The following is a 58,806-nucleotide window of genomic DNA, read 5'->3' as shown; positions in this document are numbered from 1 at the left end:
CTATTCTTTATAGCGGTTGGGGAGGGAACCTGTGGCCTCCAAATTATGTTGGAATTCAACTCCCATCAGCCCCAGCCCACAGATGGTGGGAGTTGTAGTCCAACAATATCTGGAGGGGTGCAGGTTCCCCTTCTATGCTCTACAGGCACACTGAGTGCATATAAGGGCTTTTCTTCATTATCAGTTTTGGGGCATTAAAAGCACATTTTAAAAAAGCAACAACTACACATCTTCAAAGTAGCACTAGTGTGTTGGCTCTATCACATATTCTGAACAACACACTATTTTTTTTAATGTAAGAACATATAATACTTTCTTCAGATGGTGTATTCATTGCCTTTGCAATTGCAGCATGGAATATAAAAGCCCATGTGTCGCTGTCTCCAGTGCATATAGCGGATGATATTAGTAGTGACCAGTGACACTACTAGTTTCTGCCTCTTGCTTAGTCACATGCAACCAGTGACTCAAGTATGTGGTGACATTTAAAAAATATATTATTTCAAGTGCTTCTTCTTCTTCTTCTTCTTCTTCTTCTTCTTCTTCTGCTGCTGCTGCTGCTGCTGCTGCTGCTGCTTGGAAGTTGTACAACTCGTGTGGGAAGTGTACACATAGTCAGATTCTAAAAGAAGAAAATGCTCAAATATGCCAGGCCATTTTTGAACCTTTTAAAGGTTTCTTTTTTCATTTGGGATTTGACGATTCCCCTACTGCACATTTTGTGTGTGGAAGTACACACAGATCTGGTGTTCAGCTTTTTTTTAAAGGGGGACCAGCATAAAAGATTTTTCACACCACCATGCCATAAAAAGTGTTCACCCAGAGGAATCTTGTGCTATTGTGGGATCATCATTCAGTGGATAATGTGCAGAAGACATTTTAAGTGCTCGGGTGCAGAGAGTGGCATGGATGCACTTACTAGAAAGACCCGTAGCCAAAACTTCCCTCTTTTCCCCCCACTGGAAGAGTCCTATAATGTGAACATGGAAAAATTGAACTCTGAGAGTGTTTTCGTGTTTGCTACCATGGGGCCAAGTGCCTCATCAACAGAACTTCAAAGTCACTGCAGCACAGTCTGAGGCTGCAATCATATGCCTTACTCATCTGGGGGTCAGCACCACTGACCTCTGAGTAGTGATGTAGTGCTTTGGGGGGGGGATAAATGGGGATGGATGTTTCCAATTTTTCCCCATATCCCTGGAAAACCTGGGGAACCCCCACCCCCAGTTTTTTCTTGGTGTTCCAATATTTCTTTCTGGGCCTTCACCTCTCTACATCTAAGTAAATGCCCAGGCTTATAGTGTGTGGGAATCTTTTCCACCCCACCGCAGACCTCCCCCAAACAAAAAGGCTTCCTGTGGAACAGTGAGAATTCTCTATTCTGTGTGGCAAGCCACTTGTTGCACTGAGGCAGCTGCCATGGTGGTCTGTTTAAAGCCTGCACATGGCCGCCATTTCTTGTAGAGCTGACCTGAGTGCCACATAATTGTGTACTTGGTTGCCTGAGGATGTCTTTTCCATTAACAAGTTATACACTTGCAGCACGTCTACTTGGCTTGTGCTTAGGAAATTTCGCTCCCTAGTGTAAAAACACACACACCACTCCTCCTTTCAGATGGAAAGCCCTGTATGCCAACCTATGTCCTGACTTGATTTTGCCTCATTCCCCCTACGAAAGGTCTTCTCCCCATTCTCCGTTTCACCTTCAGCATGGATCATCATTCCCCAGCTTAAATGCATCTAAACTTCCTGCAGCTTCCTTTATTTCCACCGGCTGCTTCTGTACTGTTCATTTATAGTCTCAGGTGGAATTTCTCTGACTTGCTTTATGCAGACTTTAGGCTGCTGGGGAGCTTAGGTGCTTTTGAAATCACAGTACGTAAACCCTTTTTCCTTCAAGGTTTTTTTATACCTACGGCTTTGAACCAGGGTCAGCACCAGCATCTGGCATCCTCAGTGCTGCAGCAGGATCTGCTGTTGACACCTATCCTGGGACATCCGTCCCCCTCCTAAAATAAATAAATAAATAAAATTCTGGCCTTGTATTCTGAGTAGTACTAGGCAGCTGTGTCTATCTGCCATATTAATTTCCCACGCTGTCTCTGAAGTAACATCACTACTCTGGCACTTTGTAGGAAATTAAAATGGTGGCTAGTCACAGATACCTAGTAGTGTTTGTAGCACTGTGCTGATGCTTGCCACCACCAGGGGGACTACGGATCCACTTGGCAAAACTTCACTAAACTCTTAGCAGGGTGCGAAATTTGTGGCCTGACAGTTATTTGGCCTGAAATTCCCATGATTCCACACCATTGGCTATGCTGGCTAAGGCTGATGCTTAGACCAACAAATTCTTGGTTGCCCTCCCCTGCTGTCCAGCACTTTGCAAGTGTGGAACTGGAGATATGGGTCATTTTATTTCCATGTGAATCAGCAACTAAGAGAAAATACAGTCTCCTCTTAGCTTTATCCATTTGGCTTAAGGGCAATAAAATGGCTGAAAAGGGTTAGGGAATCACCATCTTTTGAAATCCTGCATGAAGATGTACTAATAGTGACAATGGCATAGTCCAGATTGTGTTTGGGGCACAGAAGTGAAAAAATAGTGTAACTTATTCACAAAGGGGCAGTGGGGAGCATGTGAACATAAAGAGCATCCAACTGTCCAAAACAGGCTCTCTGGTTCCTAAAACAAAGAGCTTCTTTAGAGGATTTAGTGATTATTTGATTTGCCAGTGTCATTGCATATGCTTGTAGGATTTACATTGTAGGTAGTTCACAAACTGCCCCCCACCCCACACACATTTCAACTGGACAATTGACCTCTTTCTATTCTCAGCTTCTGATTTGGCTTCAGGCTACCCAAACCACCTGTGCATCCCTATGCTTAGCTACCCATAGATTCCCCTTTCCACATGTTGGATCATTTAAATGACCCCACTAGCCACAGACAGTCATGTAACCTGGATAGACAGCACAGGTGGTTAATTCATCGGTTTGCATTTCGCTCACCCCTCTGGTCTTCCTGCCACATGCGAAATGCATCACAATGCAGCACATTGCAAACAATCCCCATGACAGCAGATGTTCTGCAGAAAAGAAAATAAGGCATACCCTGTCATAATACTGAAATGGCTCAAGAGCAGAAATAAAGTCAGCTATTTTGCTGCTGTGTGCCAATATGGCTCTGCTGGAATCAATGAATTTGAAAGGCTGCTACCTGCTATACATTTGGTTCAGTGGGTGTAAGTGACACTTAGAAACAGAATTGGAGAGATCATGTAGTGGATCGGTAGTAGATCTCCAGACATTTTTTACTTCAACTCCTAGCATTCCTGACTATTGGCCTACTGGCAGGGGCTTCTGGGAGTTGACATCCCAAACATCTAGAGATCTACATTCTTTCAACCAATTACCTATTTGTCCATCCCCTTGCTGATACAGGGAATCCACTACTATAGCGCCTTTGATGGACGGCCATTCATCCACTGATTTAGAAACTTTATCAAAGGAGAATTCGCCACCTTCCAAGTGGTTCTACTGCTAAATAGCTTGTTCTGTCAAAATGTTCCATCTAAATACTTTTTCTTGCAATTTGAACTTGTTGGTTGGGGTCATGAAAACAAATTTGCTCCATTGCCTATGTGACAGCTCCTCAAATATTGGAAGACAGTGATCACACCTGAATTGTTTCTTTGGTTAAGACATTTGCCTGAATATGCAAGTGGGTACCATAGGTGGCCCTGTTTTGCTATGTCAACCCTAAAGGTTGGTTCACAATACACAACATCCAGAAAGACAACAGCACTCTGCCCCCCACTGGCCCACTCACTACCATCCCAGGAATTGTTGGGGGCTTCTCCATGTATTGCCTGGTTCGCGCTAATGTTTCTCCGTATAGTTCTATGTTTAATCAGGTGGTGAAAATAAGTGAAGGCCTTGAATGTGTGAATTGGCTTAAGAAGGTTAACATTCTGTTCATTAATCCCCTCTACCTTTCCCCTCATAATTCAAATACTGATGAGGAAATTAGTTTTTCAAAATCTAGGGGGTGGGTTCTATACAGCCTCATAGTAAAACCTGTGAATTGGTTTCAGCAGGTTTATGCTTCCTGCTGAGGCTCTGGTCCCCATATGGTTCGAGTCCCTGCTGATTTCCACGTATATTCGGGATTTGATTTGGGAATGCAAACGGAGACTACTTCGGTCTGGGCAATTACATGGACCATCCCCATAGCCAAAACTCTCTGCCTTTCTTGTGAATTGGTTGTGAGGATGCTTTGAACTTACCAGTCATTTTGTGATAGCGATTATTCCTTAGAAATAAAATATGGTTATCAGTAAGTATAGCCTAGTGGGAACTATAGAAATCGACTTCAGAAGATAAGCCATCACATAATTACCTCCCAAGGAAGCTCATATACTAATTTCATTGCTCTCTTTCCCAGTCCATTTTCTTTCTTCCCCTTCTCCAAGAAAATCTTCTTTAGAATGGGGGTTGTCGGGGTCTTCTTGGTCTATATATATATTTCTGCTGGTCCAGATTCTCAGCTTATGCACATGGCCACATTACTTTTGGAGTTCCATAAGACAGGAACGGAGCTAATGTAAGTCAATGCACCTCCAATGGAATCAGTAAACCAGATCCTCAATTGAAGCCGACCTGTGCCATATTGCTACGGATCTTGGCTGTTGTCTACTGGGCCATACCTATGATTCTGCAATGAATCCATGGCATTTCCTCCTCTCATCTTGTGCTGTAGTGCCAGTGGCAATAGGAGGACAAAGAAACATTATGTGTATATGTGTGTATATATATAGAATAACCTATAGATTCTAATTCGATTGTATATTTATTCTGTAAATGTTGGTGTAAATGCTGTTAAATGACAAACATATTTCAAAGTGATACGTGAACTATTTTCATTCTCAGTGCTGTACAGATCTATTTTAATGTATATTTGATATATTTATAATTTTTTTAGTGTATGATTGGTGACCACACCCTGCAGAGCTGCCCACTTGGGGGGTGGGGGAGCACAGAGAGACACTGCCTTCATCATTTTTGTGGAAATATAACAGTATTACATTGTGGCATTTTGCTAGGTGTTAGAAATGGGAAGTGGTGGAACTAAATGTTAGATGCCTTAAGCAGTTGCTCCATTGAGTCTTTTTGTGTTAAGGCTTGTAACTGCTGTTGTGTTTGTGTTTGTTATATTAGGGTTGGCTTTTCATATAATGCAGCTCATGCCATTCTGTAGCTTTTGCTATTATGGATATTCTCTATCTGTGGGCATGGCCGGAAGATGTTTCCAAATTTATGGCTTATTCTGTCAGGAACAGAGCTGCTGCACTGCATAGTTTTATGATCATGTTCAGGCTATATAGTTATAAGAATAAGCCAAAAATTAGGATCATATATACCATTGAACTGAAATATAGAAATGTATTATATTAGATGGAGAGCTTTAGAAGTTAAAAAAAATCACCTTGCCTTTTAGCGTAGGGAGGGCCATGTGAGCTTTATTTAGCTATAAGCACCTATTAACAGATGTGTCCAAACTTTGCAAAAATAGTACCCCCCCTTTTTTTAATAACAAGTATCGTATGAAAGTATTCAAAGAAAATAATCCATCTATCTGCCCATTTGGGAAGGCTAATTTCTTATAGCACAGACGACACACAAAAGCACAAACATCCAAAAGGAAAAAGCACTATTTCAGGGATCCTCCAATCAATGCAGCTTATCTGGCATGTCTCCGGTAGGTCTTGTATTTACACTCTAAGCACCTGGGAGCTAGTTCAGCAGCCTGAGTGAATCCAGTTAGCTGTGGTCCTTTTCCTTGATTCATTTTCTATATTTTGGCCCTTTAAACACAATCAGATCAAATCTGGATTCCTTCTGCTGCAGCCACATCAATACCTAAGACTGCAACTCTATACTCATTTATCTGGGCATAAATCCCATTGAACTAAATGGGGCTTACCTTTGAGTAGACAGATATAGGATTGCAGAGTAAATGGCTGAAATGTTTGCTCTTAGGAGGAATGCCAATCAAAGCTAAGCACACTTAATTCAACTTGGCCAGCAGCCTCTAGTGGTGTAACTCTAGATAATAGCACAGGCAACAGGAAAGATTTATATCCTGATCCAGAGAATCAATCCCCTGTGTAGTAGCAAGCTTCCGCTACTACTTTAGATCAGGATCTGTAGACATCAATTGATTGCACATTGAAATGCTTATCTCCTCTCCACTGTTTGATATAGATCCAGGTGTGCGTCCCCATTCACATTGTAGTGCTGAGGCGGGGGGAAAAGAGTCAAGGTACAAGCATCCTCGTTGTTTGACACCATAGGCATGTTTATCTTGTCATGAGGGGGGTTGAAGCCACACTTTTAACCACTGCACCTCTGCTACTTTAGCTAACGACTGGAACAGATGAGTTTATTTATTTATTTATTGCATTTTTATACCGCCCAATAGCTGAAGCTCCCTGGGCAGTTCACAAAAATTAAAACCATTCAAAGTATAAAATGAACAGTATAAAAACATGATATACAATACAATATAAAAGCACAACCAGGATAAAATCAGCAGCAGTGCAGAAATACAAATTCAAAATACAAATTTAAAACAGCAAAGTTAAAAGTGAATTTATAGACTGTTAAAATGCTGAGAGAATAAAAAGCTCTTCATCTGGCGTCTGAGAGAATATAGTGTAGATGCTGGGCGAACCTCCTTGGGGAGCTCATTCCACAGCCGGGGAGACACAGCAGAGAAGGCCCTCCTCCTGGTAGCCACCTGCCTCACTTCCTTTGGCAGGGGCTTACAGAGACAGACTCCTGAGGATGACCTTAGGGTCTGGGCAGGTACATATGGGAAGAGGCGTTCCTTCAGATAGCCTTGCCCCAAACTGTTTAGGGCTTTAAATGTTAATACTAGCATTTAAAGTACTCTTATGGGAAATGTAGCTGCCAATGAAATCTGAAACTTTAAATGCCAGTTCCTTGGTGAAAATTGGGGCCAATCCTCGCAACCATTACTATCTCATTTGTGACATCATAAATGGAACCCAATCTTATTCCCAAATCACAACTCAACACAGATCCTAAACCGGACTTCAAAAGTGAACATTGAATGATGGGCTGATGAGCCACAATACAGTTCTATGTTAAATCACCAATATGGCTCGATTCATCACATGGGCGAATCAAAATGAATTGACTATGGATGGTGTAAGTAGTGATCTATTAACTGTCCAATCCTATGTGGAGCTAGGTGTACCTCATTTGGCATAGGATCAGCTTGTAATTCAGCCATGTGGTTTCATCTTCTAGCAAAGTCAAATTGGGTAGATTTCACCTCACCAAAACCGAGCTCCTTGGGTTTTATCCAGCAGAGCTAGATCAGGATGATTACCATTTTCCAGTCCAAATGTTATCCATCCGGAATTGCAGCAGTTGAAGAAACCCTAAGCCAGCCTTCCCCAACCTGGTGCCCTCCAGCTCCCACTATCCCTACTGGCCATGCTAGCTGGGAATGATGGGAGTTGCAGTTCAACTCATCTGGAGAGTACCATGTCAAGAAGGCTGCACTAATAATTTCCCCAAGAATGTTATTCAGGAGAACTATTGTCACACTGACTGGGTTCGCACAAGATGCTAACCCATACTCAGTGATTGAGTGTGCATTGCTGAGCCATGGGTTGTTTATTGAACTGTGGATTAGCGTGTTGTCTGAACCCAAGGCATTTTTCACACAATGGCTTGTTAACCATGCAGTGTGGGTTATTTTTCTTGAACAAGCCACCTTGAGGACCCTTCCGTTTGTTGTTGTTTGGTCAGGGTGGTTAACAAAGCACCCTGCAGAAAATGCCCTGGGTTCAGACAACACACTAATCCACAGTTCAACAATATATACACAATCTATGGTTTTTTCCCCATTTTCACAATGTATTTTCTGTTCTGTTTGTTGATATTCACAATAAAATAAAATAAAAATTAAAAAACAAAAACAAAAAACAACCCAAACTCAACCACTGAGTGTGGGTTAGCGTGTTATGTGAACAGCCCCATTTTGAGTAGGGCCATATAATGTGGAAGCAGAGGACTACACTTTTAACCATGCTTCTGATGTCACATCTCTGTCCAGCTGTTTGCATAGGAATCTTAACTGTAGGGATTCCATGGATTGGGAGACACAACCAGAGAAACGTGATTTGGATCTCATTTTCATCTACTGACAATTTTGCACTTTGCCTTGACACTACTTGATCTTCTAGTAAATCCCACCTTCCAGCCTCTAAAGATTAAGCAGCAGCATCTTCCAATTAGGCTGTCCATAATATAATGTCCTGCCTTTTTTTTATAAAACATCTATCAAGAAAGATACAGCAGCAGGGAGACCGAGCTGCTGACCCTGCACTCTTAGCAAGTTATCCCCCAACCCACGTCTGGGTCACTTTTACAGGTTTTTTTTTTAAAAAAAAAACCAGTCAAATTTTACTAGATATTCTTGCTACAGTCTTGAATGTTTAGCTTTTAAAGAACATTGAGTTCAACAGGCAGCCACACAAGGTGCCCAGCACAAGGCAGGGACCCTGACTGCTTCCCACATCATTCTGCTTTGAATGGTTATTTTGGCGGTCTGTAGGCCTACAGAGAAGGCACATTTGTGTACAGGGCATAGCAGGCCTATGACACACATTCAAAGGTCTTTATCAAAATGAAGTCTCAAATAGGGCTTTCTTCTCGCTCTGGGAATAGAAAATGTAGTAGTGAAACCTCTACCCTCCCGTTGAGATAGAGAATTCATTTCAAAGAATCCACTCCTGAGGTCATTTCAAAATCGAAGGTGTGATTCACCAGCAGAATAGAAATGCCCACTGACTTCATAGCAAGCCCCAAAGAGGTAGGAAACCGATGGTATATCAGCTTAAATAATTGAGGTGCCCTGAAGGAAAAAAAAAAGTCCAAAGGGGAACAGTGCATTTGAGCCTAGGCTTGAATCCTCACAGGTATGCCTTTCGTGTAGCTGAGGAAGCAGAACTTGGTCTGGGCCTGATGCGTTGTCTCAACTGTTGTAACATCATGCCATGAAAAACATGTGTCCCTGATGAAACTTTACTGTACAGGGGGTGGGCGGTGGGGAGCACAGATTGTAGTGACTTGTCGCATATACCGTGTAGCCAGTGTAACTTCCATATGCACTCTGTGACAGCAGGAGAATTCTGTTGTATGGGGAAAATACTGTAAAACCCCACAGCAGCCTGCAATTAAAAGTGTTTCTTCTCTGACATGCAATGTCTCCTGGGTGTCCTTTGTTTTTTGTATGTAACATCTCAAAGCCCTTGGGAGCAATCATCACAGGCTCTTGATGAAGGATATGGTATGGAGCATCATTGCCTGGCTAAACAGTCTTCCCCAACCTGATGCCCTCCAGATGTGTTGGAATATAAGTTCCATCATTCCCAGCGAGCATGACCACTAGGGATGATGGGAGGTTTAGCCCAACACATTTGTAAGGCATCAGGTTCAGGAAGGCTGATAATAGTCCATTGACGCAGAGCCTAGTACGTTACAACTGTTAATTTTATGTAATGTTACCGCTATAAAATAACTCATAGAATTCGCTTTCATCTTAAATGCCTTTTTGCCAGCCTATTCCCAGCAGGCACATCATTTATTCCCAAAATCGATAGTGCATTTTGAGATACTTCGTGGACATGTGCCATTGTTTGCCTAACACTCCTGTGATGAGTGTTCCTGCCGCTGATACGAGATACGCTACAGGTGCCATTTCCTTTTCTGTTTTCACTGAATACAGATTTCTTTTCTATAGCCTTTGCATTTCTGCAGATAATACAGGAAAATATGCAGGCACTGATCGATTGAGTTGCTCAGTAAGAAGAAAAGTGTTTCAACCAAAAAGTGCAAAGGGACTGGGATGACTGACAAATATTTAGGCACTGTTTGTGGCTATGGACCTGGGATTCACGCTAGGGTGACCATATGGAGAGAAGGACAGGGCTCCTGTACCTTTAACAATTGTATAGAAAGGGGAATTTCAGCAGGTGTCCTTTGTATGCATGCAGCACCTTGTGAAATTCCCTCTTGATCACAACAGGTAAAGCTGCAGGGGCCCTGCCCTCTTTTGCATCTGGTCAAGAGGGCAGGGCTCCTGCAGCTTTAACTGTTGTGATGGAAAGGGAATTTCACCAGCTGCTGCATGCATGCAAGTGACACCTGCTGAAATTCCCTTTTCTATGCAACTATTAAAGATACAGGAGCCCTGTCCTCCTTTTCATATGGTCACCCTAATTCATGCACAGTATAAGTTCAAGACCCTATTAACACGCCTTCATGTTGGGAGATAAGTTTGCTGATGTGTCAACTTGTGGGTTTAAATCAGCAGACACAGCTGATGACACTGGGTGGGAAATAACGCTCAGGCACTTCTGCTCAGTGGCAGTCGGAGATGGGGGTGGGGAGATGCAACATTAAGAGATGTCACTGGTAGCAAGAGAGGCAGGTGAGCACCATACTAGTGCATGGCTGACCAGCAGCCAATTATTTATTTATTTAATTATTATTATTATTATTATTATTATTATTATTATTATTATTTTATTTAAAATATTTATATCTCGCCCTATATCACGAAGATCTCAGGGCGGCGTACAGATAAAAACATACAGTATAAAACAATAAATATACACAGTTAAAATTTTTATTATTTATTTATTTATTTATTTTATTTATTACATTTTTATACCGCCCAATAGCTGAAGCTCTCTGGGCGGTTCACAAAAATTAAAACCACAGTAAAACACCCAACAGGTTAAAACACAATTACGAAATACAGTATAAAAAGCGCAACCAGGATAAAACCACACAGCAAAGTTGATATAAGATTAAAATACAGAGTTAAAACAGTAAAATTTTAAATTTAAGTTAAAATTAAGTGTTAAAATACTGAGTGAATAAAAAGGTCTTCAGCTGGCGACGAAAGCAGTACAGTGTAGGCGCCAGGTGGACCTCTCTGGGGAGCTCGTTCCACAACCGGGGTGCCACAGCAGAGAAAGCCCTCCTCCTAGTAGCCACCTGCCTCACTTCCTTTGGCAGGGGCTCACGGAGAAGGGCCCCTGTAGATGATCTTAAGGTCCGGGGTAGGTACATATGGGAGGAGGCGTTCCTTCAGATAACCTGGCCCCAAACCGTTTAGGGCTTTAAATGTCAATACCAGCACTTTGAATTGGGCCCGGACCTGGACTGGCAGCCAATGAAGTTGTAAAAGGACTGGCGTAATGTGATCTCGCCAGCCAGTCCCTGTTAATAACCTTGCTGCCCTGTTTTGCACCAGTTGAAGTTTCCGGACCGTTTTCAAAGGCAGCCCCACATATAACGCATTGCAGTAATCCAAACGAGAGGTTATCAGAGCATGGATAACTGTAGCTAAGCTATCTCTGTCCAGATAAGGGCGCAGCTGGTATATCAGCCTGAGCTGATAAAACAAATTAAACCATAATCCAAGTTAAAACAATATATAATTTAAAAGCAATAGATACAGTTAAAACAGTTAAAATAATGTGCCAGTGAGTTTAACCATCAAAGGCTTTGTTAAAAGGCCATGTTTTCACTTGGCACTGGAATAAAATCAGCGTTGGTGCCAGTCAGGCCTCCAAGGGGAGGGCATTCCACAGTCGGGGTGCCACCATAGAGAAAGCCCTCTCCCTTGTCCCATCATAACATATATGTTGCATTGGTGGAATGCGGAGAAGGGCTCCTCCAACAGATCTAAGGTCTTGGGCAGGCATATATAAGGAGAGGTGCGCTCTCAAGTATCGAGATTCCAAGCCATTTAGGGCTTTAAACGTCATTGCCGGCACGTTGAATTCCAACTGGAAGCGTATAGGCAGCCAGTGCAGTTCCTTTAAAACCGGTGTTATATGGGCTCTGTAAGATGTACCCGCCAGCAGTCTAGCTGCTGCATTTTGCACTAGCTGCAATTTCCACGTCGTCTTCAAGGGCAGCCCCATGTAGAGTGCATTGCAGTAGTCTAATCGGGAAGTTACCAGTGCATGCACTACTGTGGCTAGGTTGTCCCTGTCCAGGAAAGGCCGTAGCTGGCGGATCAGCCGAAGCTGACCCCAAGTACTCCGTGCCACAGAGTCCACCTGGGCCTCCAGTGACAATGATGGATCAAGGAGTACTCCCAAGCTATGTACCTGCTTCTTCAGAGGGAGCGCCACCTCATCCAGAACAGGCCACTTACCCAATTTCCGGACTCGGGAACCACCAATCCACAGAGCTTCAGTTTCAGTTTATTGGCCCTCATCCAGCCCATTACAGCCTCCAGGCACTGGTCCAGCACCTTCACAGCCCCAGCTGACTCCAATGACAAGGAGAAGTAGAGCTGAGTAGCATCAGCATACTGATGGCACCCAACCCCAAAACCCCTAATGACCTCACCCAACGGCTTCATATAGATGTTGAACAGCATGGGGGACAGAATAGAACCCTGTGGCACCCCACAGCTTAATTGCATTGGGGTGGAACAGGAATCCCCCAATACCACTCTCTGGGATCGGTCCTGCAAGTAGGAGCAGAACCACTGTAACACAGTGCCTCCTACTCCCATCTTACAGAGCCGACCCAGTAAGATACCATGATCAATGGTATCAAAAGCCACCAAGAGATCCAGGAAGATCAACAGGGTAGCACTCCCCGTCTTTCACCCAGAGTAGGTCGTCAATCAGAGCCACCAAGGTCGTTTCAGTGCCGTGCCCTGGCCTGAAACCAGACTGAAATGGATCCAGATAATCCATTTCTTCCAAGAACCTCTGAAGTTGCCCAGCCACCACACGCTCAAGCACCTTGCCCAAAAAGGGGATATTAGCAATAGGGCAGTAGTTCTCACATACCTCTGGGTCCAGGGAGGGCCTCTTCAGGAAAGGGTGCACTACAGCCTCTTTCAAGGCAGCAGGCACCACTACCTGAGAGGGAGGCATTTACCACTCCCTGGACCCACCCAGCCAATCCACCTCTGCTAGATCGAATTAGCCAGGATGGGCAAGGGTCAAGCTTACGTGTAGTGGGACAGACCGATTCAAGCATCTTGTCCACATCATCAGGCTACAACAACTGAAACTGATCCCCAAAAACATGATTAGATGGGGCACTGTACACCTCCCCAGACTCTGCGATAACTGTGGCATCAAGTTCCGAGCGAGTACGAGCAACTTTCTCCTTGAAGTGCCTAGCAAATTTATCACAACAGGTTACCGAGGGTTCCAATTCTGGTTTCCCAGAGCCCGAGCCTCCTCCCAACAGGCTCTTCACCACTCAGAATAATTCTGCTGGGCGGCATTTTGAGGATGAAATTGAGGAGGCATAGTAAGATTTTTTTGCCATCCTCACTGCCGCGTAATAGGCACAATGAAGAGTCTTTGCTGATTTTCGATCGTACTCACTCCGAGACCTACGCCACCTGCACTCTAGCTGTCGTCCAGCCTGTTTCATTGCCCGTAGATCTTCTGTAAACCAAGGTGAATTACGGGCTCCACAGCACTGGAGCGGGCGCTCGGGAGCGATTGTATCAATGGCCTTTCCCATCTCACAATTCCATAGTGAGACCAAGGCCTTGACTGAGTCGCCAGCCCTATCAGTTGGAAAATCCCCCAGAGCATTCAGGAATCCTTCAGATTCCATAAGTCTCCGGGGGCGGATCATCTTAATGGGTCCCCCACCCCTGCAGGGAGGATCTGCAACCGGCAAACCAAATTTAACAAGGAAATGATCTATCCATGACAACGGGACTGTTGGAAACACCCACACAAAACCAGATCATCCCCCATCCAACCAACAGTGAAAACCAGATCAAGGGTATGTCCTGCCACATGTGTCGGGCCAATGATGTACTGAGACAGCCCCATGGTTGTCATGGTAGCCATGAAGTCCCGAGCGGGCCCTGTCAGGATAGCCTCGGCATGGACATTGAAGTCCCCCAGAACTACAGTCCTCGGGTTCTCCATCACCACCTCCGAGACCACCCCTGCCAGCTCGGGCAGGGAAACTGCTGGGCAGCGGGGTGGGCGGTACACCAGCAGCATACCTGTTCTGTCTCTTTGGCCCAGGACAAGGTACAAAGCCTCAAAACTGGCACAAGGATGGATGGCCATAGTGGACAGTCAATAATTATGGACATACACAGTGCTGGATCAGCCACCTTCTGACCCAGATGTCTCCTCTTGATCTTCGCTAGTATGTTGGACCCCTCCTGCTGGTAATTGCTCAGCAGCAAAATACAGAGGCTGGTCTTGTTCTGCCTGGTCTGAAAATGGATGAGCAATTTCTTTGTATTTCTGTTAACTAAGGCTGCAGTCCTGTGCACATTTATCTGTGAGTAAACCGCATTGCGCTCAGCAGAACTCCCAAGTAAGCACACTTAGGGTTGGACTGTACAGCCTGATCCCTACATATGTGGTTATCACTTATACTATAGATTGGTTGATGTCATGCCCCCACTGAAGGAGTCCTCTTTGGAGGAAGAGCTAGAGGCCCAGAAACCCAGGGCACCCCAGACCAGGGACTGCCACCAGACCCACAGGATCTTGAACCCTCGGGGGAAGTGGTTGCAGGGCCACCCTTGTCAGGGGAAAGGGATTCTGCCTCTGAGGCAGAGGCTGAGCAACCCTCTGACCCCCGGGAGCGTTGTCGCCTCAAGCGACAGGCAAGTAAGGCTCCTGTCTGAAGGAATGCTCACCTCCAGAAAAGGTCTCTGCAAAGGGAGGGTAATATGCCAGTTGATCGCTGGGTGGGGTCTAGCAGGTTGGGCTTAAAAGCCTTCACAGAGAATCCTGCTAGCGTTAGAACAACTTGATCCATCCTGCCTTGTATCCAGTCTCCTGAACTGTTCCTACGATAGATGCCTTGTTTCCTGACCTTTTGGATGGCCTAACGACTCAGCTTCTGAACTGCTTAACATACCCAATTGATTTACTGTGTTTGACCTCTTGCTTGTTATCCTGACCACTCCTGTTGTTGCCTGATCCTGCCTGCCTGTGCTCTGACCTCTGCTTGGACTTAAACTACTTCCGTGATAGCCTAAACTCCACTGCATCTAGAGCCTGCTACAGCCAAAGCAGGATAGTTAAAGTCTGGGAGAAGTAGCACTACTGTGGTGTCTGTACAACCACAAGATGTCTCCCTGCTCCCTGGGAATTAGACAAAGCTCCTTTTAAGTTTGTGGATTTCCTTCCTTTCTAATTTGCTTGCAGCTTTGTTATTGCAGCACAAAGAGCGCAAAACATCCTACATCAGTCTTCCCTAATCTGGCACCCTCCAGATGTGTTTGGACCACAACTCCCATCATCCCCAACCAGCATAACTATTGACCATGCTGGTTAGGTGTGATGGGAGTTGTAGTCCAAACGCATCTGGAGGGTGCTAGGTTGGGGAAGGCTCTTCTACATATTGTACCAGAAGAGGAACAAATATTTTATACTAGGACACATTGGGTAGTATGCGCTCTTGAGGATTCCCCCTATACACTTGTGCTCTGGGGCTTTTGCAGTTCTAAAAATACTGCAAAATGAGAGGAAATGCTTGTTTCCAGAATGGGGCAGGTCTGCAGAGCCAATGAGATCAGAGGCATCCTGGACCCAGGGCATTATTTGAGAGAAGCCTCCTCAGAGCAACTTCCCTGCACTCATGCCTGTAGTCCTATAAGATCAGATTGCATTGGATTATTTTGCTTTTGCTGGACCAGGGTGGGGAATAGGGAGGGATTTACAAATGGAAGGCCATGCTGTCTGGGGATTATGGGAATTGTAATCATACACATCTGTCCTCAAAGTACAAAGGGTGACAACAGTAATGGTAAACCAGCTGCTCAACGAAGATGTTAAAATGCCGACAAATGACAAAGAAAAGGCAAAACTGTTCAACTCCCATTTTGGCTCAGTCTTCTCTTTAAAGAGAATTTGTGCTCCATATGGCATATGTGACAAACAGGCTGAACAGGTAAGAATGCAGCTTGAGGTTGACAGAGATGGTCAGGAAATATCTAAGCACTGTAAATGAGTCCAAGTCCCCAGGTCCAGATGAATTGCACCCTAAGGTATTGAAAAAGCTAGTGGATGGACTCTCCAAATCCCTATATAATCTCTTTGAGAAATCATCGAGAACAGGTGAGGTACCAGAAGACTGGAGGACGGCAAATGCTGTCCCTATTTTCAGAAAGGGCAAAAAAGAAGATCCGGGGAATTACAGTCCAGTCAGTCTGACATCATTACCTGGGAATATTCTAGAGCAGATTGTAAAGCACTCAATCTGGAGGTACCTTGACACTAATGCAGTGATCACTGGAAGCCAACAAGGATTTGTCAAGAACAAGTCCCACCAGACTAATCTTATTTTTTGACTGGGTAACTTTGTTAATAGATTGTGGAAATGCTGTAGTCATAAAATATCTTGACTTCAGCAAGGCCTTTGACAAAGGCGCCATTCAGAAGACACTTTAAACCACAGCTTTAACTACCTTGGTTAAGCCAGAAAGCCGGACTGTGTTCAGAAGACATCTTAAACCATGGCTTTAACCACGGTGAATAAGGCTTTTTGCTTTAGTCACCATGGTTAAAGCCATGGTTTAAGGTGTCTTCTGAACAGGGCCATTGTGACCCATGTTATTCTGATTAGCAAGCTAGTTAAGTGTGGGATAGATGGCACTCCTAGCTGGATCCACAGCTGGCTGGAGAATCATACTCAAAGAGCACTCATCAATGGTTCCTCATCAAACTAGAGGGAGGTATTGAGTGGGTCATGGGCCTTGTATTCTTCAACATTTGTATTAATGACTTGGAGGAAGAGGTGGTGGGAATGCTTATAAAATTTGCAGATAATTCAAAATTGAATGGAATAGCTAATACCTTAGAAAACAGAAATAAAATTCAAAATACGTTAGAAAACTGGGCAGAAAAAAACACAGAATGAAATTTAGCAGAGACAAGTACGCGTTCTTCATCTATGAAAGAGAAATCAAATGCACAGGTATAAGATGGAGGATACTTGGCTTGACAATAGTACATGTGAAAAAGACCTTGGAGTTGTACTTGATGCTAAGCTGAATATGAGTCAGCAGTATGATATAGCTACAAAAAAGAAAAATGCAATTTTAGCTAGCATCAATAGAAGTATAGTTTCTAAATCACAGGAAGTAATAGTTGCACTCTACTTGGAATTGGTCAGACATCACTTCGAATACTGTATTTAGTTCTGGACAACACACTTTAAAAAGGATTCAGATAAATTGGAAAGAATTCAGGAAAGTCAACAAAAATGATCAGGGGATTGGAAGCAAAGTCCTACAAGGAAAGATTGAAGAAACTGGGTGTTTTTAGCCTTGAGAAGAGAAGAAGGGAGAATATGGTATCACTTTTCAAGTACTTAAAGGGTTATCACACAGAAGAGGGCTGCAGCCTGTTCTCTATCATCCAAGACTGTAGGACACAAAATAACAGGCTTAAGTTACAGGAAGACGGATTTTGGTTGAACATTAGGAAAAACTTGTAATGGTCAGAGCAGCCAATGGAATTGACTACCTAGGATGGACTCTCTATCACTAGAAGTATTCAAGCAGAGATTGGGCAGGAATGCTTTAAACTGGATTCCTTTACTAAGTAGGGGCTTGAACTCGAGGTCCTAAATGGCCGCTCCCAACTCTATGATATAGGAACATAGGAAGCTTCCTTACACTAAGCAGGAGCATTGGTCTATCTAGCTCAGTATTGTTCACACTGACTGGCAGCATCTCTCCAGGGTTTCAGGAAGAATTCTTTCCTAGCCCTACCTGGAGAAACCGGGGATTGAACCTGGAACCTTCTGCATATAAAACATGTGCTCTACCATTGAGCCACAGCCGCTCCCCACTCTCTCTCTCTTCTTTTCTTTTAACTCCACCTCCCCCACCAACCGCTCTATTTTCTTCAGCATTTTCTGAAGTTGTCTGCTTTGCAGCTGTGTACTGGTAGCAGAGTTCTAGTTTAGGGTGACCATATGAAAAGGAGGATAGGGCTCCTGAATCTTTAACAGCTGTATTGAAAAGGGAATTTCAGCAGGTGTCATTTGTATGCATACAGCACCTGGTGAAAGTCCCCTCTTCATCAAAACAGTTAAAGCTGCAGGAGCCCTGCTCTCTTTTGTATCTGGTCACTCTAGTATAGCTAGAACAGCTTTAACTGTTGTGATAAAGAGGGAATTTCACCAGGTGCTGCATGCATACAAATGGCACCTGCTGAAATTCCCTTTTCAATATAACAGTTAAAGATACAGGAGCCCTGTTCTGCTTTTCATATGGTCACCCTATGCCATTCTTTCTTCCCAGAGGCATGGTGGGGGGGAACAGCGACAACCATGGCTCCACTGCTACTGCTGTGCTGCCAAAATAGTCAGCTTCAAAATGTGTTAAAGAAATAAAGCAAAAAATAATAATAAAAGATGAGAGGGTAGAAGGTAAGACACCACCAATACAATTGTAAGTCCCCTTCCCCTGAACCATTTACCCTCTCTCCATTTATTTCACTTTGCAGGGTTGTCCAAACAGCCCCAAACTCCCCAAACAAAATTAGGGCAGCCTTACTCTGAACCTATATTGACAGCCTGTCTCTCCCTCTGGATATACCTGAGTGCCCTCCACAATCCTGGTTCTTGCTATTAATTCAACCATCAGCTGTGCTCTCAGACCCGGTTTGCATAACACACAGGGCTCACCATGGATTTTTTGCAGCTGCCACTGTGGTTATTGGAGGGCTAAACAACTTTCATATAACCCTTGGTTTGTAGTAGGGTTATGCAAGGGTTGTTTAATCTTTGAATAACCCACAGTAGCTGGGTTTGGACAACACACTGTAACTCCACCAGCGGTTTACATTCATAATGGTGGCCTTACGCCCCATGGCTCATCATAGGTTAAATAGCCCACATTGAACCACATGTGTCATGCAAACTGGCCCTATGTCTCCCTGGCTATCCACAGGGTCTGCTGCTTCAGTATAGGAGAGTAATCAAGACATTATCTTGCCTGACTTCCATAGCTGAAGATGCTGTTAACTTTGGCTTCCTTGAGTCGAGCCACCCTCTCAGCCCATATAAAGCCAGGACGCACCACTTTCAGTAATTAGCCATAAATGGAAATAATTCAATAAAGACTTACTTTAAAAGCGTCCTGATACTACCAGTTGCCTTTTTAATATTTCATATTTTTGTTGTTGTTTCTTGAGATTAGTCAGTCAACAATGACATTTGGGATAGAAAATCTGTGCTTCATCCATTTCTCATGCCAGCGATTTCTGCTCTATTTATAAGAATGAAGCACGATGACACTTTCTTTAGGGGGGCACGTTCTATGGTTTTAACAGCAGCTGGCATTAGCAGGTAGAGCATCACTCCATATGTGCAAATAGTGAGCAGCATCATTGCAGTTCTAAATGCAGAGATTACATCTGACTGGATTGCTAGTCCACGCTCTGCAAATTTAATTCCTTCCATTTACCAGGCCCCTTCATCTCAAGCAGATCTGAATGGAACCTTTTCTATTACACACATCTGAGCTGCTCTTTATCGACTTGTTTAATTACAGCCCTAACAAAACCAGCTTGGCTCCTGCGGAGGGAAAGAAAGCCAAATGACCTGGACATTTTGGCTGAGGAGGCTCACTGAAACAGGCAGTGGCCCGACTTGGCTGTCTGGCTCCAGAAAACAAGGAGAAGCAGAGCGGCCTCTACGCATCATCTTATAAACAAAGGAAGTCAGATTGTGCTGGATTGCTGTTTATTTCTTCCTTCCAACCCACAAATGCGAAGAACCTCCATTCCAATTTTATGGACTAGCAGATATGTCAAGCACAGTGGTTCTCATAGATTGGGAGGGGGGGAGGAAAGGATGCATATAGGGAGACACTTGTGATTATTACTCAGGAGCACCTGTAGCACTGGGCAACGCACCGGTTCTACACCAGGACTGGCCATTGTTGCTATAAACAATGAAATGGACTCATGCACTATGTATGCATGACAAGGGAACAAACCCCTTTGCTTTTAAGACAAAAGGGTGATAGAGACATTCCCACACAATATACTGCTTCTTCACCACCCACCCACCCACTTTTTTAAAAAATTAAGGGTGCAATCCTATGCATGCTTAGAAAAAAGCCCTACAATTCCCAGCATTCCCCAGCCGGCATGGCTGTCTGGGGAATGCTAGGAGTTGTAGGGCTTTTTTTTAATAATAGTAATAGTAATAATAATAATAATAATTTATTACCCGTCTCTCCCTCTGGATCGAGGCAGAGAACATTAAATACAATATAAAGTTCTTTTGAACTTTGACCACTAAAGTTCATTTTCTAAAGCTTGTTTGCACTTTGGCTACTAAGGGAGCAATCCTATGCATCAGTAGTTTCCAAGGCAACGTTTTTATAATAGTAGTGTTAACTGTTGGGGCCCAGGACACACCCCATATAGTTTTCAACATGTTTTCAAAGCTAAGTTCGGACCACACGCTAATCAAAAGTTGTTTCCCATTCTGTTCCTATTACCCCACCCCGCACGCGTTGATTAGCCAAAGTGTCATGTCCTGCTTGGTGTAAATCTGGCCCAACTTAGTCCTAAATAGAGTAGACCCATTGAAACGAATAGGGCTTAGGTTAGATATAACTAACATATTCATTTCAATTGGTCTATTCGAAGTATACTACCCCAGGTATAGCCAAGGAAAAAAGTCTCCCTCCAGCCAACCAAGCACAGGAATGTGCCCTAGGAGGATTCAGCCTCAGTTTCCCGCTCCCCGCGTCTGCTAAGACGCCCTTAAATTTGCCCCGGGACACAAGCCACAGGCCGTGTGAAGGTAAGCGCGCAGAGACCCTGCCTACCCCGCCGTCGAAATCCACCAGGCCCCCTCCAATAGGGGAGCTAGAACGCTGACGGCGCTGACGGGGTTAACCTCCCCCCAGCTCCTGCTTGGCTCCGCAGACAGGCTGAGCCGAGTATCCGGGCAACAACAGGCTGCGGGGAAGCCACTTGCTGGAAAGCCACCGGAAAGCTGCCCTGTTCGCGCCGCCCTCCAGAGAGCGCCCCCTCCGGATCAGAGGAGAAATGCCCCGGCGCCCCCTTCGCTTCCCCTCGGCTAGGGCCGCCGCCGATTGTCGGGCGCTTCTGGAGAGTGCGTGGACGCCGCTGCCGGCCTTCGTGCAACAGGGTGCTTGGAGCGATGATGAACAACTAGGGCTGCTGCAACAACAGCCGGTGCTGCCGCCCACCGACTGTCTCCTCCCGCCTCTCTCCCCTCCCCCCCCCCGTGGTAACTTCGCGGTTGCCCCAAGTTGCCCCTGGCGATCAAATCTTCCCCCTGCAGCCCCGGGAGCGAAACAGAGAGGCCAAGTCGCCTGAGCGTCCGCCACGCCCTCCCTCACGTCCTCCCACAGTCTGAAAATGAGGCAGCTCCGCGCACCTGAAGGGCGGCGAGACCCCCGCACCCGTCGCCGGAGCCGTGGAAGGAGCGGCGCCATCCCACCCGCATCCGACGACCACGGGCGGGAAGCAGCTTCCATCCGGAGCCTGAACGCTCTTCCTAATCAGGCGGAAGACAGCCGAGCTGACTTACTGGGGAAGCAGCGCCCGCTTGGACCTCCCCCGCCCGCCCCTTTGGGCTCGCTCGAGGGCAACCAGCTCGGCCGAGGAGGAGCGAGTGCTAATGATGCGCCTTGTGAGGTCGGGTTTCCTTGCCGGCTTCTCACGTCGGGGGAAGTAAACACCGCTCCTTCCTGGCGCGTTGAACACGCCCGCGGTCTTCTGGTCCTTCGTTGTGGGTCCAAGCCTGCCTGGGAGGGAAAGCGAAGCAGCCACCAGGCAACGACTCCGGAGCGAGAGGAGGGCGAGGCTGCTGCTGCTGCGTGTCTCCGCGCGAGGAAGAGCAGGAAGCGTGGCTCATCCGCCAACACGGCGCAGGGTTGCTCTTTCAAAGTTTAAAATCGCCCTCCAAGTCCAGCCGGGCTCTCTTCTTCTCCGCCCGGGCGATTTAGCAACCTGCTGAGACGAGACGCAGAGCAGAAGAGGCGACCCTTCGCTGCCGCCGCTGCCGAAAGACCCCTTGTTCTTGTTTCTCCTCACCAGCCGAATTGGGCGCCCGAGATCGAGAGCCGCGCGCCCCGCCTTGCTCCCCGCGCCGCCCCGTTCTCTTGCCATCTGCTTCCACTCTGCGTAAAGCGCTCTCTGCCTCGGCCCGGCAGGCCCGTTTCCTCCCAGCCTAGATGCACTTGTTGCCGCTCGGTGGTGCTCGGGCGGGTTGAGAAGACTTCCTCTCGGCGCCCTCGCCTCCCTCCGGAACAACTTGGTGGCGGTTCCAAACTGAATGCCACCAGTCCCGGCGGCTGAGCTCTGAGACGGTCGCGCCGGCCAAAGGGCAGAGTGAGCTGTCGGAGGCCAGGACGAAAGAGGCCAGCTCCACCCGCCCACACGGCCCGGGCCCGCAGCGCCTTGCCAGAAAAAAGAGGGTTATTAGAGGGCGCCTCTGGTCCACCTAACCTGATCTATGATCAGCTCGGTGTGTGTCTCCTCTTACCGCGGGCGCAAGTCGGGCAACAAGCCACCCTCCAAAACATGCCTGAAGGAAGAGATGGGCAAAGGGGAAGAGTCGGACAAGATCACCATCAACGTGGGGGGCACCAGGCATGAGACGTACAAGAGCACGTTGCGCACCTTGCCCGGCACTCGGCTGGCCTGGCTCGCTGACCCCGACGCCCAGAGCAATTTTGACTTTGACGGGCAAAGCAACGAGTTCTTCTTCGACCGCCACCCGGGGATTTTCTCCTACGTGCTGAATTACTACCGCACGGGCAAGCTGCACTGCCCGGCGGACATCTGCGGGCCCCTCTTCGAAGAGGAGCTCACCTACTGGGGCATCGACGAAACCGACGTGGAGCCCTGCTGCTGGATGACTTACCGGCAGCACCGCGATGCCGAGGAAGCCCTGGATATCTTTGAGAGCCCGGAGCCTGGGGCCAGGGGGGGCGGAGAGGAGACAGAGGACGAAGGGGCCCGGGAAATGACCCTGCAGCGCCTGGGCATGGATGACAGGCCCGCTGGAGCTCCGGGGGCCTCTGGAGGAGGAGCGGGAGGCTGCTGCCGCAACTGGCAGCCCAAGATGTGGGCGCTCTTTGAGGATCCCTATTCGTCCAGGGCAGCCCGGGTGAGTTGGTGGCGCAGTGGGCAAGTGGGGGTCCTGCAGAGCACAGGCTCCCTGAGATGCTCCCCCCAATCCTAGCCAGTTCAATTGGGGGGTGGCTGGGTGGGTACATGGGCTTCTCCCACCAGCTTGTTGTTCCTCTTTTTTGCTGCAAGATGTTACCCCTTTCTTGCACCTGTTCTTCTTGAGATACTGTCATTCACCTTCCCCAACCTGTTGCCCTCCAGATGTGTTGGACCGGCTGGGGGATGCTGGGAGTTGTAGCCAGACACCCAGTTGAGGACAGCGGTAGTTGCTTCACATTTCATCCACTCCCAGAGCTTATGGAATGGAATTTCTTCCACCTGCTCAGCCCGACGGTGCGCACCTTGCTATTCTTTTATTCTTTATCTCTTCTCTTGTTCTCCTTTTGTAACTCAGTCTTTACTTTCCCCAGCTGACACAGGTGATAGGACATATCTCAGTCCTCCTTTTCAGCATGTGTGTTTCTTTATTTCATATATACACTCATGGTGAATCCTTAGGTGTGATTAGCCCTTCTCTCCCTGCAGTCTATTAGCACCACTACCCAACTCTCCATAGGCAAATGCAAAGCCAAGGCCCGGGTAATCCTGTGCAGTATTGGAACGGTCTTTCTCCACACTTTGGACTTGTAAGCACACCCTTAAATGCATTAAACATGCTTTTCCTTCCTCTGCCCACTGAATTCAAGATCTGACAGAGTTTTAGGAGAGCCCAACAAGAGTTAGATATGTTTTCTTAATGCGTTCATCTATATACTTGGAAGAAACATTTAGTGTCTTGGATTTATCACTGATATACAGCATTATCACAAACACTGCAGGTGAGAAATAGGTAGATTGGGATCCACTACTAGATCTTTGCATGGTTAGCTATAGATCATCCAGTGTTTCTGACTCTCAGTTCTTTAACAACAGCAATAACTAAACAGTACTTCCATCTAAATTAAACTGCTGAAATGCAGAAAACGTGGGTTAAGCAAGAGTGGACTCAATTCTGTTCCGGTATTGAAAACAAATTCCTGGGCTCAGAATGTGCTAAGGAGCATCCTGTTCTTTAATTCTAAGTGTTGTTGTTTTTTGCAGCTGGCTCTGGTGGGTGGAACTTGAGTTTCTAGTAAAAATCAAAGTAGTTCTGACAACCTCAAGTCTGCCCACCATAGGGACAGATGTTCCCTTCTCCCTCTGCAGATACATGCATACACACAGAAGTGCATGTATGTACGAGACTGTATATACATCTGTATCATGTATCAATGAGCCCTTATTCCAAATATTATATTTTTGAGGAAGATAGTATTACCTTTTTATTTATTTCTGCTGTCTTCTCTGACTCACAGTACTCAAGCATGAGCCTTCACTTTGGTTAAGACAGCTCTGAGGTTTTCCCATGGTTTTTCTCATTACAATAGTAACTTACTTTTAATTTTGGGAATAAGACGTTGCAGGCAGATCAGTGATACCTACCCCTCTTGCCTCTTTGCAGGTTTTAGGTCAAGAAATGCAGCCTGGTGGTAATTTGTACACTATTTGCCTGTAGGAATTCAAAATCCTCCCTTTTAGAAACACCTTTTCATGCCTGGTAATGGAGACACACCCACTTCATTCCCATTCAGACCCATGCAAATTAATACAGTCAGATGCCACACTCATTTACTGTTTCATACAAACATTATTCACAAGCCGCACACTTTGGCTTTGATCTCAAGAAACAACCATTCACACATCTGTTTTCTCTGTCACGTCAAAGCAATAAATGTTGACATACATGCTGGCCCATGTGAGACACACAGAGAGCTAAATCTCACAGGCATATACTTAGGATGCAAAAGCACTGCTGGCATTTAGAGGTGTAAACATTCAGTTGGGCTTGGTTCATGGCAGAGTTCACATCAACATGTATGTGTGGCACAGCAGGCAGCGGATGATGGAATTTACTTTATCCAACATGTTTTCTTCAGCCAAACACTTCTTCCAGACACCTTAAGCAGCCAAATCCCAAAAAGACACATTCCAGAGATGGAATTACAGACCCCTTCTGTGTCTCAAAGGTCTTAGATTTCCAAAACTGCTCTCAGTTTATGAGAGGGTCCAAAATAGACTTGCTGAAAACAGCCTCCAGGGATTTTCCCACACTGCACTTGCCTTTCTCTCATCTTCTCTTGGCAGATGCTTTCCTTGGCCATTGACCTCAGTGATGCCTGGTGATATAATGACTATCAGAGTAGGGAAACTAAAAAAAGTGCCTTAATGATAATTATTAATGCCTAGTAAGTAGTGATGATGAGGACAACTCTTCCTATCTCCTTGCAAACCTTTTAAAAAGATGGTCATCTCCGTCCCTACCTCCACAGCTCAGGACCTGTTTTTTGATAAAGGTTTCTGCCTGTTGAATCAATTTTATTTTATTTATTACATGTTGATATTGTCCAGTAGTTGAAGCTGTCTGAGAAGTTGTCTGTGTGTCCCCCCCATTTCCTCCCAGGCTCAGTGGCTCAGTGTCGATGTCAGATAGAGAATCTGCCAGGAAATGTGGCTTTCCCATCCGAATGACCTCGGCACATAGCCATACCACAATGGCTTCCAAAGTCATCAAAATTAAAGGAGACAATATGTATAAGGATCTGGCAAGCATTATCTAGCTGACTTGACCTGGCAGTGTCTTCTGTTTTCTATAAGAGCTGACAGCAGTTGGACAAGGAGGTTTGATTCTTTTCCATCTTCAAACTCGCTTACAGCTGTGATGATGTGGTGTAAATGGATGTATTTCAACTGATTTCAAACTCTAGAGAAGTTCAGCAAGGTTATCTCAGTTTGTACCGTGTACGTATCCAGTACCTGTGCTTCTGACATTACATGCTAGAGCCGAGAAGGGTGTTTAAAGAGTTCATAAAATATGAATGTACTATCTTGGAAAGTGCCCTTGTGCTTCATGAAGTGCTGTAGCAATAACTCTTTTTCTTAATGGCCTGTTGCTATGAGAGAAGGAAATGTGAATGCATTACTTGTGAATGCCCCTCCCTCCCTCCCTGTAATGTTCCCCAAATATATGTTTGATCTTTGTGACTTCCTGGGATGTGACTTACCGAAGGCTGCCGTGGATTCCTTCTTCTTCACCATTACATGAGAATAAACTGCAGTTGAACTTAAATGATCTTATTACCCAAGCTAGTGTGGTATAGTGATTAAAATCTTGGATTGGGACTCGAGAGATCCAAGTTCTAGTCCCACTTAGCCACGAAGCTCACTGGGTGACTTTGGGCCAGTCACAGACTCTCAGCCTAACCTACCTCACAGGGTTGTTGTGAGAATAAAATAGAGAGGAGGAGGACCATGTAAGCCGCCTTGGGTTCTTTGCAAGAGGAAAAAAGGCGGGCTATAAATGGAATCAATCAATTACTCATTGTACATCAGAAGATCCTAAAGTGATTGGTCAGTTTTGCTTTCTTCTGTGTTTCTGCTCAAGAAATTTGGACCTTGCTATGAAAACATGGAGAGCAGAGGGTAGTCCTTAATGGCCATGTGGTTGGCTGTGATCACTGCTATTAATGCTTCAGTGGCACGTCAGAATGTCTGGGTGTGACATTCAAATGGCATTGGAATAGATGATGGGTTCAATGCACTGGATAGGGAAATCTGATCCTATTTACAGGTAGACTGGTCCTAAAAATTGGCTTTAGTTGCCACTGCAAAAGCTAAAAAGCTGTATCCTTCCTAACCTTGGGAAGCAAGGCAGAGATGACCTGCTTTACCGTACCTAATCCTATAATGTATTGAATCTAGCCCTTCTCTTCTCAGGCTCTGTCTCTGGCTAGGTCTTTTTTATGCATTGCCTGCCTCCAGTCTCATGGACACAAACACACATTGTAAAAAGTTCTTGTTTCCTGTGCCACAAAAACGGAAGAGCCTGGTGAAGCAACAGCAAAAGTTGTTCTTGTACCAATGTTTTTGGTTAACGTTTGGCTGGATCCATGCCGTGGCATTGGGCTCGAGAGAATAGTTCAGAATTTGGGGTTGAACTTAAGAAGGCTGTCTTTGCACACCAGTGCGGGAGCTATTTCCAGGACGCAACGTGGGAATAGAGACATGGTATAATGACAGTATGTCTCGGTGCTGGAATCACACTAAATCAGAAGAACCTTGAAGGCCTCCTTGGCTCCATGTGAAATGCAGAAAAAAGCTGCATGGCCAGCGTTGGTGGCAGCGTGTGGCTGACTTTGAATTAACAGTGGGAATCCGTGCTTTATGCTGGGGCTGTGGGGAAGAACAAAGGAACACCATGCCGGAGACTCACACAAGCAGCTGCAATCACGAACATGAAACACGACCCGCAGCCTGCTTAACAGGGGAGAACAGAGTTTAAACGCCCCTGAATGAAAGAGGACCACTTTCATTCAGGCCACTCACAGCCAGACATTAATTTTGCACTCAGAGCAGCAGATCACTCACAGGCTGTGCGGAAGGTAAAGACAGAGTTGTATTATGGGCTTAGAACACCAGCAATTCATACAGAGGTTCTTTGCCCCTAACAGGTGTGCACACTTTGCCTGCCATCAGCTGGTAAATGGAGTCTGACCATAGATGGGGCACAAGGGAATGGCTGAAAGCAAGTTAAGAGTGTCCACCGTTCAGATTGTATGAGAGACCAAAAACTCCAGAGAGCTGAGTGGAATTCCCTCCCAAGGGATATATGTTTGTCGCCATCAGGACAGGCTTTTTTAAATGAGGCATTTTTTGAAAACCCGTCTGTTTGGGGTTGTTTTTAGCTGAGATGCTGGGCTGAATTTTAACTATTGAACATTCCATAGTGCTGCTGGTTTAAAAATTGTTTAAATTATTGCAGTGTGCTGCTTGCTTGTAAATTGTTTTAAATTGTTTTTAAGTATATGTTCTACTGAAACAGCAACATGTTCCCTTTCTGTTTATTTTTAAATGTGTGCCACCTTGTGAGGGCGTTTGCCATAAAAGGCAGCAATGAAATATTTAAAATAAATACAATAAATGAATGGGATTGCGCCAATTGTTCCACGGAACATTCTGAAATCTGCATTTACTTTCATGTCATGAGAACTGGTGTGGTGTGATGGACTGGAACCTTGGAGTTCCGGGTTCTAGTCCCCACTTCGCCATGAAGCTCACTGGGTAACCTTGGGCCAGTCACAGACTCTCAGCCTAACCTGCCTCACAGGGTTGTTGTGAGAATCATAGAATCATAGAATAGCAGAGTTGGAAGGGGCCTACAAGGCCATCGAGTCCAACCCCCTGCTCAATGCAGGAATCCACCCTAAAGCGTCCCTGACAGATGGTTGTCCAGCTGCCTCTTGAAGGCCTCTAGTGTGGGAGAGCCCACAACCTCCCTAGGTAACTAGGTAAATGGAGAGGAGGAGAGTCCATGTTAACTGCTTTGCTTCCTTCCAAGAGGAAAAAAAAGGTGAGATATAAATGTAAGAGAGCTCCGGCTATTGGGCGGTATAGAAATGTAATAAATAAATAAATAAATAAATAAATAAATAAATAAAAATAAGTATCACAGGGCTTATGCATCTCCTCTTGAGTTGTAATCAATGAAGAGCCGGCATAATCACTGGGCTTTTGACTGGGGTTGAGCAGCAGCATTGAACAGCTCTGCAGTGCCACTGTATTTGCAAAGTTCTTGTAACTAGCTTAGTAGAATGGTTAGGTGGGCTGATTTTTCAAATAAAGCCTCTAGTGGCTCTGAGGGAAATGGTGTGTGTGTGTGTGTGTGTGTGTGTGTGCGCGCACACACACACACGCTTGTGGTGCTTATTTCACATTTGTCCCAGTTATTCTGTTTCTGAAACATCCTGCATCTTATATAGCTGCAGCCAAGAATATGATTTTTTTCCCTTTAGCCTGTAGAATAGAAATGCCATCAGCTTGAGGGGGTGCGTTGTCGAAGAGCACTTAAGAAGGGCAAATAAAAACATTTATTTATTTTAAAAACATATTTCTCACTTTTAAATCTGATGTTTATTTTTTTATTTTTAAATCTTTCAGTTACATTAGCAGTGCAATCCTATGCATGATTGCTGAGAAGTAAGCTCCCTTATATTCAATAGAACTTACTCTCAGGTATGCGTGCCATCCTGTACACACTTACTTGAGAGTAAAGCCCCATTGAACTCATTGTGATTTACTTTTGAATAAACATACATAGGATGACTATGTTAAGAGTGCACTCTTCTGCATGTCTACTCAGACTTAAACCCCATTAAGTTTAATGAGACTTACTCCCAGGTAAGTGTGTATAAGATATATAAACTACCAAGTGGAAAACCTGTTTTCAAACAGGGGTGGGCAGAAAGTAGATCTCCAGATGGTTTGGACTTTAGCATTCCTGATCATTGGCCATACTGGCAGGTGCTTCTGGGAGTTGAAGTCTAAAATATGGCCATCTGTCCACCCCTGGTTTAAAGCAATTATTTTCTTGGAGATTGAAATAGTCAGAATCTTGCTTCAACTCTTTAAGGAGCAAAGCAGAGAAATAGCCATCTTGCATTCAAACAGGTTTGAATTCCTGCCTTTGTTGGCAAACAAATTTGCAGAGAAAAATGAACATGAATGAGGCTGGAGCACAAGCAAACACAAGCAGTCCCAATTGGACAATTGAGTTCTTCCTGTTTATTCTTAGTGTCACTGGAAGGTGCTAGGCTGATCTTTGGGATACAGAAGAAACCAAAACTGCCAACATGTTTCACCACAGTCCACGCCAGGGCAAACTTCATACTGCTCAACAATTGGATCTGAAAATGATATAATAAAAAGGGAAGCAAGTTGTGTCTGCCTTGTTTATCCCTGGTCATAAACTGAATTTACAATGAGGATGAGGATGATCAGAGGTAGCGTGCCTTCAAGGCTAGCACAGCACAAGGGTAAAACAGTTCGCCTGCAAGCTCATTTTGTGATACGAATGTTCACTGCATCCACAACCTCCTCCCATCCCCTTCTTTGGCTTTGTAGCATCATCCAGGTGGCAGATAAATGTACATTTTCTTGGGAGTAAATCTTACTGAAATCAGTGAAACTTACTTTTAAGTAAACTTCCACAGGATCAGGCAGTGTATCTTAGACCATAAGAAGAGGCATACTGGACCCATTTAGTCCAGCACTCTGTTCATACAGTGGTCAACCAGCTGTCGACCTGGAACTCACAAGCAGGACACGGTTGCAATGGCACCCCCTGTCCATGTTCCCCAGCAATTGGTGTATATAGGCTTATTGCCTCTGATACTGGAGGTAGCACATAGCCATCAGGACTAGTAGCCATTGATAGCCTTCTCCTCCAGGAATGTATCCAACCCCCTTTTAAAGCCATCCAAATTGTAGGCATCACTACATCTTGTGGTAATGAATTCCATAGTTTAACTATGCACTGTGTGAAGAAGTCCTTCCTTTTACCTGTCCTGAGTCTCCCAGCTTTGTAGGATGACCCCAGGGTTCTTAAATGCAATGGCTGGATGGAGATGGGAGATGGGAGATTGGAATGGAAAATTGGGATCCATTCATAAAGAGTAACATCTGTTCAGGGAGGCCTTTTTGTTGTGTACTGATGTACCATAGCGGACAATGGAAAGGAGAGGAATGAGGCCATATAAAATGTATAAATGACAACACAAAGCATCTATTTTGATCACGGCTGTGTCTCATCCTAGGTTGAAATTGAGCATGCATCTTCATTCTGTCTCTCCTTTGTAGTGATGAATAAAGGCAGATGAGAGAGAGAGAGAGAGAGAGAGAGAGAGAGAGAGAAGGAAATTGTTTTAAAGCTTGCTGCATCTCCTTGTTTGTAGATCGTTTTTGTTGTTCTATGGTGTGTCCATTTTAACCACTGAGCTTATTTTCCCTTCCCCCTCCAGGTAATTGCGTTTGCTTCCTTGTTTTTCATTCTGGTGTCAATCACAACGTTTTGCCTGGAGACGCACGAAGCCTTCATCATAGCTGTTAATGTGACTGAGACGCTGGTGGTGGGCAACACAACAGAGATCCTTGTGGTGCGAAAGATGGAGACAGAGCCGATCCTCACCTACATTGAGGGCGTGTGTGTGCTGTGGTTCACACTGGAGTTTCTAGTACGCATTGTTTTTTGCCCGGATAAATTGGTCTTCATTAAGAACCTTCTTAACATCATTGACTTTGTAGCCATCTTGCCCTTCTATTTGGAGGTGGGACTCAGTGGGCTGTCATCCAAGGCAGCACGGGATGTGTTGGGCTTCCTGAGGGTAGTCCGTTTTGTCCGGATCCTCCGGATCTTCAAGTTGACGCGCCATTTTGTTGGACTTCGGGTGCTGGGCCATACGCTCCGGGCCAGTACCAATGAGTTCCTCCTCCTTATCATCTTCCTGGCTCTAGGAGTTTTGATCTTTGCCACCATGATCTACTATGCTGAAAGGATTGGAGCCAAGCCATCTGACCCCAGCGGTAGTGACCATACCCATTTTAAGAATATTCCCATTGGATTCTGGTGGGCAGTGGTGACCATGACTACACTGGGCTATGGCGACATGTACCCCAAAACCTGGTCAGGCATGCTGGTGGGAGCTCTCTGTGCTCTAGCGGGGGTCCTTACCATCGCCATGCCTGTCCCAGTCATTGTCAACAACTTTGGAATGTATTACTCATTGGCCATGGCTAAGCAGAAGCTCCCAAAGAAGAAAAAGAAGCACATACCCCGCCCAGCGCTGCTCGACTCTCCAGCAGCGTACTGCAAGTCTGAGGACAATTCGCCCCACAACAGCATTCAGAGTTATAACAGTCCCCTGGCAGCTGCAACAGCAGTGGGGATGATGGAGCGAAGAAGATCAGGTGAGGTGCAAGATCACAGGTTCAGCCAAAGGCAGGGAAAGAAAAACGGGTGGTAGGGATCAAGATGCAGCTAAGTCCCTTGTAGAGACTCAAAGGCAGGTTCTTTATCATATGTGTCCCGGTGTGACATCGCTCCATTGTCACTTTGGTGGGTTAATAGAAAAACCAGGGGTTGATTCAAACCAATTTTCTCAGCATGTCCTAATAAAAAATTGGCCTTTTAAGTTACTTGATCAGGGGAATCACATATGTCTAGCCAAAGCTTCTGACTTGGCCAGTCTGGAAGCACAGACTCATGCTAGCAACTAGAAATTTAGCCAAAGTTGCTACTTTGATGTACACATGTAGTGTTTAACCGGGGGTGGGGGGGCACAGAGAGACCATGGATGCTTCCAAATGAGGCTTTTACCTACAAAAGAGTGACCAGATTCAAAAGAGGGCAGGGCTCCTGCAGCTTTAACTGTTGTGTTGAAGAGGGACTTTCACCAGGTGCTGCATGTATACAAAGGACACCTGATGAAATTCCCCTTTCAATACAACTGTTTAAGATGCAGGAGCCCTGCCCTCCTTTCCTTATGGTCACCCTAAACCATGCCAAAGAAGATGGATGGTCTGTTGTGCGTACACTTCCTGTAATATGTGACGTCCCCCCGCCCCTTGCTGTCTCATGTTGCAGTTCAGGGGCCTGTAATGCCTGAATGATAGGCCTCCTTCTGGAGCATCGATTAACCATTTGACCTTTTCCAGTGCAGTGAGTATCTGAAGGTGGCCTTTGGCATCCCAGTGTCGGCCCTTTCCGATATAGGATCGATGAGAAGCTTGTTAGCATGAAAGTTCATTGGCGCAGGCGATTTATTTTTGATGGCTGCTGCGCCCTTTTTTTTCTGCAGTCGGCAGTTGTTAAGCTAGGTGTAGTTGCTGCCCAGGGCTGTGGCTCTCCAGGGTTTCAGGTTGCAGGCGCTTGGCTAGCAGTGGGAAGTGCTTTGGGACCTCCGTGGGAAGCCTGAGTGCTTCAAGGGGAAGAGAGATGGTGCCGTCTCCGGCTTTGCCAGAAGAGAGGCAAGAATTTTTATTAAAGAGCCTTCCAGTAAATGACTCTCCTGACGAGATCGTAGTGGGGGCTGGGGTGTGCACATGTGCACGTGCATGCATGCATGCACACATATGTAACCCAGAGAAGTGCTGATAACAATGGAATTGGAGCAGCTTACATCAGCTGAGGATCGGGCTGGAATAGCTTCTCTCTAGATTTAGATCATAACAAATGAAATTCAAACAACGTGAAAGGGTTAAGCTTCCTGCTAACAGGAAGCAACTCTTTTTATTATTTTTGTTCTTGAGGTTACTGGTTCAACTTTCTGCAGCTCGTTAGTGATCAGATGAAGCTTGCAGGCAGGCAGATCAAATGGGCTCAATGGCAGGACGATTTTATGTATTGTCTAGTATGAGGAAGCTGAATGTGGGCATATAAGCTCTATCATCAGTAGAAAAGTGAAACTGGGTATGAAGCAACCAGCCTAACTGTCATTGATTGGTTTCCTTGATAAAACCCGCAGCAGCGAATCCAAGAACTTTGAGGCATGATGTTGAAGCAGCTCACTGGTATTGCTTTCTCCAGACATGGACTGAGCCACTGGGGAAAGGAAGGTATGGTCTAGTAGAACTGGATCAGTACTGGAATAGCCTGGTGGCATATTACCAGTGGTATTGTGATGCAACAACAGCGCATGGTTAAGCTATGGAATTCACTTCCACAAGATATATAGTGATGGCCACTGGTTTGGATGGCTTTAAAAGGGGGTTGGAAAAATTTCTGGAGAGGGCTATCATTGGCTACTGCTACCTCCAGTGGGGCTGTTCAGACAACACGCTAAGCCAGGGTTAGGCCGCTAACCCTTTTGCAGCAAATGGTTAGTGAGCGTGTTTAAACCGTGGTTATGTAGACACAGTTGTTAGGAATGGTTCACATGACATGCTAAGTCATGATGTTTAGCTCAAAGTACTTAACCACTGCGGCTTAGCGTGTCACCTGAACAGGGTCTGCATCAGAGGCAGTATACATCCGTACACCAGTTGCTGGGGACCATGAGTGGAGGGTGCTGTTGCACTCATATTCTACTTGTGGCAGGTGGCTACTTGGCCACTGTGTGCACAGAATGTTGGACCAGATGGGCCTTTGGTTTGATCCAGCAGGACTCTTCTTATGTCCTATGGCCTTAGATCAGGGGTGCTAAACCTCTCGCCACCCAAGGGCCAAATTCAATTTTTGGAGAGCCACATTCCAGTGGTGGGCGGGGCCGAAGGCAACAGGGGCAGAGCCAGAACACCAGCATATTTGAGCTTAAAGCTCTTACTGCCAGTAACTTATAGCCTTAGGAGAGGCATTTCAATCTTTTAGAATGGAAAAGAAACATTGCAAAAGCTGGGAAACCACCAAGTAGTCAGGGCCAAGGGGCAGAACCAGGAAAAGGGGCACAGGGCTGGATTTGGGCTGGGCTTCAAGACCCCTGCCATAGATGCTCATCAAGTAACAGATAGAGAAAGCTCTTTCCAGAAAAGACCAGTTTCTGTGGAAACTATAGAGTCATTGTTGTAATACCAACATTTGCTATGTTTGCAGCCATTTTCTGTAACCTCTACAAGGTTATGGGTTACAGGGCTGAAGTTTCCCTCTTTTCAGCAGTGTTCAGTAGGTTGACCATATGGAAAGGAGGACAAGGCTCCTGTATCTTTAGCAGTTGTGTTGAAAAGGAAATTTCAGGAGGTGTCATTTGCATGTATGCAGCACCTGGTGAAATTCCCTCTTAATCACAACAATGAAAGCTGCAGGAGCAGAGTGACCAGATACAAAAGAGGACAGGGCCCTGTCTTCCTTTTCATATGGTCACCCTATCTTCAATATGCAATAATAATAATAATAATGATGATGGTGATGATGGGTGGATTCACCTTTGTACAATAGTGCATGAGTTGGGTATAGATCTCCAGTCTAGGTGAGGAGAATCTGATTCTAGTGTATTTTGGAAATATCCCAGGATTGGGACCAGATGGTATAAACTGCTGAGAATTGATAATAGAAAAGCGGCTGCACTGTCTTCCATTGCAATAAGGAATTTAGTGGTAGATGAATGGGTTGCAACCTGGTGACCCTAGTTTGTGATGCCCATGAAGCTCTCATGATGCTTTATGGGCATCAACAGAGGATTCATGATGCTTCATGGGTATCAGTAGAGGACTGCCCCTTCCCCTTCCCCTCCGCCCACTGTATTCACTTATTCATGGTTTTCTTCTGCCCACCATTCCCTCAGAGAGCCCTTCAGTGCCCTTGAGTACTTATGAAGACAAAGGAAGCTTCCTTTATTTGTGGTTTCATACATCCTTAAAGAGACAGCCAATTAATCCTCATGGGTAGTCCTCTAAAAAGCTCCCTGAGAGAACATGTTACATAACTCGTATACCCCTTGAGATCCCTGAGGCAGTCAGGGCAGCAAACTAGAGGTAAATATCTGAATAATAATAATAATAATAATAATAATAATAATAATAAGAAGAAGAAGAAGAAGAAGAAGAAGAAGAAGAAGCAAGCATATGCTTAACATCTTCTAGTAAAGTGAACATTTCCTTCCAATTCACTACCATTCCCCTTTTCTAAAAAGTCCCTCAGTCCCTCAGCTTGCAAAGCCATAAGTAAAAGGAGCTTAGAGGCAAAAGCCCTCCTCCCAAATCTTATATAATGGCCACATACACCCTGGCCTCAAGTTTCCTCAAGCAGGGTAAAGGAACTCTAGAATGTTCCAGAATGTTCTTGGTTTCTTACTCATTTCCCTATTGCCAAAGCAGGTGTAGCTCTGGTCTCTTCTGGTCTCAAATGTTGATTTTTTTTTCTTCTTCATTCTTTCTCCTTCCAAAGATACCAAGCAGAATGGCGATGCCAACGTGGTGCTGTCAGACGAGGAGCAGCCTCTTTCGCCGCCACCTGAGGAGAAGCAGCCCATGAGGCGCTCAAGCACCAGGGACAAAAACAAGAAAGCAGCTACCTGCTTTCTTCTGAGCGCTGGAGATTTCTCTTGTGCTGCCGCCGATGGTGGCATTCGGAAAGGTATGAAGGAGACCCTGAGATGTGTGCCGATGGATGGAGGGGAGGCTGTGGATGAAGAAAATGATATCTATTTATGAGGCAGCTGGGCGACTTCCCAGTCATCACCATGGTTTTCAAAGGGAAGGAAATGGTGCTTTTTAAGACTGCTGTCCTCCCTGCTCTTTCCAGTCATATCTGTGGTAGGGTTGCTAGGTTGGGGCCCAGGGAACATTTATAATATAACTCTTCCACTGCAGCGATAGACAAGGCAGCTGAAACTTCGCCCACCCATTCCCTCTGTAGTCCTGTCAGTTCTCCCATCCTGTTGTAGCAAGTAGGACTTCAAGTATGCTACTGCACAGCAGGTGTGGGGGAAGGATGACAGGGCTGGGGAGGCAATGAGTGGGAGAAATGGTGTCTGTCTTTCCTGGGCCAAAAGACATGGACTGGGTTCGTAGGACACAAGGATGGTTAATAAGCTATGGTGGTTTGTTTACCACCCTTGTGTGAGCAGGCCACATGTCGGCTGAGTTCCCTAATTACTTGGGTGAACCTATGAAAAGGAGGACAGGGCTCTTGTATCTTTAACAATTGCATAGAAAAGGGAATTTCAGCAGGTGTCCTTTGTATGCATGCAGCACCTGGTGAAATTCCCTCTTCATCACACCAGGTAAAGCTGCAGGTGCCCTGCCCTCTTTTGTAGAGTGACCAGATACTTTGGACCTGTGTAATTTGTCTAATTAAGTCACAGTCTCCTCTGTATTGATAATTAACTTTGTTTTGGTTTTTTTTTTTACATCTGATTTTACAACACGGCTTTACAATCTTTCTTTTAGACATAGCTTTTTACAGAGCAGGGCTAGTCAACCTATGGCCCTAGTGTTACATGCAACACTTAAGGCTGATTTCAAAAGCCATTTGCAGTTCAGACATCTGGGAGGAGGAGGGAGGGAGAGAGAGAAAAAACAGAGTGGCAGAAAGAGAAGGGGAGCACTGACTTTAGCCACATCGCCCACCGGCATGTGGCTCCAGCAGATTACCTCCGAGGGAATGCAGCTCTGGACAAAAAGAAGTTCTCCCACTCACGACACAGAGGGTGCTTCCAGATGGAGGGCTCCTAGCACTAGAAACCAGAAGGCATTGTGCACAGCTGTTCTGTCTTTATTCCTTAATGGATCTTCTGCAGTAAGGAAGAAGGAGAGTTGCAAGTGAATAGGGTGACCATATGAAAAGGAGGACAGGGCTCTTGTATCTTTAACAGTTGTATTGAAAAGGAAATTTCAGCAGGTGTCATTTGTATATATGGAGAACCTGGTGAAATTCCCTCTTTCTCACACCAGTTAAAGCTGCAGGTGCCCTGCCTTCTTTTAAATCTGGTCACTCTAGTAGCTCTTGCACCTTTAACTGTTGTGATGAAGAGGGAATTTCCCCAGGTTCTCCATATATACAAATGACACCTGCTGAAATTCTCTTTTCTATGCAACTGTTAAAGATACAGGAGCCCTGTCCTCCTTTTCATATGGTCACCCTACAAGTGAAGACATTGTCATGTAGACCAGGGATGAGTGGAAAGTAGGTCTCCAGATGTTTTGGACCAGCCCCCAGCATTTCTGACTGTTGGCCATGCTAGCATAGACTTCTAGGAGTTGAAGTACAAAACACCTGGAGATATACCTTCTGCCCACCCCTATATAGATCCCCTGTAAAATTTCATAAATGAGTCAGGGCCATAGCACCATAAAAGCCTCATTTAGAAGGGTTTGAGACCATCTACCTGGTCTGTTCCCTCCATCTCTGTTCCCTTTGTAGCTGCCAGCTTCTTTTTTTACCTCATTCCCCCACCCCCCGACCATTCTTTCTCATCTCTTCTCCTTCAAAGTTCTCAGCAACGGAGGCATATTTTCCTCCAACTTACACATCTCGTTCCCATTAATATGCTTTGAGTTTAGTGCAATTAAGCTCTGATTTATGCTAGTATGTGTAGCAGAAGAGGAGTGGGTAGGTGTATTTTTTTTTAAAAAAAAAAGCCCCCACAGTAACTAGGCTGGATAAGTTTATTGGCTTGCATCACAATAGCAGTCAGCTGCTATAAGGGAGTACTTTTGAGATAAAAGAGTTGAGAAAACATAACCAAATAGGACTGAGTCATTAACATGAACAGATCTGCTGGCTCACTGCCGCTTTCTGTTGAGAGCTGAAAAGCAAGCCATAGCTGCTTAGATCTGAAGCACTGTCAGCCTTATGTGCTGCATAAGGGCAGCATCCAAAGGGAGGTGTGTGTGGAAAGCTTAGTATAGGAAAGGAAAGTATAGGAAAGGAAAGGAACCTCTCGTGCAAGCACTGAGTTATTACTGACTCTTGGAGGGACGGCAGCTTTCGCTGACGTTTTCATGGCAGGCCTTATAGCGGGGTGGTTTGCTGTTGCCTTCCCTGACCGTTATTACCTTTCCCCCAGCTAGCTGGGTACTCATTTTACCGACCTCGGGAGGATGGAAGGCTGAGTCGACCCGAGCCGGCTGCCTGAAACCAGCTTCCGCTGGGATCAAACTCAGGCCGTGGGGAGAGTTTCAGCTGCAGAAACTGCTGCTTTACCGCTCTGCGCCACACGAGGCATTCAAATCCCCATCCACCCACAAAAAAACTTCATTCAGCGATGGACATTCAGGGAGAAAGTAAAATAGAATAAATTGAGATTGGAAAACGTATTTCATATACATGTTAGAGCAGCGGAGGGTGCCCAACACATCTGGATGGCACCAGGTTGGGGAGGGCTGGTTAGAGTGACCTTGTGAGGTTATCTAAGCAAGAGTCTGGAATAGAAAGTCAATTTATTATAGTTCAATTGATTCTATCCAGTAGCTTGTGCTCAGGTGACCTAGTTTTAAATATTAGGGCATCAAAAGACAGTGCAACAATATTTAGTTTTGGAAGGTCTCCATCTTTATTCCATTTGAACTCATACCACCCTGTTAACGTCCTTGGCCATTTGGTCAAGCAAGGCAGAAAAAGCATCTTCCTTGGAAAAGACAGAGTGTCGAAATATGTGGATGGGGGATCTCTTGAGGACAGGCCCTTCAAAGTCCTGTTTCAGTGCCTGCTAATCCCTACAGATCTCCTTGCAGGCCCATAGAGTTGTCAGGAACCAGATGTACGGTCTTCAGAGATGGCATCCACTTGGGCAAGTCCCAAGAGGACAGGGCCGGTAGATGTCTCTAGGCCAGCCACCCCCAACCTGCTGCTCTCTAGACGTTTTCGGTTACAACTCCTGGCATTTCTGATCATTGGCCATTCTGTCTGGGGCTGATGAGAGTTGTGGTCCAAAACATCTGGAGGGCACCAGGTTGGGAGAGGCTGCTTTAGACACATCTGGTGGAGCACTCCAATGCTCGTCTGGGACGCAGGAAGCTGCCATTGAGTTAGCCATCAAGAAAACTGACAAGATGGTAGTGAGGTGGACAGAGACATAGATACAATGATATTATAGTTTGGTTGTTGCAAATCAGAGGGGTACTGAAAAGGGTATTTGGAGCAGACTGTTTAACCAATGACATACTTCTATTGCTAGCTTGTAAGAGACACCCCAGACACCCCATTTCAAAAGGCTTTGAATATGGAATTGTATGAATTTATAGATTATTCATATTTAAAATGTGGATGAGCAAACTGAATATGAGTCATCTGCAAACAAGCATATGGTGAATATGCTTGTTTGCATAATTTGATGTACAATATAAATGCACAAATGCATACCGGTGAGTATAGTGGGCATCTGATGCAAGTAAATATCACTTAAGAGTCTGTGGATGGTCCAGTATTCAAGCCATGATGGGCCTCCTGTGCTTCTAATAGTTGTGCAGAACTGAGATTCTTAACAAGTGCGGCTTCTCCCACTATTGGCTTTAAAAGGGGTTGGATCAATTCCTGGAGGCAAAGGCTATCAATGGCTACTAGCCCTGATGGTTGTGTGCTATCCCCAGTATTCGAGGCAATAAGCCTGTGTGCACCAGTTGCTGGGGAACATGGGTGGGAGGGTGCTGTTGCACCATGTCCTGCCTTGTTGGTCCCTGGCCGATGGCTGGTTGGCCCCTGTGTGAACAGAGTGCTGGACCAGATGGACCCTTGGTCTGATCCAGCATCAGGGTACTTCTTATGTTCTTATCTCATGCCCGACTATGGAGAACATCAAGCCCCTACTGGCTCTAGTAGTCCTAAACCAAAGGTTGACAGTGTATGTCTGAGTGTGCATACCCGGCTGTGGAAGTGTGGTGATTCATCATAAGGCTATGCAATTCATTTCATGGGCATGTTTTCCAGGATTAACACATCCCCGCACATCTGTGCAAATGTGTGCTTCTATGCAGTGTGTAACTACACATGGAGAACACTGAGCCTCTGAAGCATCACGATGTCAAAGAATGAAATCTGCTGCCCTTCTCGTGGCTCCTTTCTGTTTATAAAACGCCTCCATACTGCTCCTTGGCAACAAACAAACCCATTTTTAACCACATAAGGTGATTTCAACCAGCATCTGTGTGTGTTGCTGGGGAAGCTGCCTATATAGCCAAGCAGCATTCATAGCAAAAAATAAAACAAGGGTGCATGCTTACGCAGGAGAAAAGTCCTACAACTCCCAGCATGCCCCAGGCAGCCACGCTGGTTGGGGTATACTGGGAGTTGTAGGAGAGGTTTGGTTTGGTTTTTTGCCTAAGCATGGATGGGATTGCGCCTTAAAATAATCTTCCTTGCAATTGTCTACCTCTTGGCAGTTTTCCTTGTAGTTGTTTCAGGGATCATGTGCTCCTGTGTCTGTGCTTCCCCTTGCCTGTGTCCGTGCAGAGATTCATTGGGCGCATTCAGAAGACACCTTAAACCATGGCTTTAACCATGGTGGTTAAGCCAGAAAGCCAGGCTGTGTTCAGAAGACACCTTAGACCATGGCTTTAACCACGGCAAATAAGGCTTTTTGCTTTATTCACTGTGGTTAAAAAGCCATGGTTTAAGGTGACTTGACTTCTGAATGGGGCCATTTTCTCTTTCTTGATACAGAGAGCAATGAGTATATAAATAAATACAATCTGGTCCACAAATGCCAAGACCATATCTGCTTTTTGGTGCTGGCATGTTCAGGAGGAGGCATGTTAGATGTACGTCGATGGCATCCATATCAAAACCAGGCCATACCATGGGAATGGTATAACAGCAAGCACAGGTGCTTCCAAATGCGGCTTTGATCTCGCCATCATCGCCTTATTTATTTATTTATTTATTTATTACATTTTTATACCGCCCAATAGCCGAAGCTCTCTGGGCGGTTCACAAAAATTAAAACAACCAACAGGTTAAAAGCACAAATACAAATTACAGTATAAAAAGCACAACCAGGATAAAACCATGCAGCAAAATTGATACAAGATTAAAATACAGAGTTAAAACAGTAAAATTTAAGTTAAAATTAAGTGTTAAAATACTGAGAGAATAAAAAGGTCTTCAGCTGGCGACGAAAGCGGTACAGTGTAGGTGCCAGGCGGACCTCTCTGGGGAGCTCATTCCATAACTGGGGTGCCACAGTGGAGAAAGCCCTCCTCCTAGTAGCCACCTGCCTCACTTCCTTTGGCAGGGGCTCACGGAGAAGGGCCCCTGTAGATGATCTTAAGGTCCGGGCAGGTACATATGGGAGGAGGTGTTCCTTCAAATAACCTGGCCCCAAACCGTTTAGGGCTTTAAATGTCAATACCAGCACTTTGAATCGGGCCCGGACGTGGACTGGCAGCCAATGAAGTTGTAAAAGGACTGGCGTAATGTGATCTCACCAGCCAGTCCCTGTTAGTAAATGGGCTGCTCTGTTTTGTACCAGCTGAAGCTTCCGGACCGTTTTCAAAGGCAGCCCCACGTATAACGCATTGCAGTAATCCAAATGAGAGGTTATCAGAGCGTGGATAACTGTAGCTAGGCTATCTCTGTCCAGATAAGGGCGTAGTTGGTGTATCAACCTAAGCTGATAAAAGGTGCTCTTTGCCACTGAGTTCACCTGTGCCTCAAGTGACAGTTCTGGATCCAAGAGCACCCCCAAACTACGGACCCGATCCTTTAGGGAGAGTGCAACCCCGTCCAGGACAGGGCAAACATCCTGTCGGACAGATGAACCACCCGCTAACAGTACCTCCATCTTGTCTGGATTGAGTCTCAGTTTATTAGCCCTCATTCAGTCCATTACCGTGCCCAGGCACTGGTTCAGAACAGCCACTGCCTCACCTGGGTTTGATGAAAAGGAAAGGTAGAGCTGGGTATCATCCGCATATTGATGACACCTCAGTCCACATCTCCGGATAACCTCCTCCAGCGGCTTCATGTATATGTTAAACAGCATAGGGGATAAGATAGAGCCCTGTGGAACCCCATGGCTTAGGAGGCATGGCACAGAGCAATAATCCCCCAGCACCACCTTCTGGAATCGGCCATCCAAGTAGGTGCGGAACCACTGCAACGCAGTACCTCCAACTCCCAGCTCAGACAACCTATCCAGAAGGATACCATGGTTGATGGTATCGAAGGACGCTGAGAGGTCCAGGAGAACCAACATCGCCTTGCCACATCCATGGAATTTGATGGGGTCCGGGCATCGTCGTCTTCCCTGCATCGCCCTCCTGCATTTTCCCACCACTTCTTCCATCTCCCCCCTTCCTTGCTGCAGAACATCCATTAAGGCTCAAAAGACAGGCTATCTGCACAATGCCTTCTAATTGATAGAGCTCAGTGCTCTCCATTGGGGAGCCCCCGTAGTCTAAGAGCTTGTACAGACGTCAGCAGCTGATGTGGAGTCCGTTTAAGCTAGGCATTTTGCAATGAGCTCCAGAATAAAAAACACAGCTGTCTTTTTTTCAAAAGACCTGCTCCGTTTGCTTCCCACACTAACAGTTTAGCTTACAAAAGCCAAACCAACAGCATGGGGAGCTGTTGTTTGGAGGCACAAAATGGTGCTGCTCTCTAGGTTATTCCTTCCCATCTGTGCTGTGTAGAACTGAAAGGCCAAAAAGGTAGGACCCCCATCATGCTAGATCGCCCCTTTCCATACCCTATTTCTTTGCTGGTCCCCTTGTCAACCCTCCTCTCCACCTTGCTGTCACCTCCCAGCATTCCCCAGCCAGTCTTAAACTTATAGGCACCATCTCTGGACAAGGACCTGGCAATCCTGAATAGGACTTGCTTACTAGCACACACAAAATGTTTATTGCTCAATCCACAGATCATTGCAACACATACAAACTTGAAATTGTACTATACTATTATACAATACCACATATGGTTAAAAGTACAGAGCTATCAAGTACGTAACATCCATTACTGAAATGATGGTAAAATGGGTGAACAGCAGAAACCTTTAATGACTTTTCAATCACAATTCATTTATATCTCTGAATCTTTATAGCACCTCACACCAAGAGTATCCAAAAACTTTGCTCTACACCTATTAGCTTTTGCTGCCAATAGTGCAAGCCTCTGAATCACATATGGGTCAGATGAATGTAATAACTAACTCAGTTTTTCCTTAACACCCCTGTATTTCACCTTCTTTAAAACAGGCTCCAAATAACTTTTTCTTATGTCTATGTATAAGGGACGGTCAAATGCGTAATGCGCTATGTCCTCTGGAACTGGCTCTCCACAAACACACAACCTGTCTTCTACTGGTATGCCTTGGAACCTCCCCCATTTCATCACAGTATCCATTTGTTTAAATCTTAAACATGTAAGAGCTTTCCGGTGTTCCATTTTCATGGGTACTGATAGGTATTTCTCAAATTCGTGCAGATATTTTGTGCTAGCTAACCATTTTGCTGTTCTTAAGGATGTGAGCGCCGTTATATCGGTTTGCACTCCTACATTCAACACTCTTTGTTTGAAAATGTTTCTGCTAGCTGGCAGTGTTGGATTGAGTGCCTGGTAAGAAAATCCAAAGTTTGGAAGGAGTTTAAGTAAGCAATAGGATGTTTAGGATGATAAGATGAGGATGGTTAGCCTGCTGTTATAAGAAATGGTTAATTATCCTCAGTCTTATAATGATCTCGAATTTCTAAAAAGCCTGATCTGAAGGGTCTCTCAGCTTCTGTTTTCTGGTTGCACACATCCCTTTAATGTCAACTGAAAATTGTTCTCGGATGTAGTATGGTTTCCTGTTTAAAATTTGAGGAAGGAGTAAGATAAAATGCAAGGACTTCCATCAGTTTGTAATCCCTGTGCTTTGGTAGCTGTGAATGAAATCGGCACTGTTCCAGTGAATAATTTTCTGTTTACATCCAGCAGATTTATCAGGCATTTGTTCCATAAGGGTGCAGTTTGAACCTGTGCAATTTGTCTAATTAAGTGTATTCATTTACCTATTAAGCCTCCCATTCTAAATGTTTAGTGAGTCATGCAATAAATATACTTAAATGTGTGCCTTAATTCAGCAGAGAGAAATAAAATAAGCTTCACCTAATCAGAGTAAGGATAAGGCTCTCATTGTCACTGTGGTATTTGAAAAGAATATAATATTCTGTGCTGGGCTCAGCTGCATAGCACCCCGGTGTGGAATAATGCCAATTTTGCAAGTTGGAAGCCACATGGCAGCTATTTCAGGAACAATCCTATGCATGTCTATACAGAAATAAGCCCCATTTAGGTCAACGTCAACTTCATTGATTCTTTTTGCTGTGCCGTGACATCATCATTTTGTACATTTTCAATAAATTTTTAAATTTATTTTTTTCCAATGAATCAACAAATGTCTACACCCTTGTTGAAAGTTGCTACATGCTCCTTTTATTATTAGCTTCTTTGTTTTCCATCTTTAGATCATCGTAAGTAAAGTAAGGAACATGAAAAAAAAACCCCACCTACCTACAGTATTATTATTCTAAGGTGATCATATGGAAAGGAGGTCAGGGCTCCTGTTTATTTTAACCATTGTATTGAAAAGGGAATTTCAGCAGGTGTCATTTGTATGCATGAAGCACCTGGTAAAATCCCCTCTTCATCACAACAGTTAAAGCTGCAGGAGCCCTGCCCTCTTTTGTATTTGGTCAAGAGGGCAGGGCTCCTGCAGCTTTAACTGTTGTGATGAAGAGGGAATTTTACCAGGTGCTGCATGCATACAAATGACACCTGCTGAAATTCCCTTTTCAATACAACTGTTAAAGATACAGGAGCCCTCTCCCCCTTTTCATATGGTCACCCTAATTATTCTGATTTGGACCTGGACACCCAAGGTGTATTTGTACAATGCATCCAATCCCTGTAGTTCACTTACTTCATCCCATGCTGGTCTCTTGTGGGACCGGGGTAGGCTGTTCAGCCTTCATGTTAGATGTCCAGTTGAGGAAAGGTATTGGGGTTGCTGTTGTTGTTGCTGCTGTTGTTGTTAATTAGGAATGATGCTTGCACTCTCGTTGGATGCAGCAGCACTGGACTGCTGTTGAAATCAACGTTGTGGGTAGCTCTATGGGTTGATGCATTTGGTGGCTGTGTAGCAGCAACTTGTCACCAGTTTGTTCATTACTCAAAAAAAAGCATGGATGGAAGGCAGCACAATGGAGGGAGGGCCCAGTAGTCCTTTGATTCAGGAAAGGTTGTAACATGAATTAAAACAAGAGTCAGAACGTCTTGAAGCTCCTTATTCTGTTGCCTGGTTTTTCAGTATAGTTGCCTGAACAAATGAGAATGCAGCTCTTTTGAAAAGACTACCAAGAATTTGGTTTATCTGTTGTGCATGTTCCGAAACCTAGACCTGTGTATTTGCCCAATATGAGAGAAGTCTTCAGAACATTAATAGAACACTGAAGTGTGCTGCCAAGCAAGTACCTGAAACCGTTGTTCCCCAACCTGGCATCCTCTAGATGTGTTGGACTATAGTAGAGTAGTTTCTCAGCCTAACAGGCTTGCAGTTCTCTAACAGCATCCATCCAAAGATTTTAAAGTCTTAGTTTAGTGTAACTTTACAGTGAGGTAGGTAAAGAGATGCACATCCCTTCTCATGTTAACCCTCTTTCTCATTTGCATGCTCAAATGCCTACTTTGCCTGTGGCTTGAAAATGAGATTTTGAGGAGCTGGCTTCCGATTTAAAGGCTTGTTCACTTTACACTTTTGTGGTGTAACAGTTTCATCATTTAATTTTATATAATGCCATCTATACATGTGGCAAGTTGTAGCATCACATGAGCAAAAAGGTAAGGCTCCTGCCCCCAGGAACTGACATTCTAAGTTTCATCATATAGGAAGGGGCAACAAAGGAAGTTGCTGAGAGGATAGGGTGACCATATGAAAAGGAAGACAGGGCTCCTGTATCTAAGAGTTGCATAGAAAAGAGAATTTAAGCAGGTGCCCTTTCTGTGCAGGCAGCACCTGGTGAAACTCCCTCTTCATTGCAGCAGTTAAAGCTGCAAGAACCCTGCCTAGAGTGAGCAGATACAAAAGAGGGCAGAGCTCCTGCATTTTTAACTGTTGTGATGAAGAAGGAATTTCACCAGGTGCTGAAACAACACCTGCTGAAATTCCTTTTCTAGACAACTATTAAAAATACAGGAGCCCTGTCCTCCTTTTCATATGGTCACCCTAGTCAAACATGGTTCTCCACCTTTATACTGTGGCCTACCAGGTTCTTAACAAATTCCTGTTTCTGCGGTCCCAGGCAGGCAGGAAATAAACCAGGTGGGCCACCATACATGGCTGGCATGTAGTGATGTTTTGATGCCTGGAAGTTGTGTGGGCCTGGACCACAGTTATTCCTTCATAGGTTTTCAGTCATGTGTAGAGAACTGCTTCTTGTTACTGTTTGCAGGCAGGCTTCCAATAGGTAAGTAGCAATTCCATTAATATAGCAGTCAAGGGTAAAATATAGTCTCTGTGTGTGTGTGTGTGTGCGCGCACGTGCGTGCGTGTGCATACATGCCCTTAGGACATGCATTTTGCTCAGCCACAACCAGCTTATTCATTACTGATGAGACAGCTGTGGCCTTTGTAAGGCAGGAAGTCAAAGCGAATTACCTCAAAGAGCCTATCACCATTCCATTGTATGCTTCATAGATAATTTCCCCATATTTATGTAGCAGGTTTGAAGGGAAACAGGACAAGAAATCGGGAATGACACTGATGTGCTGAATGTTTTGAAAATTATTACGGAGAGGACTTTGCTCAATAGAGAAGGGTGGGAGCACTGTGGTGAATTTGGGACCAATAATTGGGCTATACATAGCCACAATGTGTTTACAATGTGGCGTTAGACAGCTGAAGGCTGAACCTGATTTGTGCTTAAGCCAAGGATATGCTTGTTGCTATTTGACATGGTAAATCCTCAGTGGATCAAGTATTCCTAATCAGCAAGGATAATATTGTTTGAGGCAGTGCTTATTAGAACTGACACGCAGGTCTGCTCTGCAATTTTTAGACTTGGCATTATGCAACTTAGTATAGAAAGCATGACTAATAGTCCTGCTGCTGTGAGGATAAAAACCAGAATTAGGGACTGAGATTTCAGGAAGCTTAGTCTAAGCCTCCATAGTGTGGAGAAATCAGTGGTCCTCATAGCCCACTTTCTTTCCAAGCATGTAAAATGTGGGTTATATTTGTAATATCTGTACATTGGCAGTGGAAATTGCTCTCCGGAAAGAGCTTTTCCAAAGGCACCTACTGAGAGGAAATTTCAAATTCAGGAGAAACTTTCAGAGAAGAAAACAGAGAGGGTCAGAGGCTTAGAGTGAAAGCTCCCTTTTTCATAATTGTCTTCAGCAGGACTATATGGTTGCTCTACAACAGAGCCGCTGGCGGGGAGGAGGGGTGCACAAAGAAAGAGCAGCTCCAGGTACCTTATCTCCTACTTGATTGATCCATTTAAAGCTAAAAGCTTATTTCCCCAAAAACTACCATATTCTTTGTTTGCTTTGATAACACTACATCGGGCGATCTTCAGAGAATTGGACAGCTCACAAGAATCCACTGTGTGTTAGACCCTTTTATGTGACTGTTTTTACTGGGATCCCACCACGGCTTGCTAGTGACCCTGTTCAGTTGACATGCTAAGCCATGGTGTTTACACATTTAGCGTGTCATGTGAACCATTCCTAACCATGGTGGCTAAATATCATTAACCATTTGCTGCAAAAGGGTTAGCAGCCGAACCACGGCTTGGCGTGTCTTCTGAACAGGCCCTATGTGTGTGTTTTTCTGGCAGAGTTCCGGTGTCTTTAACAACTTTAACCTGAAAGGTTGATTTTCTGGCATGAGAAAACGAATTATCTGAATCCACATAGAACTGAGGCTGAGCATAGCATCCCGGGTACTGTCCAGGTTAGCCATGGCAAAAAGTGGCATGTACAGGTAGGGTTCTCTTTGCCACTCTCACCAGACTACAAGAGCTGTAAATCTAGCTCCATGTTCATTTAATTGTAGGGTAGCCAGATGCAAAAATGGACAGGGCGCCTGCACCTTTGACAGTTGTACAGAAAAGTGGAATTTTCATCTTCTGCACAACAGTTAAAGGGGCAGGAGCCCTGTCCTCTTTTGCATCCATCTGTCCTACTTAGCTTTATTTAGTCGACCTGGAAAGGTAGCAAAAGGGGTATTTTTTTAGTGCACAGTGGTGAACCTACTAGTTCAAAACTTTGTGCAAGCCTCTGAACCTGCAGGACATTTTTCTCCCTGTGAATTTAGCTGGATTAGATCCAGTCCCTTGGGAACAGCCACCCGTACCCATGCAGCTACTGATTTCCTGACCCATTGCTGGGAACAGGATGCAGCTGCCTGCAACCAATCAACTATGAATGTGTCAGATGCCTGAGGTCTGAATCCAGAGCAGTCCCAGAGGAGCTGACCTGGGAAAAGAGTGTGAGCCCATTAAATAAGCAAGGCATTAGAGCTGGGGTGGTTAATATAGGTAAGGTAGTACGGGGAAAGTGCCTGTCCCTTGCTTCAGAGTTATTTCAGATAAATTCAAAGCAAGGTTAAGGGAGTGCAAACAAATCTGTGCATACATATATATATATATGCGTTCAAGAAAAAAATCTGGTCACACAGAATGCTAATGACCATCTCCTATCTGCCCCACCATTACTGTAACTATTATTCTGTTCAAGCTACATTAGATGACTTAATTGCAGCTGTACCTGCATTTATAGAATAATGCTGGAATCTGCCTATATGTACTTAGAGTGGGGTTGTTGTTTGTTTTGAATTTGCAAACCCCAGTATATTTTATTCCAATGAAAACTAGAGCCAACAAATATGGACCTTGGCTCATTGCATCATTTACCACTATGTTTCCATTTCATGGAAATGTAAGCTAACTATGCACTCCAGAGTGCAGGTGATCCTTTTTGTCTCTGTTGTGGCAGAAGAGTAAGGAGACCTCACTTCTGGAGCACAGAAGGACCAATTGTGAGAAAGCCAGGAGTCCTTGATCTTTGCCTGGACTATTCAGATCCAGGTTCTTCTTAATAGGGGAACGACACTGCATCTGTAACTGCTGTACCTGTATACACCTACTGTTCTGTTGCAGCTGTCCTCAGGCAGAACATAATGAGGATATATAAGAATTGGCTTACTGCTTTTGGGTGTATCTAGTACAGAATTTTGCTTCCAACAATATAGGTGGATATATAGATTGGGAAGGTCACAGGTAGGGCATGATGTAATTGCCATAGTGTGCTGTGTTTTCCCTGCATTCAATAAACAGAGGTGCATTGCTTCTAAAACTAGGCTTTGTTTGCCTTGTTATGTGACTAAGGTCCATTGACAGACCAATTTCCTGTGAATTAGTCTGATCCAGCCTTCCCCAACCTGGTGCTGCTGGAAAACATGGTATGAGGGCTATATATTGAGGGTTGCATTGAGATCTTTGGTGAAGAGAATCAAATGCACAAGCAAAATATTTTGTATATTTAATATGGAATAAGGCCATTATGTTTACTGTTGTGTTGTGATCCTTGGGCCCAAAAAGTAATGCCCAAGAATTATTATTTTGGTATATTAGTACTATTGTTCCACACCTGAGAATGTCTTGTTTTCTCAGAGGAGCCCAGGAAAGTGCAGAAAATGGAAAGCCCGAAGTGTTAGCTGGCCAAGGAGTTTAAATGTCATAGCAATAATTGAGCTGCCCAGAAATCATCCGTACTTGCGGTTTTCCTGTCTTGCCAGCAAGACTCCTTTGTGCTTACGGTTAAAATCAAAACATCAGTAAGATCTTTCTCATTGTAATGAAGTAAAAGAGCAGTTGGATCAAATACAAGCTTAGCCTAAGGGGAAGGCTTTCCCTAGCACATGTTTAACTCCTCGTGCATTTATAGAACAGCAGAACTGTAAACCTGGAGCGTCATCTCAAAAACTTAATCTAGCCCAATCACTTTGAGCAAGAATTACTGCATCCAAAATAGGCCTAAGAGATTAGACCATGTAATAAAAGGAACAGTCAAATATATATGAACTTCATGAGCTGCGGTTAATTTCTTGCCTTTGTATGAGAATTTAGAAGAACTGGGGTTGGGAGAGGGGTAGAAAGGGGAGATGGAAACTGGTATAGAGTGCAGTTCTACTTTAGGTTTGGACTAGATGGCCTCTTAAGGGTCCAGTCCTACAGATACCTACTTGAGAGCAGTGGAGGCTGGTGCCTCCAATTTGGGTTGTGAATCCATTCTGGGTTTCAGACATAACCAGCCAGAACTCTAAAGGAGTATCCAAAATGCTGCACCCAAGCTCCCCAAAATGGATTCAGCACCCTGGACAGCTCCTTTAAGTTGTGGCTGAAACCCAGAATGGATTTATAGCCCCACCGAAATCAGAGCCACCAGTCTCCACTGCTTGGGACTGCCCCATTGAACTCAGTGGAATTTACTTCCACGTAAACATGCATAAATTCAGGGTGCAAATTGCTTTACATCATATAATCTCCACTCCCCCTTCCTTTTTGGAAGTGCTTTAGCTCAGTGGTAGAGCACATGCTTTGCGTACCAAAAACTCTGAGGTTCTTTCCCTGGAAAAGGCTCCTGTCTGTGTATGATCCTGAGCCAGATGGACGAGCAGTCTGATTCAGTATAAAGGATCTAGGATCATTGTTCTAAGAGTGCAATCCTATGCATATTTAGACAGAAAAAAGCCATACAATTCCCAGCATGCTGGCTGGGGCATTCTGGGAGTTGTAGGACTTTTCCCCCCACTCTAAGCAAGCATAAAATTGAGCCCCAAGAGACGTTAGAATCCATTTCATAGCATTACTTTTATCTCTCATCCTCATTCCAGACTGCTTCAATTTCACTGCCACTGGATGTCTTTCAAAAATTGGGGATATAATGAAAAGGGTTGAGGGCTGCTTCACATTTTTCCTAGACAGATGTGATGGTGAGTGGGGGAGAGAAAGGGAACAACTGTTTGCATTGCTGCCCGCACCCTGTTTTATTTATTTATTTATTTATTTATTTATTACATTTTTATACCGCCCAATAGCCGAAGCTCTCTGGGCGGTTCACAAAAATTAAAACCACAGTAAAACACCCAACAGTTTAAAACACAATTACGAAATACAGTATAAAAAGCGCAACCAGGATAAAACCACACAGCAAAGTTGATATAGGATTAAAATACAGAGTTAAAACAGTAAAATTTAAATTTAAGTTAAAATTAAGTGTTAAAATACTGAGTGAATAAAAAGGTCTTCAGCTGGCGACGAAAGCAGTACAGTGTAGGCGCCAAGCGGACCTCTCTGGGGAGCTCGTTCCACAACCGGGGTGCCACAGCGGAGAAAGCCCTCCTCCTAGTAGCCACCTGCCTCACTTCCTTTGGCAGGGGCTCACGGAGAAGGCCCCCTGTAGATGATCTTAAGGTCCGGGTAGGTACATATGGGAGGAGGCGTTCCTTCAGATAACCTGGCCCCAAACCGTTTAGGGCTTTAAATGTCAATACCAGCACTTTGAATTGGGCCCGGACCTGGACTGGCAGCCAATGAAGTTGTAAAAGGACTGGCGTAATGTGATCTCGCCGGCCAGTCCCTGTTAATAACCTTGCTGCCCTGTTTTGCACCAGTTGAAGTTTCCGGACCGTTTTCAAAGGCAGCCCCACGTATAACGCATTGCAGTAATCCAAACGAGAGGTTATCAGAGCATGGATAACTGTAGCTAAGCTATCTCTGTCCAGATAAGGGCGCAGCTGGTATATCAGCCTAAGCTGATAAAAGGTGCTCTTTGCCACTGAGTTCACCTGTGCCTCAAGTGACAGTTCTGGATCGAAGAGCACCCCCAAACTACGGACCCGATCCTTTAGGGGGAGTGCAACCCCGTCCAGGACAGGGCAAACATCACCTCGCCGGACAGAAGAACCACCCGCTAACAGTACCTCCGTCTTGTCTGGATTGAGTTTCAGTTTATTAGCCCTCATCCAGTCCATTACCGTGCCCAGGCACTGGTTCAGAACAGCCACTGCCTCACCTGGGTTTGATGAAAAGGAAAGGTAGAGCTGGGTATCATCTGGTTTTACACCAGAATTGCACAAGTGCCTATTTTGCCACATGTGCAGGTGCTTGGAAGTAGCAACTTGCAGTGATTTCCAAACGTCTGGTACACGTCTACAGTTTTCTCATACATGACAACTTACACTTTCTCTCCTATACCAGCCCAAGGGCCGAATTCAATTTGGAAGAAGCACTCCCGGGGGTGGGCTGGGGTGGGGGGCGAGGCTCATTCCAGTGGTGAGAGGGGCTGAAGGCAAAAAGGACAAAACCAAAATACCAGCATATTTTAATTTACCGCTCTGCCTGCCGGTCATTAAGCCTTAGGAAAGACATGTCAACCTTTTAGAAGGGGGGAGGGAGAACTGTGCAAAAGTTGGGAAACCACCAAACGGAGCCATCAGAGAGACCCAAGAGGGCTGGATTGGGATTCCAGGGGGGACAGAGACGTGAGTGTCAATGCCCTGATCTTTCATGCTTGTAGACAAAACGTTGTGTGTGAAGCAGCCCTGGTGTTTGGAAGTCCTCTTATGTCATAAGAACAAAGAAGAGCCATGCACAAAGGTAAAACAGTTTGCCTGCAAGCTCATTTTGTGATACGAACGTTCACTGCATCCACAACCTCCTCCCATCCCCTTCTCTGGCTTTGTAGCATCATCCAGGTGACAGTTCAATGTACATTTTCTTGCGGGTAAATCCCACTGAATTCAGTGAAACTTACTTTTAAGTAAACTTGTACAAGATCCGGCAGTGTATCTTAAGATCATAAGAAGAGGCAGGCTGGATCAGACCAAGGGTCCATTTAGTCCAGCGGTCTGTTCACACGGTGGCTCACCAGCTGTCGATCAGGAACTCACAAGCAGGACACGGTTGCAACGGCACCCTCCCGTCCATGTTCCCCAGCAACTTACCGCCTCTGATACTGGAGGTAGCACAGAGCCATCAGGACTAGTAGCCATTGATAGCCTTCTCCTCCAGGAATGTGTCCAACCCTCTTTTAAAGCCATCCACATTGGTGGCCATCACTACATCTTGTGGTAATGAATTCCGTACTTTAACTATGCACCTTGTGAAGAAATACTTCCTTTTATCTGTCCTGATTCTCCCAACAATCAGCTTCATGGGATGACCCTGAGTTCTAATATTATGAGAGAGGGAGAAAAATGTCTCCCTGTCCAGATTTTCCACGCCATGCATAATTTTGTGCACCTCTATCATGTCTCCCCTCACCCTCTTTTTTTCCAAGCTAAACAGCCCCAGCTGTTGTAACCTTCTATCATAGGGGAGATGGTCCAGCCCCTTGATCATTTTAGCACTTTTTCCAGCTCTGCAATATTATTTTGTAGGTATGGTGACTAGAACTGTACACAGTATTCCAAGTGTCGTAGTACCGTAGATTTGTATAAAGACATTATACTCTTGGCACTTTTATTCTCAATTCCTTTTCTAATGTCAAATGGCGAGCCTTCACGTCAGTGCTGTTGTTACTGAGAACTGCAAATTCCAGTCGCTGGTGGATGTACTGGTGTTCTAAAAGGGCCTTACTGTCCCTCTGTTTGGGAAGGATGCCCCCTTCATTAAAAGAGTGAGCTCTTATAAGCAATATTTGACTTACATGGTAGGATGTCCCTTTCCTGGGAGAGGCTCCAGTCAGCTTACAGCAAGTTCACACATACCTGTCCATCCCTTGATGAATGCACATTAGCTGGTGCCCTTGTATGTGTGAAACAGCCAACACAGGTCAAACACCATGGACAGAGCTTTCATATCAAACAGAGTGGTCATTAAATGAGGCGGTTCACAAAGATAGCTGCAAGTCAGAGTAACTAGCCATCAAGGAATGTGACGTTGACAAGTATGTGTGAATCTGTCCTGAGCTACTTCTGACAACCTTGGACATATTAAGAACTGTAGAGGATACTATGCAATGAAAGTTTGAAGTGCAAGGTATCATTAGCTTTGTTCGTTGGCATTCAGTCTCCTTCACACTGGTATTGCCAATTTTTCCCCCCTGACTGAGGCTCCATGCCTTCCAACTGCACTATGATAGGCAGCGGTTCAACAAATGAATTTTTTTTCCCCCAGCAAGGCATTGTGGTAATAGACGAGCAGCACTTGCTGGATATGTCATTCCACTGTTAAAGGCACATACTTCCATCAGAGAAAGGTGATAACCACACTGAAAGCAATATCTTCTCATAATAGGCCATGCTGTGATAGCAGCAGCAGGAGAGGGAGGGACAGAGGATAGCCAGTAGTGGATTCATTTTGACTTCCAAGCAAAGGCTGGCCTGGCAATGGAGGTGGTGGAGAAATAAAACCCAGGAATGGGCATTTCATTATCAACTTAAATATCTACACCTGACTTGCAAATGGAGAAGATTTCCAAATAATCAAGTTCTCTGTAGGAGGAATACATCTTATTACTGTCTGGTCCACAGTCACCCAGAAAGGAGATGGTAAGAAATGTACAGTCCAAGTGTTTTTAGGGACCAAGTCTGGGCTTGTTTAAGAAAAAAAAGATGGGATTAAAACGGAAATGGTCTATTGACAAAATTCAACCATGTATCGTTTGGATTTACCAAGTGAACTATTCCAGTTTGGCTTATTTAGAGAACTGTTATGTACCAAAATTGTTTTAAAATCCAAACCCCAAAAATAAATGATGGGAATGATGAAAAATTTGAAATCTCTGCCAAAATGCTATCGTGAGACAATATGACCACTCTGTTCTGTTGATGTCCCTTTGCTTCATATATCCAGTTCTGTTAACTGTCCAGTTCGTGGACTAACATGAGTGGTAGTTTTCATTTTCTACAGCTGCTTCCATTATGATAATTTTATTTATTTATTTTGCATTCTGATCTCTACTGAAACAACTGTCTAAGAACTAGATGGACAGTGATTATTGATTACTATGAGTATTGTATCTCGTAAGTGTCTTTCCACTTGACATTTTATGCTATGTCTGGGGTTGCTGCAGTTAGAAAAGCTCTTTAGCCTCATTTTCGTTTCATGCAATTGATATATTTTAATATAATTTTATGATTCTGCTCCTACATGACCTTTCTGTATGGTTAATAAGGAGAAAAGACTTGAAAGATTGTATAATTGTATATTCAGATGGGAAAGCTGAGATATTCTGCTGCTGAATTCTCACTTGGAATACTCACCTAGGATGTTGTTCCAGGCTGTTCATCCTAGATATTATTAGTCCTATTTGTCTCAAGGGGAAATAACCCAGCCAGAGCTGTAGATCCTTCATGAAGGCAGTGCTGTGGCCACCGACAAATCCAGTAGGGAAATTTCATCTGGTTTCAGTGATATTCTGCTAGAGTGACTTTTTCATGCCCTACATGCACTCAATCTAGATACTGTCTCTTCCTGGAGATACTATTCAGCAGGGCTGTTGCAAGATATTTTGCTGCCTGAAGCAAAAGACAAGATGGCGCCCTTCCTCATTTCACGTGTAGAGAGCCAGTGTGGAGTAGTGGCTAAGGTGTCGGACTGGGAGTCGGGAGATCTGGGTTCTAGTCCCCACTCAGCCATGGAAACCCACTGGGTGACTTTGGGCCAGTCACAGACTCTCAGCCCAACCCCACCTCACAGGGCTGTTGTTGTGAGGATAATATGGAGAAGAGAAAGGTTATGTATGCCACCTTCGGTTCCTGGAGGAAAAAAGGCAGGATATAAATGCAATAATAATAAAATAAATAAATACAAGCTGATTGGCACATGTATCTTATTTCAACACTGGTGATGGGATAGCATCCTCCACCACAGCTAAGGCAAGAGGGTAGTTTAGGGGGCCCAGGACAGGATGTGCAGCATAAACAGCTCTATCCTTAGCAGAGGGGAACAGCTGGAGTGTTCATGAGGAATAGCCAGGAGGATGCTACTGCTATCCCCTAGCATCTGCTACCTGAAGCAGTCACCTCACTCTGCCTAATAGTAGGGCTGGCCCTGCCGTCCAGTTTGGTATCTTCAAGATGGCTAACACTGGAGATGAACCATTTCTGGTGTATGTATAGATATTTCTGTAAAAACAGAGTACAAGATTCTCAGCAAGCTTTAAACCCCCTCTTAATATATTCAAGATGAAGGGTGCAATATTGTGCATGTTTAGACAGGAAAAAGGTACTATAACTCCCAGCATTCCTAAGCCAGCATGACTGGCTGGGAAAGACTGGGAGTTGTAGGACTGTTTTTTGTCTAAACGTGCATAGGATTGTGCCTTAAAATGAAAATGGCAGGGTGTAAGACTATTTGTTATTGTTACTTTTTTTATTACCTCCGAATGGCTACTTTAATTTAAAAATAATGCTTAAATAAATGGTCACTCAGTGCAGAGCTCATGAGTTGGCCAGGAATAGACGTGCTCCTGAGAAACGCTCACATGTGGTCTGAGATATGGAATGGGGAGTGGCCTTGATATGATGCTGCACAGATGCTATTGTATGAAAAAGGGGGTTAAGTTGATCTGATGGTTCTGCTCCATGACAGTAGTGTGGGAGGGATGTCTTTTAAGGGCCAGGCGCTTACAGGTAAGGTGACAGTGCTCTAACCCTCTCTGTAGTTGGTCAGGTGTGGTGTTGACAGTTTCCTCTGAGCCTTTGTCTTCTCCCTCTGACTCAGCCAAGCTACCCTATGTGCTGTCTGGGCAGTTTCTCCAGCCTTTAGAAGGCCGAATGAATCATCATCGCTCTTCCCTTTGAAGCACCTCTGCATTCTCCAGCGCATCACTCTCATTTTCTCCCTTATTATATGTAGATCTTTTTAAGCCAATCATGTCTAGGAATCAGTGGAGGCCAAAAGTATCACACAGTGTTTTCAGTGCCAGGTCTCGTCTTAAATCCAAAGAGCTGAAAAATGCTCTCCTGTCTAAGTAGCCCTGCAGCAAGCTTTGGTCATGGGACAGTGAGACACAAACTTAAAAGAAGGCATTGGTTGGAAAACATTTTCCCTTGTTTGGAGTCTTTTACTGGGAAAGAATCTGAAAATCCTTGTTTTTACAGGACTGTTGAATCCTCAATGACTCACTAGAAGCTGGGATTGGCTCAAGCAATTTTCCTGTTAGAAATGTAAATGGGAAGAATGTAAGCTGGAATGACCTGCCTTCTTGCTGTAATCCTGCTTGCTATGTATTCAGTATATACAAAACATGTCCAAGGCATCCCAGGTTACTCCAGTCTACCAGTGTCATCATGGACTCTCATTCTTTACAAACACCCGAACTGTTTTATCAACAGCCTCCGCCTTGTGTTGACTGATTTACTGGCCGGCATTGCTGCTGTTCCACTATAGTAACTTAAATGGTTCCCGGACCTTCCTACGGACGGACGTTGCTAATCTTAGATACCTTCCTGCAGGCACCTGCAGTTGCTTCAGTATGTAAGTGCCAAGCATTGTCTGCAGATTTTATTTTTTTAGAGACTCAACTGTGTGTGCTCCAAGCTTCTTCCATAGGAAATTCCCATTCTAAAAATGATATTCATGGAATTGTTTGGGAATATTAACCCACGAGATGTTGAAAGGAGAAATCTTTTACTTCCTGACAAAGTCGCTTGTGGATGTGTTCAATGGAGAAGAAGCAGAATCATTAGACTGGGGAGGTGATTATGTGTTTTTTCCCCGGTGCTGTTACTACATCCCAAACAGTATTTAGTACTATTATCTTCTGCGCTGTACACATGCCTCTTCCTGTCAAATTGTACTAGAGTCTTAATAAAAAGATCTGAGAACTGAGATCCATCTTTGGGGTATTTCTGCTCTGACCTTTTCTTTTATTCTTGGTTACTGGGAAGGTTATAACAACCAAATAGCTGGAATGACGTTCCCCTGGATTTCCATGACAGTGATATAGACCTTAATTGTGTAGCCAAGTCTCTTGAGTTTATGGCAGTTTTCTACATCCTGCAACCACGTCTCTTGTGTTTAGGTGTCAGACAACCTTGTCTGTGCAGTCCTCTTGCTGCGGAGGTCCAGGCACACTCACCAGGTCATTTTCACATAATTCCTATGATAGCTGACTGGCAGCCTGGCCAAATTGAAAGTGTTGTACAAGAACATCATCCAGTCCTGGCTGTTTCTGAAATAACTAGCAGCAGTGGAATCGTCTATGCAGCCAAGCCTCTCCAAGTATGAGTGAACCAGGCCTCCCTTGGGAGGTGTGAGTAGCTCCTGG

At 44.9% G+C, this 58,806-nt stretch overlaps 1 protein-coding gene across 2 annotated transcripts; it reads left to right on the top strand.

Annotated features, from left to right (window-relative positions):
• Positions 1-22,566: 22,566 nt before the first annotated feature.
• Positions 22,567-58,358, top strand: KCNC4 (potassium voltage-gated channel subfamily C member 4). Of its 2 annotated transcripts, none has more exons than XM_063140411.1 (4): positions 22,567-23,241; positions 31,136-32,081; positions 35,992-36,180; positions 57,638-58,358. In XM_063140411.1, the coding sequence occupies exons 1-4, from the start codon at positions 22,585-22,587 to the stop codon at positions 57,655-57,657; spliced, it is 1,812 nt and encodes a 603-aa protein (XP_062996481.1). In that variant the 5' UTR covers positions 22,567-22,584; the 3' UTR covers positions 57,658-58,358. The 2 variants fall into 2 exon arrangements, with proteins under 2 accessions (XP_062996481.1, XP_062996473.1); XM_063140403.1 differs by lacking the exon at positions 57,638-58,358 and adding an exon at positions 57,258-57,630.
• The last annotated feature ends 448 nt before the right edge of the window (positions 58,359-58,806 follow it).

The sequence above is a fragment of the Elgaria multicarinata genome, chromosome 1 (assembly GCF_023053635.1).
Source record: "Elgaria multicarinata webbii isolate HBS135686 ecotype San Diego chromosome 1, rElgMul1.1.pri, whole genome shotgun sequence".
In the NCBI taxonomy this organism is placed as follows: domain Eukaryota; kingdom Metazoa; phylum Chordata; class Lepidosauria; order Squamata; family Anguidae; genus Elgaria; species Elgaria multicarinata.
The sequence above is the reverse complement of the archived record's forward strand: the minus strand, read 5'-3'. Positions and strand labels throughout refer to the sequence as shown.

Coding starts and splice junctions, on each gene's coding strand:
- KCNC4 (XM_063140403.1), top strand. CDS start 22,585: ATGATCAGCTCGGTGTGTGTCTCCTCTTACCGCGGGCGCAAGTCGGGC. Junction 23,242..31,135: donor ATTCGTCCAGGGCAGCCCGG/GTGAGTTGGTGG, acceptor TTCCCCCTCCAG/GTAATTGCGTTTGCTTCCTT. Junction 36,181..57,257: donor CGATGGTGGCATTCGGAAAG/GTATGAAGGAGA, acceptor CCTCTGACTCAG/CCAAGCTACCCTATGTGCTG.